This window comes from Thermobia domestica, chromosome 8, assembly GCF_964235325.1.
Source record: "Thermobia domestica chromosome 8, izTheDome1.hap1.1, whole genome shotgun sequence".
NCBI classification, from domain to species: Eukaryota; Metazoa; Arthropoda; class Insecta; order Zygentoma; family Lepismatidae; genus Thermobia; species Thermobia domestica.
In genome coordinates, this window is record NC_137461.1 from 83,298,705 (window position 1) to 83,360,358 (window position 61,654).

The window sequence follows — 61,654 nt, forward strand, 5'->3', positions numbered from 1 at the left end:
TGTTTTACGACCCACGTTTATGCCGGTTAGGCTAAAGGAGACGGTGATTATGAGATATGAGTGAAGTGGTGGAATGAAGAAAGTGGGAGGAAACGGGAGAACCCCGAGAAAACCCACGAGCACGGTGTTTGCCCATCACAAAGTCCACACGGCGCGAGCTGGGATCGAACCAGGGACCCCAAGCAGCGGACGTGAACGCTCTACCAATGCGCCACCGCGCCCCCTCACAAAGGAAGAGTATGGCAGTTTATGACAACATACTTATGTAGGTGCTATATGTAAGAGACGCGTGAAGATAAAGACAGTGATAAGAATATTTCCTCATGATTATGCAAATGAATGTAGTGCCTTCCATTTCAATTCAGGCAGAGCATGTACCATCACCATCTCAGATATTGTTGAAACTTTTTTTTTATAGCGACTAGACATGTTTTTAAGACACTCATATTTTTTCGTTTTGTTGAAAAAAAATTTTCCCGCCAAGTAATGGGCCATCAAAGACGGGGTGTACAATTTATGAATTGTAGAAAACATGGAAAATGGTCAATTCGGAGCCCCACCATTTAGCTATGGAGACAGGGAAAGTTATAATTCTTGTTGTGGTATGTACATAGGTATATAAATAAATTATATTTTATTATAGTTTGGTTTGCGCATGCGTATCTTTTTGAACATAAATTAACAAATGAACGTCAGTTTATTTGAAAAGTCGAAGTTTGCGAATTTTTTTCGAGCACTTCCGGCTCGAATTTTAACATTCTGTTTTCACGGTTGGTAAGATCTAGTTACCCGCTTTCCGAAAAAACAATTCTTCCTTCTGTGTGCAACCGTGTATCGCTTCTGTGTGCAACCGTTTTGTTACAAAAAATTCGAGAAATTGCAAAATTTTCAAAAATCGCCATTTTTGGGCGCCATTTTCTTGAAAACATCATCTTTTAAAATTCTAAAATTGTGTCAGATGGTTCAACCTTACATGAGTAATAAACACACCAAATACCATTCTCGACCAATTCTTCATGAATTAACTACATCCTTTTGAAGTTAGCGAAGTTTCGTTAACTTTGATGTCACAATTAGCAACACTGGAAACAATAAAAGTGCAATGATTTGATGATGTTTGTGGTTCACATTCATTAAATGAAGAATAAAAGTATTTCTTGAATGGTTTTTATTATTTTGATCAAAAAGGCTCTCTGAAATAGTAAAATGATCCTCCTCCTACTCCTCTATTTTCTTAAACCGAAGTAATCTGAGATGGAAATTACGATTACGAAACATACACATTTTAAGTTTACTTGAAATGGCCATCCAATAAATTCTGATCTGTAAAAAGCGTGAACTATTACCTCAGTGATGATTTGGAATGATCCAGACAAGGTATCAATTAAGTGCGATGTCATTGCAGTGATCGAAAAAGGAGAAAAGTTAAAAAAATCGAAACGTTTTCTCACGCGTTCCATCAAAGAAATTTACGGAATTTTTAAACTGAACAATCCCAGCATAAGAATGGGTCACTCGGAATTTTATAGTATTCGACTAAAGTGAGTCAGTCCGCAACCTGCGAGGGAAGTGTGTATGTGTGTATTGTGCAAATTTTAAGTTAGCTGCTACTGCGTTGCAATAAAACAACGGTGCAGCCTGTATTGAAGCTGTTCTAAGTGACCTATTCCCTTTAGTAGTATGATCCGTAAAAATGACAGTTGTCTTCTTCAGGAATGTGGTGCAGGCCCGCAACCAGAGGGGGCTAGGGGGCCTGGCCCCTTCTTAACTTTTCGTGGCCCGTCCAGACCTTAACACAAAATGCAATTATTAATACAAAAAACACAATTTAGCTCTATTTGTAAGAGAATTTTTAATGATTTACCCCCTAACCTATTCATGCCACCCCCCAAACCTCTGTGGCTGGTTGCGGGCCTGATGTGGTGAATGTCCTGGAGTGGAAGAAATAAGTGTGGAGTTTTTAATTATTGATCCTGATGAAAATGAAAGTGTTACGTATGCCATCTTCGAAAACAGTGATCTCGTTAAAAAACTGTGCCACTTTCTGTTTTCGTATCGTACATTGCTGGTTTAACTGTAAGAATTGTAATTCATGAATACATCAAGAAAATCCAAGGGGAATTAATTTCTACCGAAAAGCATCGTATAAAATTTCAAGATACAAATTCTATTTTACTTCATGTGGACTTCGTTGAAAACTGGACTGTTGTTCTGCAAAGTGAAATTCAGTTATGAAACAACTGACAGTTTTGTTGTAATAAGCGAGTATTCTAAAAATACTCGAAGAAAAGCGAAAATATAGGTTATAGAAAAAGGTTCGAACACTTGAAAATAAGTGTCTACAATTTTCCAAACCGTGTTAAATGATTTCTGATGGTGTTGCATCGCACTTTAAAAATCGCTTTCAGATAATCGAGATGCAGACAGGTCCGATAAAGCGGTGTTTTTCCAAGAAAGGGTCTTTGCGACGGTATTGGGGGGGGGGGGGGGAGAGAGTTGTAAAGAATGAGGCAACGCGGCATATCCTTTGACGAAAATAGATACACAGTATTAAAACCGCAGAAGAATTCGTGAGTATAGTGCAAGCACAAACTTTGGGTATTACTCTAGTTTTGTTGCCTGGAACTGAATTCGACAACTTCCGGAAGAAGAAAGAAAGATAAAAAAAAAGCAAGAATGGGAAAAGCAGGGTTGGCTGGTTTAAACCAAGGTGGTTTAAACCAGATGGTTTTTTCAAAAGAACCAACTGTTTTAAACCAAAAACCGAAAAATGTCCGTAAAAGTGTAAGTATTCGTAAAATCTTGATGAACACATATTTGTGGGTTATCACGTTTCACTCCCATATATTATTCGTGCTATATTCAGACCTAAATTCCCCATTCTTTACTCAAAGAGATTATATTACGAAAGCAACTTTTTTTTTTTATGTAACTTTATGGATGTTTCTTTTGTGATTTTTTTTTTTATAGTTTGTTATTATTGTTATGCAACCAAAGAAAAATTCTAAAGATTGTTTCGTTTTCATAATGTTTACTATTGATAAAATACATCGAAATGCTGTACTTTTTGGGGAGGGTGGTCATACAAACCCCACTGGAGGCAATTATTGAAATAACAAGAATCTGTGGTAACTATTTTTGTATAAATGGGTCAGAGCCAACGTGGACTCAAATAATTAGTATCTTTATTCACTTTTCTTACTGATATGCAAAGTAAGTCGTTATATTTCTTTAACTTGGACTAATAAAAGTCGTAGTGAGCTGACTTGGATTAAATTAGTTCTTCTGTACTCTGTAGTACTTTGAAATTATCCATATGTAATTCTGTATAATGGTTCCACTTGTGCAATTGTTTATCTTTTTGTCCTTCTGTCCTTAAGTCTCTTGATGATTATATTAACAAATATGTAAAGATTAGTCAACGTACTTTTATCAGGACTCCTTCGTGAGTGAGTCGGCAGACGTATCGCATTTGTGGAAAATTAGTCCCGGTTTCGAGTTCAAATGAAGGACAATTTCTCTTGGATGTAAGCCGAGAAGCGGTTTTGATTCTGCTTTAAGCTTATATGACCCCTTCCAGCATAACCCGGTTGTTGCATACTAACACCAAGGCGAAACAAGCTTATTTCTGTCCATATAAGATATGAATACAAGAGCAAATTATTTAAACCAAATAAACCTGGTTTAAACCAAAAAAAACCCGGGTTTTTTGGTTTTTTCAATAAAAACCATGGTTTTTGCCAACCCTGGGGAAAAGTGTGCGACCGGTAACTGGTATTCAACGAAGTCACCTTTGGCTTTCGGAAAATGGCGAAGTTTTTATGGCAGTAACGGGTCACCATGAACTAACTTCATGCTTACCCCAAAATCGAGCTTCTACAATTAGAAGTGTAGATTTTAGAAGTTTGAATAAAGGAACTTTTGTTACATACATATACTTATGATAACCAGTGATGCGAATATTATGTATAAATCATGAATTACGTGAATTTGAAGTGCTGTTTACCCTTCCACACGGACCTTCAGCAGGGTACAGGTTTCCAGAAAAGCATAAGAAAAGTGAAAATAAGTGTTTTGAGACTATCAACAATGTGCTACGCAGGGGCGGATCCAGGACGGACTTCTGGGGGCGGGGTTGTAATACTGCTACTTAGAGCTACTTTTAAAGAGTTCCAAACTCTGGGATGGGTTTTATTTATATATAAAACAAGAAAGTTTCTTCTCCTGGAGGGGGGGGGGATCGTCCCCCTGGGTACAACCCTGAATGAGTTGTGAGTGCACCAACACCTATTGGGCATCTCCACGGTTACATGCTATAAGCGAAGACACCCAGCAAGCAAATGATTGGTCCATCTAAAAAAAAGTGAAATTTTGTTTCCGAAGACCATTTTAAGTAAGTGAACTTCAAATTTGTGTATTTCGTAATCGTTATTTCCATCTCAGATTACTTCGGTTAAGAAAACATAGGAGTAGGGGGAGGATCATTTTACTATTTCAGAGAGTCTTTTTGATCAAAATAATAAAAATCAGTCAAGAAAACCTTTTATTCTTCATATAATGAATGTGAACCATACACATCATCAAATCATTGCACTTTTATTGTTTCCAGTGTTGCTAATTGTGACATCAAAGTTAACGAAACTTCGCTAACTTCAAAAGACTGTAGTTAATTCATGAAGCATTGGTCGAGAATGGTATTTGGTGTGTTTATTATTCATGTAGGGTTGAACCATCTGACAAAATTTCAGAATTTTAAAAGATGGTTTTTACGAGAAAATGGCGATTTTTGAAAATTTCGCAATTTCTTGAACTGTTTGCGACAAAACGGTTGCACACAGAAGCGATACTTCTTTTTTTTTTTTTTTTTTTTTTTTTTTTTTTTTTTTTTTTGTAAAGCGGGTAACTAGATCTTACCAACCGTGAAATCAGAATTTTAAAATTCGAGCCGGAAGTGCTCGAAAAAATTCGCATACTTCAACTTTTCAGATAAAAACTGACGTTTATTTGTTAGTTTATGTACAAAAAGATGCGCATGCGCAAACCAAACTATAATAAAATATAGTTTATTTATATACCTATGTACACACCACAAGAATTATAACTCTACCTATCTCCATAGCTGAATGGTGGGGCTCCGAAGTTGACCATTTTCCATGTCTTCTACAATTCATAAATTGTACTCCCCGTCTTTGATGGCCCATTACTTGGCGGGAAAATTTTTTTTTCGACAAAAAAAAAATATCGTGCTCTTAAAAACATATCTAGTTGCTATAAAAAAAGTTTCAACAATATCTGAGATGGTGATGGTACAATTTTATTTTTATTTTATTTCATTGTTTTTTTTTTTTTTTTTTTTTTTTTTTGCCTGAGTTGAAATGGAAGGCACCATGTTACTAAACAATGAACAATATATATATATATATATATATATATATATATATATATATATATATATATATATATATATATCATGGAGAAACGATAGATTTATACAATAACCGGTATCAGCAAATCATATTTTGCAAATACTAGAAGCAGTGGATTACACAAGGGGAAGGTTTGAGTTTAATTTTCACCTTGAGCATGATACGTTTACCACAGTAAGGTACATAGACCGGTATACAAAAATCAGAATTGACCTAATAGAAAATTAAATTCTACATACGCCACTGATTATAAATATAATTAATAATCTTTAATTAAAAACCAGAAAATCTGCTAATGTAACTGTACAAACTTAATTCTCATTCCACCTCAGGTCTAAACATCACAGTGTCTTAATAGTATGTTTACTTCCGGACGGAAAACGTTGTAAATGTATGTTATTTTACGTTAGGATTTGAATTCTATTAAGCTTTGTCGTGATCAGTTACATCATGGTTAACCGAACAGAATTTAATCTGGCGGAAGTTAACGGAATTTATACCTACGTATATCAGCATGGCGAATGTACAAGGGCAATGAACTAACAGTTTTAACATTTGTGAAGCGATACGTTGATAACGAGCAGCATCTTTTAAAAGTTTGTGAAGAGTTGAGTTGAGTTGATTTTTAGTTTAGCGTCCCTTTCAGCAGCGAGGCTATATGAGACGTGGACCTACTGATTAACGTGGAATCCGAACCACATGAGCTCCCGCCGGGAATCGAACCCGGGTCTCCCACGCCAAAGGCGCGTATGCTAACCGCTTAGCCACGAAGGAGCTCAAGTTTGTGAAGATCACGGATTAATGAAACTAATAATAAATTGCAGAAAATGTGGAAAGGAGATGACAGCGAAAAAACGTGGCGAAAGCGGACGCCCAACTTCGGAATAAATACCTGACAGACTATTCTTGGTAATTGTTTAGTTTGCCAACATTAACGAAGACAGGAAACAACGTACCCTTCGGGGCTCTAACCCGCCTTCACTCGCTAACGCTAGTCGGCAATACTGTCTAAATTAAATATTAACCTAATCTAACAGAATGTGAATACAATATTGTGAAAAATTCGGTTAAAAACAGGCCTCCAAAGCTAAACAATAGCCCTATTCTTAATCTACACACTATTTCCACGATGTTTGATGTATCTGTGTGACCCGTATTCCTAATTCATACTACTTGTACAGATGAAGGATATAAATCCATTAATACAATGGCTCTTAATAAAACCTAGAAAGTATCTTTACACAAATCCTAATTATTATATGCTGATGCCTTAAAAATAACTCACTCCATTAGAAATTTTAAATTGAATATGATTTTGAAACCTTCCGGTACCACCATACATACTTGCAGTCGTTCAATTTATGGAACGCCTCCTATTCAATATTATTTCTAGAATTGATTCATGACTTTCCTTACCATGATATAAAATGCCTTATATAGTATTTCCAATTTCAATGGTATGCTTCAAATTGTTTTCTTCCGCAACTCAGTCAACAACTTCCGATTCCGAAATTAATCATATCAATCAGCAACCAAATAACAACATGAAAATGATAATATTCTACTTTTCACCGAAACCACTAACGGTTACAAATAGATGCCTCAGACATAATTCTTCTTGGCTACAACTGAGTAATTGTCCTCATAAACCTAATCTGTTAATTACAATTATTTTTTTTCTTTTAGTAGACAATTATTTGTTAGGTGCAGTTTAACTATACAGATCCACAGATTCTAAAATGTATAGAGAAAATTGAGCAAGTCTTTCATTCACCCATTTTATGTCGAGAACAAAACCCAACCAACCTCTGCGGGGCGTGTAACCCGTTCCTAATACAACTCCTAGGATGGCGAACACCAAACTAGTATAAATTACTATTGTAGTAACTCTTACTTCTTTAGTCTGGACTACTTTAGTAAATTACTTTCGTAGTAATATACTATTTTACAGGCCCGTAGCCAGCCCAAAATTGTAGGGGGGGGGGGGTGATCCAAACAAATTGTAGTTCAGTTCATCATATTACCTACTGTGAAAATTTTTGTGAGGCCAGCAAAAGTTTTGGGGGACCGGCCCCCTACCCCCCCCCGTGGATACGGGCCTGCTATTTTAGTAACTGTTGGAGAGCTGAATTTCTGTTTACTTCTTTATTTGCAACTAAAGTAGTGACATATTTTTACTAACGAAGTAAGTCATTTCTACACACTGTTGGCACGTTCATTTCATTTGCTATCGGGAGTTGAAACTTATCAGAAGATGCGCCCAAGAAAAAAGGCAAAGAACATGCGGTTGAACTGAAGAATAGGAAGTTGGAAAAAGCAGACAAGCTTCATTCGTTAAAAATGTGTTTAATGCGAGAGGATTGTAATACAAAAATGTTGTTAATTGAAAGACAAAGAGGAATCGTAGAAGAAGAGCATAACCTTAAAATGGAAGTTATGAATAAGAACGAATTCAAGAACGAAAGGCAGCAAATTTCTGGTTCCACTTCTTCAGGCAATGAGCTTGAGAAATTTGTTTTTGTAAATGAATATAAATGTTTTATATGTATGAATCATATTCAATTTGCTTAATATTCTTTTCAATAGTTAGTAGACATCTTATTTTTCTTAAAAATAATCAAAACATCTTTATTGTATAACTCAGTGTACTGAAGTAAGAAATAAAATGAAAATGTTAATCTCCTAATTGCAAAGAAAAGACAAGAAAGGCAAGAAAAAAGAAATAAAGAAAATTAAAAGAAAGAAAAAGAGAGAAATATAACTGTAAAATTATGCATAAATAAAATGGGTCTTATTTTACTGCTAACGTAACCAACGAAATATAAACCATAATTCTAGGGTAAATAGTAATGTGCCAGGTATTTTTTCAAAAACTTCTCAAATAAATTGAAATAATGATGTCGTCATTTCCTCCTCGTTACCATGGTGATCGCCATGTTTTTTCTAAACAAATACATGAATCGAAAGGGATACTGCTAAGTCTGCTGTTAATAATCACGGACTGTTAATTAGACAATTGTAAAATATTTCATGAAGACACAGTAGAGTTATACATTGTTCAGCGTAAGCTCTAAACTCCGATAAACAAAATATTTGTAACCTTCCGCTTGTCACAAATACGATTGGCTAGTGATGTATCATTAGCACTCCCCACGGGGAGGAGCAAATTATACACGTGCAATTTGACAATACTATCCCGTGTTGCCCAGATACTTACAGCAGCAGCAGAAAAGAAGGAAAAGAAACTCGAAAGATTAAAAAAAAAAAAAAAAAGTATTTGAATTTCACTCGTAAACAATTGTTGCTTAGTGAGTAAAGGTTTGCTTTATTGGTGTTTCACCACAACACTCGCGGAACCGGGATTCATGCCATCTTTCAGACTTTAAAAGCAGAACACCCGTCCACAGTTGATTTGGCGCCATAATTACTGCTCATGCTTACTGTTTATTTCTATTGTTTCATTAGCCACACTCGATTGCAGTATTATTAGATAATCTGTATTATATTTTTGTCATTTATAATAATATAGCAGTTTTATATGAAGCTTCATAGTAAGAGTAATAATGCAATCACATGAACTATTTTGCGGAGGAGTACAAGCGTCGGTAGGACAACAGCAAATCAGCGAGATTTAGTTTAACGTGGCTTTGTTTATCGCAGTCTAGAGCTTACGCCGAATAATGTATAGTAAAGGGTACATATTAAGAATATGGGGCCGCTATTTAGAAAATTTACGAGCGAAATTCAGTAATTCATGAAGTAACATCTAAGGAATTTTTTACAGAGACCAAATTTCTACTTAAAATGAAAAGATAGAAATTGTATAAGAAATCATTACCACGTAATCCGTAATAAACAAAAGCAATTATGCGCAATGTAGAAACTCTAAAGTAGAGACTGACGAGCTGTCAGCATAATGAAATTAGAACTAATATACGATTTGTCTACAAGGAAAAATCACTGTCTATTTTGAAAATAATGTTAATTATATTGGCGCATTCAGATTTCTTACACCCACGCTTTAAAATATGAGTGCATAGCTACAGTGGCTACAAAATAAAGAAATCTGGACCGATTTCTGATCGGTTAAGTTTTAAACACTAATTCTGTAGCCCTGCACATATGCAATGCAATGTGTGATACTGATGGTACTAAATAAAGATTTTCCAGGATTATTTAAGTTTAATATCCGATAATAAACAAGTTAAGTATTTTGACACTTAACGTAACCTCCAAATGTATAGATAAATACACAAAATCAACGTTATCAAAGGAAACATTTCACTTTCGACGCTTGTCATATTTTAACATATTTACCAAACTGCTTGCTTTTCCTACCTTTTCTTGGTTTCATTCATTGGAAATATTTTTTACATGTGCAAGTATTCCTTTTAATCTAATGTTTGCAATCCAAAAGCTAATATAATACATCACTGTTTTCGCTTTGTACTTAGGTTCTTAGGTCATATTGTTTAGAAAATAAAACTGCGATCACCATGGCAACGAGAAGGATGTGACGTCACACTATATCAGTCTATATACCCTTTTTTAAAACCCATCGTCCATGTTTGTGACGTCACAGCTTCCAGACAGAGCACGCGAGGCTGGAAAATGCCCATAAAATATGTTCTATGATGCTTCCATATTTAGTAGAGACTTGTAAAACAAATCCCGAAGGTCGACGCCATGGCACAGGTGTTGTGTCATCATAATTTAAAAGGGTTAGTACAATTGAAGGGTAATGGGGCGTTTACACTTAGTCGATTTGCGTTCGATTCAGTTGAATTGACGTCACTTTCAACTTAATCGACCGTGTAAACGGAACTTCAACTTAATCGCTTGTTGATCGAAGGCGACTAATCGACTGGCATCTGAATTGAAAGACGTTCTATTTTCTGTGGTTGAAATAATTTAACACATCCATCAATCTGATTCGGCCTAGTTGCTTCGATTTAGTGGCATATGCAGCGAGTCGATTTAGTCGTGCGACTAAATCGACCAAGTGTAAACGCCCCATAAGGGAAAAAAGGAGGAATGCCACAAAACTGCATTTTCGAGAAAACAGCGTTTTTATATTTTAAACCGCGTAAAAAAGAATAGGGTAATCAAGCCTTTTGCCCGTTCTTACAGGGACATTTTTAAATCTACGCATGCATGGCATATACAGTCAAATAGTACCAAGTCACCAACAGATAAAACAATATATATATATATATATATATATATATATATATATATATATATATATATATATATATATATATATATATATATATATATATATATATATATATATATATATATATAATTTTTTATTATTATAAATTTTGCTTAATTTTATTTTGGATTTAGTCTCTATAGTTTGTAGACATTTTGACATCAATACTTTTATTGTGTAGGCCCTACGTTGGATTTACTTTATAACTATATCGTTTACCACGGGCGAATTCAGGTTTATGCCTGCACCATTTTGGTTATGTTCTTTCGTCTACGTTATTTTTTCAAAAACTATCTTAGTTATTAAAATTTCTCTATCTTACAACAATGTCTAGCGGCTTAGTCAACTTGGCTAATAGTGCTGCGACTTGCCTTTTAAAACCCTAAAATTTATGACTAGTTTTTTTCCCTCTTGTATTTTGGTTTTGTGTTTGGATATTTCGGCGGGTGTATTGTTATGAGCTAAGATACTGATCACATGAATTGTAATTCATTTTTCTTATGGTTCTTTTGAAAGAAAGAAAGCATAGAAGATAAACGGATACAATGTCCTTTTTAAGCATATCTAGTACCATCGCAAGTACTATGTAGTATACAGCGTGGACGTTAGTTGCTTCAGCGGAAGATGTTACAATGAAGTGCCTCATACCTGGATTGAACGTAAAAGGTACACGTATTTATATATGTTGTTTACTTATGAATATATGTTGTAATATAGAGAGGTGGGATATAGTATACGTAAGACCGTATGAGTTCCAGAAGAAGCTGGACGCTCATACTTTTAGGGATTATTCATTGAGTATCTGCAACAAACCCACTTTCATTTACTTATCCACTGATACGAAAATAAAAAAGAACGTACCTATTTGCCCTTGTACTTTATATGCTATAGCGCATTACATTATATGCAACAAGGATTTTGGTCTGCATCACGATATAAATTTGAAAATATTTAACATTTTTCGAATCGAAATCAACAAAATTTATTCTAGAAAGTAAAAATAGAATGTTAAGCACATATAATGAAGACAACGCAGTGATTTAATTTGGTAACGTATAAATATATAATATGAAGTATCCTCGCGCACGGAAGACAGGGGGTTCTCATGTATACTATTACCAAGAGGTGTACCTAAAACTTTTAGTTAAGGTAAAACTCAATAATCATTCGGTATAATCCCTCGCGAAACAAATCAAATTTACCCTTGTACTTGGAATTGTGAGGATCTTGCATTATGGTGAAAAGAGTGTAAATGTCAATAAGGCAAGTTTTTACTTTAGGTAAAGCAGTGACAATAGCCAATTCATCTGAACCGGTTCCAACAGTTACAGTTCCCAAGAAGGAAAGACAGAAAACAACATGCCCTGTGGGGCTGTAACTCGCCGTCACTCGCCAACGCTCGCTTGGCAATACTATGTATTGACGATATCACTGCTTTGCCCACAGTAAAGAGTTAGCTATATTTGCTTTGCATTCTACCAGTTTACGCTCAGGTTTTTGTAGGGGTTAAGTGCTGTATCGCCGGACCAATTTTAGGAAATTTACCGGGTCAATTGGATAATTTATTTAAGTTTATGAGGAAGAATGAGTGAAAGTCAGGTAAGGGGAATAGTAAAAGTTAAGGGAATGGTTGTATTTTTTGATTTTACAAGCGGCACTGTATGTGGAGGCGGATGGACTATTTTGCGGAGAGGTACACTTGTTTTACTATACGGATCCATAGATTGCAAAAGGGGCAAGAAAAATTTGGGTAAGTCTTTAATTTGCCCATTTCATGTCGAGAACAGAACCCAACTAATCCTGCGAGGCTTCTAACCCGTTCCTCCTAGTACTACTACTACTTCTTCTTCTATTATGAATCCTTATAGTAAAACTACACGCCTAGTAACGTAATCTAACGTAACGTAATGTAATCCAACCAAATATAACGGAATGCAGTACATTTTGGTATTTTGTTCGATTTTCAAATTGGTCCGGCGATACAGCAGTAATGCCCCTTGTAGAAAGTGATGGTCACGTTTGGTAATCGCGAAATTGATAGAAATGAAAAGAATTAATTTTATTACATGAAGTAGGTACTGCGAAGAGTTCTATATGGAATGTTACACTACTAGTTGTTATAGGATAAAGTACAGTGGTATTGTAAACACTTTTTTTTTTTTTTTTTGTAATTATTAAAAAGGGAAACTTTTTTACTTAAAACTGTTGTTTAGTGAAAATTGTGTAGGACGCTTCTAGATACATTACCAAGGGGAAGAATGGTTCAAATACTCAAACTCATATGTTTTCAGGACATGTGTGATTTTTGTATATATATATATATATCGTAAAATTCATTGCTATAACACAAGATACGGAGACGACCTCGATACTCCATATTTCAGGTTAAGTAAAACACAAAAGAGTTATAAATACAATGCGATGAAGACGTATAATCTTCTACCTACAGAAATTCGTGGTATGTGTAATTGAAACTTTGAGAAACACTGTAAATCTTGGCTCATTGAAACAGCTGTGTATAGCGTTTTAGAATTTGAGAAAGAACTAAAAAATAAAAAGTGATTAGTTATGTACCTATATATTCAATGTATATATTTTATACTCTCTTGACGTTGTCTGTTGCAACAAATGTTGTTTAACGACAATTAAAATATTCTACTCTATTCTAATATACTATATGTTTAATCTTGCTTAAAGGGTAGGGACTTAAACCATGAAACTACTTCTTAAGTTCGCCACTGATACTCAGGTTTCGCTCTACCCACGCACGCTGAAAGCTTATACTAAATGAACAAAAGCACATTTGGGCATTACTGCTGTATCGCCGGACCAATTTGGAAATCGAAAAAAAAGTGCCAAAATGTACTGTATTCGGTTATATTTGGTTGGATTACATTACATTACGTTAGATTACGTTATTAGGCGTGTAGTTTTACTATATGGATCCATAATATAAGTAGTAGTAGTAGGAGTAAGAGTAGAAGTAGTAGTATTAGTAGGAACGGGTTAGAAGCCCCGCAGGGGTTCGATAGGTTCTATTCTCGACATGAAATGGGCAAATTGAAGACTTGACCAAATTTTTATATGCATTTTATAGTCTATGGATCCGTATAATAAAACAAGTGTATCTCTCCACGAAATAGTTCATTCGCCTCCACATACAATGCCGCTTACAACATCAAAAACAATCAGCAAATACAATCACTTTCTTAACTTTTACTATTCCCCTTGGCTGACTTTCACTCATTCTTCCTCATAAACTTAAATAAATTCTCCAATTGTCCCGGTAAATTTCCTAAAATCTGGTCCAGCGATACAGCAGTTAAGACCACATTTGTGTCATAGATTTCTATGTGTGTGTGTGTGTGGGGGGGGAATGTGATTTCCTTCTACACAGAGATTTTCAATATCTTTTTAAAATGTGATTTCTCAGGTTATCACTGTATTATTTTTATATTTTGTGGGTGTATATTGATATTAATAGAGAATGTTTTTTACAGTTCTTGCAAGAGCAATTCACTCACTGGCAAAAATTGGAGAAGAGTTATATGTGGAGCCCCAGGCGGATGGCGTGTCATTTCGAACAGTAAATTCTGCTCGTTCAGCATATGCTTCATTTACTTTTGCACCAAGCTTCTTTTCCTACTACGAGAACAACGTTCCTGTTTTAGAAAAGAGCCACTCTCACGCCAAACATGTTCAAGACGACGAAGATGATGATACAAAGTGTAAAGTTTCAATGAAGGTAAGTATTAATGTACGCGCATGTCCAAAATTATTGTCTCATGTCTATAAATATGTTTTTGTAGGAATATAATTTGATAACGAATTCGCCCGGTCTTTCTTATAATTTTAGTATGTGTATAATCGGCAAAGACGTGTATGTGGCAAATTTCATGTCAAAAGAGCATTAAAGAAGAGCAATAAGACGAAAATAGAACTTTCTTGTTCATTTAGTAACATTTTGTTTTACTCACTGTAATTTTCTATTTATAATTCTTTCCTATGAAATTTACCACAAAGATACATTTCCCGATTTTACACATAGTATCAGTATTAAAAGCACCCTGCAAAATCATGATCAAATTTTATTCTTACAAGAAGACAGTCATAGATATGCGGCAATCATTTTGGACATGAGTGTACATTCCATTTATGAAATTATAAGGTGTTCGCCAATATCTGTAAGGTGAGCGCCTCCGTATAATTTAGTCAATTTATTCGGAAGAAATGATTCTAGAATCGTTTTTATCCGATTTGAGTGACAATATATCAAAGATTATTTTGTTATTGTTGTATAATGGATCTAAATTTGCCTTACTCTATATTTATTACTAAGGCATATTTAATGTGAAATTAGTGCCGTAAATTTATTCGTGCTAAATCATATCGTTGGAGTGAATCGGCTGTAATTTATTCTTGCCAATAAATTTAATGAACTTTTATTCATTATTATAAATAGGAGCAATATGGAAATTTATACATATGTACAAGCAGTGTTTTATTCCGTCAAAATTAATCCCAAAAATTTACTATATTAAGAATCCCAAGTTACGAAGATGGAGCTCTGTATATAAACTTCTCATTAAAAATAAATGGAAACGTTTTCCAGGCTTTTTGAAAATTAAGATTTTAAGTATAAAGAAGGAATTTCTATATATATATATTAATTTTCTTCTACGATTAAATCAACGTTGTCAGTGTCAGAATCTCTTGAAAACAGCTGAGTCATTTGAAATTGAATTTTCTGTCTACTGTACTATACTCAGATTTCTTGTTAAAATGCAGAAAGGCGGCGAAGTTTTCTGAAGTAAGTTCGTTTGAATTGAAGAATAATTCCTGTATGTTAAAAATAGAATGTTTGAGATATGATGGACGGGGGTGGGGGAAGACTGTCTGTGTTCATATCTGAAAGTGATTTTAAGTGTACTTAGTATATGCATACAACCAGTGGCGGCGATTGGACGTTAAAAGTAGGGGGGCAAGGCATGATTTGAATATTTATATTTGTATATCAATGTTAGTTTACCTGGTTGATGCTAATATTTTGTTTGTCGAAAGGTTGTATAACTAATAGGATACTATCTTTTTCAGTTAAAATACTGTATATTCTTTTTCATATTTTATTAAGGAAATTGACAAGAGCAATGAAAGTAGGTACTAGCTCTTTGTATTCTTAAACAACGAAAGTGTAAGAAGAGATTTGATTTCTTGCTCATGAATATCTTAGACTGCTGTCTGGAAAATTGTGTGATCAGATTATTTAATAACAAACTTGCAAAACAAATAAATAGAAAGGATAATACAGCGTTAACCTAAAAGAAATAGACAAGTTATACTATGTATATTTTTTTTAAGCAAAAAGATTTTACCTATGGTACATGCATACATACTTGAAGTTTTGCGGCTGACATTTTTTCTTTTGTTTCAATGACGGGTGTGTAACGTCCGACTTGACATTGACGTGGCTTGGAGGAATATGGCGAGTCAAGTTGAGAAGGCTGTGTTCCGGAATATGCCAAGACAAATTCAGTTACTGTAGTGCAACGTCATTTTAGGATAAAGTGTGGGAAAGAACCACCTCCACGACAGTCCATTTATGACTGGGTGCATAAATTTGAAGAAACAGGTTGTCTGTGTAAGAAGAAATCTACGGGAAGATCTCCAGTGTTAAATGAAACAGTTGAGCGCGTTCGTGTGAGCTACGCTCGTAGCCCGAGGAAATCAACGACACGTGCGGAAAAAGAACTTGATATTCCTCAAAAGACTGTCTGGAACATTCTATGCAAACGTCTCAAGTTCTATCCATATCGACTGCAATTACTGCAAAGTCTCAATGAAAGTGACAAACAGCAACTTTCAGTTTTGCGTGTTCATACAAAATCTTTGTGAAGAAAAAGATGACCTCATTCAGCTGCTTACATTTGGGGACGAACCAACCTTTCACACTAGTGATGTCGTAAACGGAGCAAATTAGGGACTCAGAAAGGTTAACGTGTTTTGTGCTGTATCGCCCAAAAAAGAGTATGGGCCGTTCTTTTTCAAGAAAAAACTGTTACTGGAAGAACGTACCTGCACATGTTGCAACTTTGGCTGATGCCACAACTTGAAGAAGATAGTGAAAATTTCATATTTGTGCAGGATGAAACTCCAGCCCACTGGCATTCCGATGTAAGGGGTTATCTTGACGAAGTTCTTCCTAGGCGGTGGATTGGCCGTTCAACTGATGAGTTCATGGCTATGACTCAATGGCCACCACGAAGTCCAGACCACATACCGTGTGATTACTTTCTGTGGGGTTTTAGAAAAGATAATGTGTATGTTCCCTCCCCTCCCTCAATCTAACGGAACTGAAAGAACGAATCAGAGATACTGTTGCATTGGTGGACAGTCAGACTTTGATGCCTGTTTGGGAAGAATTGGACTACAGACTAGATGTTTCTCGTGTAACCAAAGGGTCATACATAGAACATCTGTAGTTGTATCACAACCACTTCCAGATGTACCCTACAACTCACGTAAGTTACGTTACAATGTAATTAAAACTCTTCATTCGGGGGACCACTAAGGTTGCCTATTTCTTTTAGGCTAACCCTGTATTACTCAGTAATGAATAATGAGGCTTGTTTTGCAAAAGTTACATAGAAACTTTAATGAATTAGGGATTAATGAACAACTTATATTTTTAATTCCGCACAAGGTATTAAATGTATGTTATTACTCTAGAAAGACAGTAAGCTTCCCGAAACATGTTCGTTGCCATTAGGTGCAGTTTTCACTTTCTGGGAATACATCTAAACTCAAAATACTTAGAATCAATCCACACTCCAGTTATACAAAATAACCCTGAAACCTAGAATTATGTCGAATTCAGTAATTTAATTGTATATACACTCGTACACCCCTAAACACACCACTTCAGTCGTATATTACACTGTAAAACAATGAAAAAGGTAGAAATTCTTTCTTATTGCTCTATTTTTTATCAATATTCCTTGCTATTAGAAAAAAGAAAATACATTTTAGTCAATATTTATGCAATTAAAGAATAACTTGTGAAAGCGTTTTTTTTTTTTTTTTTTTTTTTTTTTTTTTTTTTTTTTTTTTAAGTGTTATCTCAATTAGTTTTAAAGACTAACATTTAAGAAGAAACGAAGTACCCTGGAATCATTGTGCTCCAATATGTTAAATTTTGGACCATTTTCAGTGGCAATTAAAACGCAATTCCTGTAGTTTTCTTAGCACAACGGGAAGGGAACTAACCAATACATACTCACGCAACGGCAAATATATGGCATTCTTTTCTATGAACCAGTAATATATATATATATATATATATATATATATATATATATATATATACAATAAACTTTCATTTCCAAATGAAACTATACACATCAATGGATCACTTCAAAAAAGTGGGGGGGGGCAACTGCCCCCCTTTGTCCCCCCTAATCGCCGCCCATGCATACAACGATATTTTGAATACACTGAAAAAATCGCTGTGGCGAAATTTTGGACGGCGAGATTGTGATCTACGAGGTTCTAACTAGGCGAGGTTTTGAGCCAGGGGGTTTTACTTTGAAAGTTCAGACTTTAGTTAATACTAGCAGATTTAAGGAAATTGAATTTTGCGTTCTGTTTTGGACTGTGTCCTGCTTTCGATTTTTTTTTTTAAGAAAAATAGTTTTTCTTACATCCGCGTAAAAAATTGGGTTTCTACCTGACGTAAATTACCTATAAATTACGCGTAATTTACGTAACAAAAAAGTAACGACTAAATTCCCTTGCCAACCCTGGCTGTGTTGTAGAAAAAAAGATTTTATGCAGGGTCGTACTGAGTTACGATTTTGCTTGATATTTTACAAGGAATGTAGAACCTGTAAGAAAAGTTTCTTTCAGAATTAAAAAAAAAAAAAAAAAAAAATTATGTGGTTTAGAAATATGTAGGTTCAACACCACAGAATAAAAAAAATCTGCCTATAAATCTAATCATATAATCATCTATATCCTGTTCTCAGCATAGGATAAAATCTTTTTGCTAGGGGCTTTCGAACCTATATTTTGTATCCTGCTCATTTCCTATATTACTGGCTTGACACCTCGATCTAATAATTCATACTTATTTTAACTTCGAGCCACGATAGAAGAGACCAAAGTATAGTAATATGTTTACTCCTGGGGATAAGTGGATAAGTTATTTTCAGAGGATTTTCTCAGGAATGATTCATGTGATTTTGTTGGTATTTCGTAATTAGGTATCCTACACAATTCTCTGAAAAAATCCTCAAGGTGGGTGAGTCACTCTTATGGGTGCATTTTTTTTTCTGGAGAAGGATTTTAGATTACTATGAGGTTATTCTACACAGAATAGGCTTCTGTTGCACGTACGTGATATAAAAGAATGAACATTTTACATAGAAAAGTTAGAAACTTGTGGCACGTTCTAATTAAGAATTTGTGTCAGTCGTCACATTAACAAAAGGTAATTGCACTAAACTAAATATTGATATTATGTTTTACAAACTTATTGCATTTTATTGTTTGATTCTTGTTAATTTATAACACATGATTCCAATTCTGCTTTTCTTCACAATGGTTAATACAAAAAGTTTTGACAAAAGAAAAAAATTCGACACTTTCTACTGAACTTAACCAAATGTGAGTTTTATTACAGATTATTTTCTGATCATTTTAGGCTTGTGTTGCTGTGTTTCGATCTCCTGCCAATGTTGACCGTCAAGTTGAAACTTGTCAGTTGAGATTTGATCCAAATGGTAATAAACTTATTATTCAATTAAGATGTAAGCATGGAATTACGAAGACTCATAACATTCCAGTTATACAGTGTGAAACTCTTCAGGTAGGTTTCTGTAAATATATTATTAGAAGAAATATCTAGTGTACTAGAACTCCCGCCTTCACTCGGGGCAAAGTGAATCTAGAGCTAACAAATTATATGACGATATGATAGTACTGCAAGTTTATTTGAGGTCGCCATACAAGCTTACACTTGGCATTCTGGTTTGGGGATAATAAGCTACATATCTCGCTTGCCTTTGGCCTTAATTCACGGGAATGATTGGTGTGGACTGGAGTGTTGTACGTTCTGATATCGTTAATTTATTCTCCAACCTTTTTGGGACCCCATCTTCCAACAGGATATTGCGCGCCCCGGTACCACCATTGGAAACCAGCGTGCGATATGTTTGATTAAAAGATTATTATTATTATTATTATTATTATTATTATTATTATTATTATTATTATTATTATTATTATTATTATTATTATTGTCTTCTATTTTCTTAAAAAATCGATCAGTTGTATTCTCTCTACTTCTCGCTTTCCTTTCTTATTCCTCTTTATGGCGTTATGAAGAATACAGTTTCCTTGCAAGCTGTGTCCAATCCAATTGGCTTCCTACGAATAATTCAGATTAAAAGCGTCATATTTTCTCCTACTCGTTTCAAAAAATCTTTGCTTGTTAGTCTGTCCATCCATTTTATATTCTCCATTTTTCTCCAACACCACATGTGGAAGCTTTCCAAATATTTCTTCTCTAACTTCTGCAAGTCTCCGAGCCATACAATGCAATGCTTCACATCACTTGACTAGCTTCTTGTTTAGTTCAATGTTAAGCTTACTAGTTAGAATTGATTTTTTTTTTTTATTTATTTATTTTTTTTTTTTTTTATTGAATGCCTCTTTGGCAATTTTTAACCTGATCTCTTTGGTGCAGTATGCGTCTCTCGTCAACAGACTTCTCAGATACTGATCGACATCTTCAAACATCTTTGTTCTACTTTGATCCGTAAAGGCGTGTTTCCACGGGATAGTCTCTTAACTTTCGATTTATCTATGTTTATTTCCATTCTATATTGTTTTCCATTGTCAACTATTTTACCCCTAATCTCATGTAATCCTTCGGTTTGAGCTATAATGACCGTCATCCGCATACCTGACCTTGTTAATGATCTGCCCTCTAATCTTGATATCTCCAACTTTCCATTAATACTTCCTCCACTAAACAATCACTGCAAACGTTGAATAATTGGGGTGACATATTATGTCCTTGCCTGACTCCTTCCCCAATCTTCACACTGTTAGTGTCTCCTTGATTTAGGCGTAACTTCACTGTTTGTCCTATGTACAAGATGCAAATGAGTCGACAATCTCTCCAAATGACACCGATTTCTTTAAGTATTTTCAGAAGTTTGGCCCAATTGACCCGATCGGAAGCGTTTTGACAATCGATGAAACATAAACATAATTTTCCCCTACGTCACGAGCTCGTTTTTACAAAAGATAATAAAAATAAATATATATAATAATAATGATGATGATGAATTTGTTGTGTTTTCAGTTTTCTTGTATGATGTTCCCTTTCCTTGAGATTACATGCTATGTTGAATGTATCACTGACTAGTGACACCGAACCTACCGGGCCCGTATGGGCTCGTCATCAGCAGTCACTGATACACTCACCATGCCAATCATCTACGGAAAATAGAACTCAAATTTGGCCCGAAATATAAAGCTTCCAAACTCTGTTCCATCTCAACCCGCAGCCCGATATCCAGGCCTGCAGTTCATCATTCACATCCCATCCGGAAATAGGTTGTGAACCACGACTACAGACACAGGACACCGACCCCCGAGTGGAGCTGGCACTGAGCACAAAGAAGATCTTGATGTTGTCTGTGAAAGTCCTATCTGAATTAAAAAAAAAAAAATCTTTTGAGACAGAATTTTGTAATTTAAAAAAAAAAAATCCAAACTAAGATTTTGATCGAAACTGATAAAATAAGAACTTTCTACAGATTCGGTTGTTTTCAACTCGGTCACACTAAGGAAAGTCTCTTCCCTGAATTTCACAGCTATTTCATTTCCCCAGTAAACTTATTCTGTACGATCTGCTTTTGTTTTTATCATGCTTCGCATGCATACCAAAAACATCGACTACATATTTCTACTATTCCTCAAAATTACAAGCTAATTAGATTTCGTATTCAAACAGAAAGATGCATTCACGGCTAGTAAGTTTTATTTTCTTTCAAAATATTCATGAATGTAACACGAAATATTCGTTAACAGGAAAATGTTTACATTGAACTGACATACCCATCAAAATAAAATTTAATGAAATCGATTTCTATACTTTCAAAGCCAAAAACATTATTTACTTTTGTTTATATTCTTGAAATATTATATTCTTTGATATTCATTGAATATTCTTGCCTTCTAGAGCATTTTCATGGTATCGACACGCAAAACAAACAAAAGAATACAATAGTAAATACAAAACACTACCGAAAATAATAAATTCACTGCCTACAGATTGTGGTTAGCTTAATTTGCCTTTTGTTTACATATATTCCTTGGTGCTTACACTCTTCTGTGCATCGATTTCGTGGCCGGCGTAGAGGATTTACGCTCTTCGCGACCTCTTTTCAGCTCGGACGCACATGACAATCTAGCACAGGCAAGACATGCATATAATATATTCACACAACTTAAACCTAAAGCCCTAATCTAACTAAACTAACTTAACCTAAACAAGTATATATATTTAAAAAAAAAAAATCACACATACATTTCCTAAAGCACCATACTTAACTAGCATTTATATTTTATTTTCGCTACCACACTTCTACCGAAGACGCAGTGGTTAGTCTTGCATTAGTGTCGTTCAGAATATATTCAATTTCTTAAAAGAAGGAAAAATATTTACTAGTAATTATCAACATTGTAATTCTAACTTGATGGGTATCAGTTTTCTAAAATAGTACGTAGGTTTAACCTATTGATGAACGTTTTCGGTTATCGGTACGCAAGATGCATGTACCCTTGCACTCGACAATAGCCGTGATACTGACACTTGTTTACATCTTCAACATTCATAATCATTCTACGTCAAACCAAAGAAAACATGCCAAAATGAATAAAGGTTGAATTTTGAGCAGAATTACCGAAATAAATAATTTCTAGATTTTGGGGAATCTAAAACATCTTTCATCACTGGGGAAAATGTGTGTGTGGTACACACATTTTCTTGAGATTACGACAATCGCTCTGCTGAGATTCTAGCTTTCTTTCCCCCCCCCATCGAATGAAAACACGACGTCACATTGCCTAAATCTACATGCGTGCGGCGTTGAGGGAAACTTTACGAATTTAGTGCTTCATATTACGAGTATTACACAAACACCAGAAAATATATTCACTCATGATAGTTTGCCAGAACAAGGAAAAATTTGAATCCAAATACCTGAGTTTCACTTTCACTGTTCCTTACTTACTTGACATCCTCTTCTTACACCAAGATTAAACGGATATGTTAAACAACAAAAAAAAAGTCCTGATAACTTCCACCCGAGGTTTCCTGGGAAACTCGTGATACGTGGTCTCAAAAATAAATTTTGGAAACTCCTTCAGCACCTTTCCAGAAAAGCCATCGAGCGTGGCTTGACTTCTTTTTCCTCGGGTCTGCACCACTACTCAATATTCTTTCTCTCTCTTCCACCGTCTCCTCTTTCTTCTCTTAGGTTCTCTGGTGGACCGAGAACGCAAAATTTGCTAAGGAGCTCATTCCATACCACTGGATAGCTACAGGCTAGTATCCGTTATGTTATGCGAAATTACTTCACAATTGTCTTATTTCCGGATTAACAATTTGTTGAAACACCAAACATCGTACAGTTATCTCTTCCAATATTCGCCAAAACGAAGAATTTGACACAATTTTCACGTGATTACAAATTATTCCACTTTTTCGCAGACGCTAAACACTGCACGTCTGACTCTTGAAATGGCTGACGCCGTAAGACAAAGAGTTACGAGAAGATGATCCCCAATTGGAAGATAATGATGACGTAATCATAGGATGATAGGCTTCTGAGTGAAGATCAAAGAGAACCGAAATCTCAGCCGCAGCTGTGATTGTGGATTAGCCAATCAGATAATTTTACTTCGAAACAAAGAGATGCACCAAGAAGAAATTATGGCTGACTTTATTAATTTGGAATTTTGAAGAAGATTTTACGAAATAAAATTTTTAGCTTTCTTGTGAAGATTCCCTATGCCGAAATATGAATAGAAATGAACTGAAAACCATTGAAAACGTTGAAATATACACTTATTTGTCTAAAATAATAATATACTCATGGATAAATGCGTAAAACATATAAAATATAATTAATAATCATGTAATCTTCATCTAACATATATCGAAATGATCTGTTTTACTAAATTGCGCAAAATTCTCAACCTACGGTTTGCTCTACTATAAAATAAAAGTTTCTATTAACATTCTAAATAAATTTTAAAATTTTCCTACCAACATACAAGGTGTTCAAAAGCATCGGGCCATGTTACATTATGCTGAGCATAAGGTAACATCCTCCGGGAGCTTCGGAGAAAAAAAAAAAAATCTGAACTTATGAGTTCTTCTTAAGTTGTTTTTTTTTTTTTTTTTTTTTTTCGTTACTACTAAATTACTAGAGACTATACAAGATAAAACATCTTTTTTTTTTTCTTTCAATTCTAATTACAACTATACATTCTAATCAAGCCTAACCTAACCTTAACCTATAAACTATTTTTTTTTTTTTTTTTTTTTTTTTTCATCCTTCTAATAATTCCTTTCTTTTCTCTTCTGAGCAGCGAAACAGTTTCAGATTGTCAAAACTCTGAACTCCTATATTTTCTCCCTTCAGAGTCTGCAATCTCGCTGAATTTCGAGATAGAGATACCACTTGGTAAGGTCCGACGTATGTGTGCATAAATTTTGCAAATACCTTTTTGGGTATAGACGATATATGGTGAGTTTTCACCATCACCAAAGAACCTTCTGTAACGACGTCTTGCTGTTTCCGCAGCTTTCTTTCCTTCTTCGGTTCTGCTGCCGGAACAGAAACTACAAATTTCTTGTCTTCATTTACTTGCACCGTCTCTTTGGGCCAAATGAAGTTTTCTTTGAAGCTCTTGGATGCTGAATACGTTAAGAAACGCTCCGCTGGAGTACATCCGAGAGCATCACACCAAGAGTGATTACACAAATCTTGGGCTGCTTTTAGAAAATTACTCCATTTGGACTGGTTGTCACTGCAATATAGGCGGAGAATGCGATGAAGGTCACGATGTCTGCGTTCGATAATGCCATGGGAAGCGGGATGGTATGGCGTGGTAAGTATATGTTTTATCCGGTGTTTTTGACAAAACTCTTTCCAGACGCGCGACAAGAACTGCGGACCTTGGTCACTCACCAAATACTTCGGGTATGGTAGCTGATAATAATATCTCTTTTCAAGGACCGCCACAATCTCTCTTGTGTGTGCCGTCCGAAGAGGGAAGAAACACACAAAACGACTGTAGACGTCCAGGATGGACAAGATATATTTATATCCTTGGCTCTTAGGAAGAGGCCCGACCAGGTCGAGGCATTGCTTCTCAAAGGAAGAAGACGCCTCAACATGACAGGGCTCCTTTCTAATCACCCTGTAGGAGTATTTGGTTCGTGCACAAAGAAGGCACTCTTGGATATACTTTGTAAAAGTCTCACGCATACCTCTCCAATGGAACATGGCCTTAGCGAACGACAAACATCGCTTCACTCCAAAATGGCCTTTGTTGTGAATTGCCGAAACAATATTTTTCACTGAGCTGGAAGGAATGACCAGCAACCAAACAGAATTTTGAGAATTTCTGACATAAACTAAATTATTCTCCACACGTACCCTAGTATTGTTTTGACCACCCTTCCAAATGGTATGTAATTTTCTACAATACGGATCTTTCCGCTGTTCTCGCTTCAGTTCCGTGACATTCAAGAAGTCCGTGTCCTCCGCGGTCAAGAAATTTACAAAATGATCCTCTTCTGCCTGAGGAATCTCTGGAGGATAGCGACTCAACAGGTCTGCAATTTCATTGTCCGTGCCTTTTATGTGAATGAACTGAAGATCAAAGCGTTGCAGTTTAAGCAGAAGACGAGTTGTTCGAGCATCTAGGTTCTTTAAACTGAAAGCATACGTGACTGCAGCGTTGTCACAGTGGACCGTAGTCCGACGACCTAATATGAAGTACGAAAATTTTTCGCAGAGAAAAAGAACTGCAGCTAATTCCAACTGGAACACTGACAACGAGGCTTCATGCGGTTTTATTCGCCGACTCGCATATGCAATAACCTCCGGATCATCCTGTCCCGGGGGATATTGCGCCACATAGCCGGCCAACGACTCCGCAGATGCATCGCTGTACAAATGAAAATCAAGATTGAAGTCCGGTTGAGCAAGTGCGGGAGGACTACTTAAAAGTTCTCTCAACTGATCGAATTTTTCCAGTAACTCCGGAGAGTATTCAATCTTTCGGTCCTTTTTCAGAAGATCATAAAATGGAGCTGTTAACCCCGCAAAGTCAGGAAAATGTCGCTTTCGCCATCCCACGAGACCAAGAAATCTTCGTAAAGCTTTCTTAGTTCGCGGCAGAGGAAAGTGACGGATGGCCTCGTTACTTTTGGGATTAATTTTGACTGAAGATCCTGAAATTATGTGGCCAAGAAAAGGAATTTGTGATTGAAGGAAACTACACTTTTGAAAATTGAGCGAAAGATTTGCCGAACGAAGAGTTTCAAAGACCTTTTCCAAATGCTGAAAGTGTTCGTCAATAGATGATGAAAAACAAAGGACGTCATCAAGGTACACAATGAGAAAGTTTTTGAAAGGTTCTAAGCCGAAAAAAGTATGCATGATTGATTGGAAAACTGCTGGAGATGATTTCAAACCCATGGTTAGACGTGTCATCTGATACTGACGACCTTTGTAAATGAAACTGACGTATTTGTAAGAGTCTGGATGGATCGGGACACTGTGATATGACTGCGTACAGTCCAATGAGGTGAAAATGGTTGCACCACTGACTCGTGCGATTAGATCAGAGATCGGTTCGACTTGAATCTTTGGTGCAATCACACGCTCATTGATACCACGCAAATCGACTACAGGCCTGAGCCCTCCAGACGCCTTACGCACAATATGTACAGGGCATCTGTAAGGTGAAGGACCTTCTATGATGATTCCGAGTTTCAACCATTTGTCCAGCACTTGCTCAAATTCTTTCTGGAGGTGAACAGGTACAGGATACAACTTTCCTACCACGGGAACGTCGTCTGAAAGCTGTATTCTATACGGCTCAACCTTCACGACTCTGGGATTCTCTGTAAAAAGACAACGAAACCTGATCAACAAAGAAAATAAACGATTCCTAGAATCCGAATCCAAATCAGTTCTCTGCGAAACAAAATTTTGAATATCTTCTTTCGAAATAACTGGTTGATATAAAGAGTCTTCCTCTTCATCTGATGATACTTCCGCAACCGTGACTCGACAACAATGCTGTTTTTCCATGTTGATGGAGATGGTCTGACCAGAATCAGTCTCAAGAGAGACTTCTTTCGTCTTACAATTTAGAAGAACATTATAACGAATGAAAAAGGGGAAACCTAGAATGCAATCTGTTTTCAATTTGTGAATCACATATACCGGAACCTCGAAAACGTAATCTTGAATTGTGAAATTTAGAATCTGAAAACCCTTGACTTGAAAAGATTCGTCTCCTGCGAAACCTCGTAATGATATGTTGGATTTTGGACGAAGTTTAGCTGACGGATAAATCTCCTTGATCCTCCTCCAAACGTCTCCAGACAACAAATTCGTATCCGCTCCAGAATCCAGAACGCAAACTAGAGTTAAACTTCCAACTGAACAACTTAACGTGGGCGAAGGATAAGTTAAAAGGATACCTTTTCCCGCACTGGAGTCACACTCCTTCTCGTCGATCACGAAACGAATCGAGAACAGAGGCGTGCCCAATTTTGTTTCCCGATTTTCGGAATCTGCCAAAACATTTAATTTTGAATTTAGAAGGTTAGTATCAAAATCGAACGAGGTTGGTACCAAATTGGAATTTTGACTACTCGCTAACCGATCTTGTTCTTTCTGGGGAGTTGAGGAATCCACATCGCAGTCCACACTCTCCCCTAATGAGGGCTGCGATATGCATTTCCCAAACTATTCCCGTTCGTTTCCGGTGGCTGAGCCATCGTCGGTACGAATGACGTGTATTGCGGAGGCCATCCAGTGGACATCGCCATGTTCACTCCTGGGGAAGAAGTGGACGTGGGAGCCGCCACTCCCCCTCCAGGAAGTAAATTCGGCGCGTATCCCGGATAGGCTTGCGCTCCTGCTGAGGTCATCGCGTTTGGCGCGCATGTCTGAGATGTACCCCGCGGATACGCATAGCTCATCGCTGCTGGATAGTAGCGTTGGTTGTACCCATACGGAGCATTCCGATTTCCATTACTCTCTCTTACCCAATTCGGTCTTCCTTGATTGGGCCATGGTCTTCGAGACTGGAAGTTCCTTCTTCGACCCCGGTTTCCGGAAAATCGGTCATCTCCTCTGCCATTGGAATTTCCTTCCTTTCTCTTGCTTTCGTCTTCCTCCGTCTGAGACGAAGTATCTTTGGTGGCTTGTTTCCCTGACTTTTCTGTCTTTTTGACGACTTTCGCCTGACGTACCTGAAAGCGTCTAAACTTCTTGTCCGTGACCGGTTCACTAGGCTCTGGATGTCCCTCTATTTCAGCTATTTTCACCATAAGGTGTTGAATGTTCTTTGGCTCAACAGCTCTCAACAACTTGGCGTCACCAGCTGGTAAGCAATCCAAGACTATCTCTATCAGTTCGCTTTCATCCGGGTGTTGTGCCACAGCATAATATTCTGCCACTATTTTCCACGCAAAGTCCGTTAATCGGCTGTACTTTGCTCGATCGTATTTCATTCCCTGAATGAACTTCTTTTGCAACCTTTCCATTCTCGCCGAAAAATAGTGTTCTCGGAACAGACGCACAAAATCCGCGTAACTATTTATGTCTTGACATACAGTCTGGAACCATGTCTTGGCCCCAGCTGTTAAGCAACAAGGTACCAAGGTTAGACGTTCGTGTTCGGATGCCGAAATTACCTTAAAGGTTTGTTCCAAATTTTCTAGAAATGTTCTAGCCAAACCGTATTCACCAGAAAATGTAGGTAAGTGATTTAATTCAGAGAGCCTTAAATTTAGAGTTCGCTTACCAATGCCTTCCTCGCTTCTACTGGGGTTCACGGGAGAATTGTGGCCAACCACGGGGCTCTTTGCACCCAATTGATTTTGACCGAAAATGGAATAGTGTTGGTAATTTTGTCCAGAAATTAAGTTGTCTGGCATTGATACCACCGCGTGACCACATATTCCCTCCTGAACTCCAGCACACGAAGGAGTCATGTCTGCTACACTACTAGAGGACACCACATGGTTCAACCGACAACTAGGATTGGAAAATCCTGACACCTGAGGCGAAACTAACAATGGATTCGACCTCCTGGACAACGCCTGACTACCTATCGTCTCAACACCAGACATATGTGACTTGTTTAAGTTCAACGTACGTGAAGATAATTCAAAGGGAAGGACATTTGTGCCGTGAATGTTGGTCGGCTGACAGACAGAGACAGTCACCGTGGGAATAGTACGAGTCTCCCCAACTGAAGAGACCGGTACATCCACTTGGATGTCTGACTCGGTCCCGTCAGACTCGATTCCATCACCGACAACAAAGTCTCGCGCTCGCTTACGACCACACCGTTTATCTTTTCTTTGGTTTGTTTTTCCCTCTAACGTCTGAATCCTGGCTTCAAGTGCCTGACACGACCTTTGGGTACTGAGTTCGAGATGTGAGAACTCCTTTGTCAAGTCGTCACATCGTCGATTTTGCGCTTCAACCGATAACCGGAGACCTTCCTCAACGGCATCTACCCGCGCGTCTATTTTATTCTGATAATTCCCAACAGAGGTATATAAGTCGCGAACTTCCGACCTAACCGCCTCTACGTCTTCGTTCACATGGGCTACTTTTTCATTTATCGTTTGTAACAATTCAAATTTTACATTATCGAATTTCTCATTCATATCCTGGAATTTACTATCAACCTGTTTGCTCATCGCATGAAAGTTACTATGAACGTCCTGAAATTTATTGCTAATATCCTGAAATTTATTGTCCACCTTTTCAAATTTTTCGTTTAGGGTTAATGTTAAAGTTTGACTGAAGCGTTCCATCATGGCCGCAAAGTCCGTTAGTTGCACATTTGGACCGGAAGCTACGTTTCCTCGACTTCCTTCCTCATTATCAGAATTGTTCGGACTACCCCGCGTTCCACGTTCGCCTTCATCACTATCAGTTTCCGAAGATTTCGGCAGTGGCAACACTGTCGCCTGTTTCGCCAGGCAGGGCTTACATAGCCACGGCTCACTGCTTTTGTCTAACTCCTGTACTTGTTCCTCGGATAAACCATAACATTGGGCATGTACCCATCTATAACAGCTGTCACAATAAACACTAAACCCAGCAATTTCGTCTGAACAGCATATATATTCACTCGGATGACGAGATTCGTTACTTGATCTGCTACCCACAGACATTTCCACTTTCATTGAGTTTGTTTCCCACAACATCACGCACATATAGATTCAGAAGTGACCATGTTTCATTCAATGTAGCGATTGTCGTAATTATCCCCATTACAAATACTCTGCTGTGATTGTTTGCTTTCCTTAGCGCTCGCGTAGGATTGAAACAACAGAAATCCTGGATAGGGGTCGCCATTTTTACAAAAGATAATAAAAATAAATATATATAATAATAATGATGATGATGAATTTGTTGTGTTTTCAGTTTTCTTGTATGATGTTCCCTTTCCTTGAGATTACATGCTATGTTGAATGTATCACTGACTAGTGACACCGAACCTACCGGGCCCGTATGGGCTCGTCATCAGCAGTCACTGATACACTCACCATGCCAATCATCTACGGAAAATAGAACTCAAATTTGGCCCGAAATATAAAGCTTCCAAACTCTGTTCCATCTCAACCCGCAGCCCGATATCCAGGCCTGCAGTTCATCATTCACATCCCATCCGGAAATAGGTTGTGAACCACGACTACAGACACAGGACACCGACCCCCGAGTGGAGCTGGCACTGAGCACAAAGAAGATCTTGATGTTGTCTGTGAAAGTCCTATCTGAATTAAAAAAAAAAAAATCTTTTGAGACAGAATTTTGTAATTTAAAAAAAAAAATCCAAACTAAGATTTTGATCGAAACTGATAAAATAAGAACTTTCTACAGATTCGGTTGTTTTCAACTCGGTCACACTAAGGAAAGTCTCTTCCCTGAATTTCACAGCTATTTCATTTCCCCAGTAAACTTATTCTGTACGATCTGCTTTTGTTTTTATCATGCTTCGCATGCATACCAAAAACATCGACTACATATTTCTACTATTCCTCAAAATTACAAGCTAATTAGATTTCGTATTCAAACAGAAAGATGCATTCACGGCTAGTAAGTTTTATTTTCTTTCAAAATATTCATGAATGTAACACGAAATATTCGTTAACAGGAAAATGTTTACATTGAACTGACATACCCATCAAAATAAAATTTAATGAAATCGATTTCTATACTTTCAAAGCCAAAAACATTATTTACTTTTGTTTATATTCTTGAAATATTATATTCTTTGATATTCATTGAATATTCTTGCCTTCTAGAGCATTTTCATGGTATCGACACGCAAAACAAACAAAAGAATACAATAGTAAATACAAAACACTACCGAAAATAATAAATTCACTGCCTACAGATTGTGGTTAGCTTAATTTGCCTTTTGTTTACATATATTCCTTGGTGCTTACACTCTTCTGTGCATCGATTTCGTGGCCGGCGTAGAGGATTTACGCTCTTCGCGACCTCTTTTCAGCTCGGACGCACATGACAATCTAGCACAGGCAAGACATGCATATAATATATTCACACAACTTAAACCTAAAGCCCTAATCTAACTAAACTAACTTAACCTAAACAAGTATATATATTTAAAAAAAAAAAATCACACATACATTTCCTAAAGCACCATACTTAACTAGCATTTATATTTTATTTTCGCTACCACACTTCTACCGAAGACGCAGTGGTTAGTCTTGCATTAGTGTCGTTCAGAATATATTCAATTTCTTAAAAGAAGGAAAAATATTTACTAGTAATTATCAACATTGTAATTCTAACTTGATGGGTATCAGTTTTCTAAAATAGTACGTAGGTTTAACCTATTGATGAACGTTTTCGGTTATCGGTACGCAAGATGCATGTACCCTTGCACTCGACAATAGCCGTGATACTGACACTTGTTTACATCTTCAACATTCATAATCATTCTACGTCAAACCAAAGAAAACATGCCAAAATGAATAAAGGTTGAATTTTGAGCAGAATTACCGAAATAAATAATTTCTAGATTTTGGGGAATCTAAAACATCTTTCATCACTGGGGAAAATGTGTGTGTGGTACACACATTTTCTTGAGATTACGACAATCGCTCTGCTGAGATTCTAGCTTTCTTTCCCCCCCCCCCCATCGAATGAAAACACGACGTCACATTGCCTAAATCTACATGCGTGCGGCGTTGAGGGAAACTTTACGAATTTAGTGCTTCATATTACGAGTATTACACAAACACCAGAAAATATATTCACTCATGATAGTTTGCCAGAACAAGGAAAAATTTGAATCCAAATACCTGAGTTTCACTTTCACTGTTCCTTACTTACTTGACATCCTCTTCTTACACCAAGATTAAACGGATATGTTAAACAACAAAAAAAAAGTCCTGATAACTTCCACCCGAGGTTTCCTGGGAAACTCGTGATACGTGGTCTCAAAAATAAATTTTGGAAACTCCTTCAGCACCTTTCCAGAAAAGCCATCGAGCGTGGCTTGACTTCTTTTTCCTCGGGTCTGCACCACTACTCAATATTCTTTCTCTCTCTTCCACCGTCTCCTCTTTCTTCTCTTAGGTTCTCTGGTGGACCGAGAACGCAAAATTTGCTAAGGAGCTCATTCCATACCACTGGATAGCTACAGGCTAGTATCCGTTATGTTATGCGAAATTACTTCACAATTGTCTTATTTCCGGATTAACAATTTGTTGAAACACCAAACATCGTACAGTTATCTCTTCCAATATTCGCCAAAACGAAGAATTTGACACAATTTTCACGTGATTACAAATTATTCCACTTTTTCGCAGACGCTAAACACTGCACGTCTGACTCTTGAAATGGCTGACGCCGTAAGACAAAGAGTTACGAGAAGATGATCCCCAATTGGAAGATAATGATGACGTAATCATAGGATGATAGGCTTCTGAGTGAAGATCAAAGAGAACCGAAATCTCAGCCGCAGCTGTGATTGTGGATTAGCCAATCAGATAATTTTACTTCGAAACAAAGAGATGCACCAAGAAGAAATTATGGCTGACTTTATTAATTTGGAATTTTGAAGAAGATTTTACGAAATAAAATTTTTAGCTTTCTTGTGAAGATTCCCTATGCCGAAATATGAATAGAAATGAACTGAAAACCATTGAAAACGTTGAAATATACACTTATTTGTCTAAAATAATAATATACTCATGGATAAATGCGTAAAACATATAAAATATAATTAATAATCATGTAATCTTCATCTAACATATATCGAAATGATCTGTTTTACTAAATTGCGCAAAATTCTCAACCTACGGTTTGCTCTACTATAAAATAAAAGTTTCTATTAACATTCTAAATAAATTTTAAAATTTTCCTACCAACATACAAGGTGTTCAAAAGCATCGGGCCATGTTACATTATGCTGAGCATAAGGTAACATCGTTCTGCTGTAATTCTCATCAATCCAATAGCATCTCTGGTGCTTTTTTCCTTTCCGAAATCAAAACAATTAATCTTCCTCCAACGTCTCTTATTTTCCAGCCGCCTATTGAATATGCCTGCAATGATATTTTCAGTGGTGGAAATAAGACTAAGTTCTATGATTACCGTATTTCTTCGTCTGTTTCTATCTTGGGTAACAATCATTGTGGCATTTAGAAAATCCTTAGGCCATTCAAAAAGTATCCGATTTTTATTCATAAAAATAATTGTGTTGAGATCCCAGAATCTTATATTAATCTCCGTCAAAGTAGTCCGTTTGTGTTGCCACTCACTTTGCCCAATGGTTCTCTCACTGTTGGAAGCAAAGCTGGAACACCTCTTATGAGATTGAACGCAGTTATTTTGCTACATTTTACATGATATTTTCTCTGGACTGAAATCTGATTCGTTTCAGGGTATTTTCAGCTTGGGGAAAAGCCAGAAATCACATCGAGCCAAGTCGGGAGTAGTGCTGTCGAAGTTTTGTTACATTTGCGGTTTTCGGTTTTTGAGAAAACCGGTTTTCTGAAAATCGAGAACCGCAAGTGCGGTTTTCAAAATCGAAACCGCAAATGTGATTTTCAAAACCAAAACCGCAAAAACCGATTTCCAAACGAAAACCGCAAAAACGGATTTCCAAACGAAAACCGCAAAACCTATTTTCGAAAGCGAAAACCGCCCGAAACCGTGTTTGCGGTTTTATAAGCGAAACCATGTTTGTCCTTTTCAAAGCAGAAACAGTGTTTGCTGTTTTTAATTACACGTTTTAACAATTGTGAAAGCATCTATCAATCGAGACAATTGTATTGATTTGTATGTGTGTTTTAACATTTTCTTTCATTTATTCCAAGACTATATGATAGTATGTGCAGCACTGTGCGAAAGGGATAGTTCGTTGATTGTACAATCCGCGGCAAAAAACCTGCAACATGAGCATATAAGTTTATTGTGAAATGACGAAGTCTTTTGCTCCAAAATAAGTGTGCACGCGAGGAGGCCGAGGTTTATCTTTGCGTGATTCGTTCCACTTAGACGTTATGTTCATTCCCTGTGCTGTTAGATGTAGTTTCACAATAAACTTATATCCTCATGTTGCAGGTTTTTTGCCGCGGATTGTACAAGTCACAGCTAAATAGAAAATAATATTCTATTTAAGATAACTTTGAAATCTCATCCACTTAGACAGAGATCTTTGTATCGCTACCTGTTAGTGCTGTCGAATTTTTGTGACCATTGCGGTTTTCTCAAAACCGAAAACCGCATATGCGATTTTCGAGACCGAAACCACGAAAGCGGTTTCAAAACCGAAAACCGCAAATGCGGTTTTGGAAACTGAAACCGCAAGAGCGATTTTTTGAAAACCGACATTTCAGTTTTATGAAATTTCACTTTTTTCAAAAGCCGGTGTTCGGTTTTTTCAAAAACCGATTTCGACAGCACTTGTCGAGAGAATAGGGAGCCTAACGAAGCATAAGTGTTCTCTTTGGCTAGGAAAGTCTGTATCAATTGCTACGAAACGGAAGGCCACATGGGATTCTCAAAGTTTGACACAAAATTTAATGCAGTAACGTTGCTCAAGTGTTTCAGTCATTTTGTCAAAAACGAAATTCCGATGTCTCTTACTTAAACCTCTTCACTCATCGGCTGTTTGCCAACGACTAACAGCATCTGCATGTTGAACAAATGTTCATTAGAATTATCTACATGTATGCATAGAACCATGCCTCCTTAACTACATTTGTTTACGCCAAAATAATTGATCTAATACTTTGGAACAAACGTCATATTCAGTATACACCTTCTATTCTGTCCTGCTAAATCTTCCGATCTAACTCCTTTCGAGCATATGCGGGCCATGGTGCAATAGCAATACCTGTGCTTCACAAACAATTATTGCCTACGCCAAAATCAACGGCATGAGTTGCGTTGGGGTTACCTTATCTCAGACATACATTCAGCATCTGTACGACCGGCTGCCTTCCGTGAACAGCTACTTGTGTATTTGCTCGGAGTAGTTACCTTTACTATCAAAGCGAGTATTGTATGCTTTTGAACACCCTGTATAACATGTTCGGGATGTCCCATGAACGCCATGTTTTATCAACTTAGCTCTAAATCTTTGAATTTGTGTTGAGGGTTCTTAAATGCATTTCCAATAGCGTATTTTGATCAACAACTTTTGCAACCGAAGCAGACAATGTCCATTTGTTTCTATGTAAGGCGAAACTATCTAACTTGGACACTGCTGTAAGTTGAACAGTTTTTCAGGAAAAAAATACGTAAAAAAACATGTAAAATTTCTTGTCATCACCTATACTGTGTTGTTACATTGTCATATCTTTATCTATACAGGAAAGATTTATCGCTTTATTGATACTCCTAGAATCACTTGCTTTCGAGCATGAGCGCGAGTTATAATTCGATATATTGTATTTATGTGCCTTATGGGTGTGCAATGAGATATACCTCTAAATGAAATAAAGGTACATGTACTTATGCTCTTATTTATAACACAAGACACGCTCAATAGATTCGCTTAGCTTTCAAAGGGTCTTTGGCGTAGAGTAGAGAACAGATGAAATCAAAGACAAATACTGGAGAGACCAGACCGGTCTGTTTAATTGTCAGCTATATTCGTATGATAAAGGTGTTTGCGTTATATTACGTGCAGTAAGTTTCAGAAAAAGTGTCAGGGTTACGTGAAAGGGCATGGTAAAACTTGTGGATTCTGTCTTTCTCGAAAGTGACAAGTCGTATAATACGGCATCTTAGTATCGAATACATGACTGACAGGTGATAAGTAACACCCATTTTGAAAAGTCATTCTCTGCGATATTTACAAGTATTGCAATTTTGACTCCAATAAATAATGTTTATTTCGTTATTATTTTAATATTTTTCAGTTCCGTTTACCCAATACAGAGATCGGTGCCTAATTACTGTTATAGTGTAAATCGATATCATATAAATGGCACTACATATTTACGAGATCATCATTGTTTGAAATATATTAAGAAGAAATACATCATCATAAAGCTAATTTTGTAGTTGTATATGTAAAAGGCGACGTGTTTTAGTAGCACTCTATGAGACGCGCATTATGTATTGGAGCCATAAGATATTACTAATTATAAAAGCTTAAAGGTTCTATGGTGACTTAAATTCTTAATAAGATTATACTTTAGTTAGGATAGAAATCCCTTAGACCTGCTAGAATATAGTAATATGCATAATATTTAAATTCCACTATCTACGAAACTGCGTAACCGTCTGAGAGAAACTAGAGAAAGAAGGTTAGAACAAAAATAGCTAACGTGGAGATAGCACTTACAGATGCAATACAGAGGTTATGAAGGTTATGGGACGTACTATTTAAGTGGGTTCCGAATCACGAATTGGCGCAGTTGACGGGTTCACAGGCCATCATTTAGCCTTCAGCTTCAAGAGAACTGGATCATAGGACTATTCGACCGGACTCGGGAAAAGAAAAAAATCTGTGTACATTTATCTTGAATTAATTCGTACGAACTAGTGAAGATTAAGCATCAGTTGTAGTCTGACATTGCACAATTGGGTGCTAAATTCAGGATAGATTAAAGATTGAAAAATAGAAAATTTGAAAATCAGCCAAATTCCATAAAGAGACTTCTATAACAGTGTTTAAAAAGGATATACAAAATATAAAGCATGTAATTAGTAGTATCCGACAACGACAGTTCTGAAATTAGAGCGTTGGAGAATGGAATTCGTAATCTCAAAAATATAATAAACGACAATAGTGATAGGGAGAACTTTCGCTAGTGCTCGTTGCCTGCAACCAAATACTAGCGTTTATCAATAATGAGAGCAATTTAACTCTAAATATCTAAGTAGAAGGAACAATTACGGGTGGTGGCGAGGTATATGTAATACTACAAGCAATAGAAGATAATGATGTGCAAATGTTGGATTTGATGCATCTTCTATCATGATTTAAAAGAGCTGGAAAAGCACGTAATCCCACTTATTCTCAAGTAGACAGTGAAACCTCATAATACGAAAGCAAATGGCAACCGGCAGACACCACACGCGTTATGACCAAAAGTCGAAATTCTATAGTGTAATCTCAAAGAAATAATGAACGTTACTGTCATATTAGTTGCAGATATAGTATCAACTTAATAATTTAATGAGAGAAGTACTATATCCTTGCTAGTTAGTCTCTTTAGAAATTTAAAGCCAGATGTCACCTTATAGGTGTTAACAAGAATCGGTATTTTTATACTACCATATATACAGGGTGGACAATGTGTCATGAAATGCCCTTGTAATTTTTAAATTAATAGATAGAAAAGGCTGATATTTTGCTGCTGAATACATATATCAGCAGGAGGAGATTATCTGATATACCTTGCAGTGTCACCAGGTTAACAGTGTTGCTAACCCTGTATTTTTTAAATGACAATATTATTACATACTATTACATATTTCAGATCTATATGCTAAACAAAAACTCTCATAATATCACATTAATTATCCAGTGTTACAAACTAAGAGCGCCAAAATATCACAAACATCTAAAATTTGGAAGTTCCTAGGACAGTAGTAACGTAAGTGAGAGTGACGGAGCAATGCACATCCGAAGTATCTTGGTATCGAATACTATGTTCATGATATATTTCAAATAAATAGGACAAAGTTAGAGGCAATTGAATTTTTTTCAGGGATTTGTTTAAAAAAAATAATAAGAAAATGCTTAGATAAATGTTACATCCAATCACAAAGATCGATTTCAGTAGGCGAAAGATCTTAGTACTGTTTATAGCAATTTAATGTATCCAGCTGTTCCGGAGATATGAAAAACGTGAGGAGAGATTGTTATACTGCTTGCTTATAATGTCGTATTTGTGGGAACTTTTGAAAACGATTGTTATTTTCCTTTACTTCAATAATTTTACAAAATAGTTTTTTATAATTGTAATTACAACAAGTTGTCACAATTACATACTTTTAAGCAGTGATGCCAAGTTTTACAATGTTCATCATAACTCCGGAATGGTTTGTGATAATCAAATTGCTGTAAACGACATTATGATATGCACGTTTGTTAAAAACCATCTGTGGGACTGGATGTGACACTCCCACCCATTCAAATACCCAAAACCAAATTTGATTCACACGAAATATAGGTGTTTCTTAACTTTGTGCTAAAATTTCACACATGTACAACTTTCATCATATGCTCATTACGGGGCCTGAATTTGGACCATAAATGCTGCTACAACTCTATACATATACAATATTCATTAGTTTTGATTGCAGATTTGAAATCTACAGGAAAAATTACATGCGGATTCAAATTTTTAGCTTCGTAGCTCTTATGGTTATCGAAATAAACAATAAAATGCAAAAACAGCTGTTTTTAAGAGTTGTGAATTGAAGCTAATTGCGTATTTATTTACTAATTAACTATAAGGGCTGGAAAAGTTTTATTTTGGGAAATAACTATTCTCAAATATGTCTTCCAATGTACAAAAAATTAGCAAAATTTGAGACATTAATTTTCATCATTGGTTGACTTGAAATAGAATTACTCATATATAGATTGTAGATATGAAGTATGTAATAATTAGAGACCGGATGTTAGGCAAAATGCCTATTCTTTAATATTAAAGATATGATTAAAAATAACGTTTTAAAGTTTATATGGGGGGTTGTAATTTCAATTTAAGCCAATTTTATTTTGCCTATTTTGCCTATTTCACGCCTTCCTGCCTAAATAATTGCTTTAGTGCCTAATATTGCCTATTCTATGCGATTTCTTCAAAATAAGACTTTATTGGGAAAATATGTATAATTTAATATATCACGAAAACATTCTGCAACTTTCGAGAAATGTAAGTGCTGTTTGTAGTAATAAGTTGCCGTAAAACTTTGGACTGCTATGTTACTGATAAAGTAATGTAAAACTTTCACTGAGTGTACTGATAAAGTGTATAGAATTTGGACTGTTATGTGTTGTGATAAAGTGATACAGTGGCGGCTTTAGCAGGTAGGCCGAGTAGACACGGATCTACCTAAAAGTTTTGGAAAATGTATAAACGGTAAATGATACAATAAAGAGTAAATATATTTCCCACTAGTTATATTAATAGTAGATAGTTACTTAACAAATAGCATCAACCACTAGTGGGAAAGTAATTTCCTACTGTAATTAATCAATCAAATGTGTATATGTATCCATAAGCGACGGAGCGGGCCTACCCAAAATAAAAATCCTAAAGCCACCCCTGGCTGTATAGAATGTATTTACCAAATATACATAAAATACATGTCAAGTTTCGTTTTTCTATATACAGTAAAAGAAGTTATTAGCAAACAGGCATATTTCTATATTCTTTGAACATTAACTAGACTTCAATTTATTTTTTAATTATATTAAGATTTTATCGTCATTATTTCGAGTTATTTTAGTGTCTATTATTCTGCCTATTTTTAAAGTTTTAAGTGCCTATTTCCCAGGTTTTTAATGCCTAAACATCCGGTCTCTAGTAATAATCTAACGTAGTACCATTTGAAAAACTACTATTTCATGTTAGGTTGACAATTAATGTTTTATTTCTATTAGTTAAGAGGTTATAAGGGCGTTCCAAGATAAATGATCCATCCAATATATTATTACCAGCATATTCCGTCAGATTCCGAGCAATCAAGCATATTGTGTAATCATTAGAATTTTGAGTATATGTTTAGTAATTCTGAGGAGGATTTTTGTTTTCAATGAAAATAATGTCATTCAAAACAGAAGAGATGAACTACGATTCGGTCATAGCTTGACTGCTTTGTGGGAATAGTAATATCCACAATAGTGAACATTAAAATTATGTAAATATATGGAGTAATCAAATGGTCAGTTGGCTTTCGCGTGTGATCCCGGATTTATCCTGGTGAACTTCTACGTTTCGAATAAAAACTCGAGCAATGTTTCTGATCTCTGTTAAGTCATAGATCCAATTTCTTTTACTTCGGATGATAAAACAATACGTTAAATTTAGTCAAACGATCGGTCAAATCAATCGGCTTAATGCAAAAATCGTTGCTCTTCTTCCCCAGTACTGTTGCGACATCCTCAGCGAACCAGGCAAGCAAGAATTTTATGCCGTCGCGGAGATGACCTAACATTTTGTATGGTGAGCTGATTTCAACTTGCAAGTAGAGTTCCATTTTTTCAGTGAGATAAGACGACAACTATTTAGTCACAAGGATGCTCAAAATATGTTTTTGAATCAAGTTATCGGATTTTAGTATACTTAGCAGACAGACAAGATACACTTCATTTTATTTACTTGAAACTGATTTCTGAAAATTTCTTACACTTTCTAACTTTCAGCCCTCCCTTGCAGTCTTGTTCACGAAGGGTAAAAGTAGGAGAAAAAGCAATAAAAGCACCAAGGAAATAAAAGGAATGGATCCCGTGTAGCGTAGTCTCTAACGCTTTCGCCTTCGGTGCAAGAGGTCCCGAGTTCGATTCCGGGTGGGGGCACTCGGTCGAAAAAGTGTAAAAAGCTTTTTCAGGCCAGCCATCCTGAGTGAGGTTTTCACACCAGGCAAATGCCGGGGTAGTACCTAACATATAGGTCCCAGGCCGCTTCCTTCCTTCCCTTTCCCCGGATAGTGTGCTCGCCGAGGGACATCATCCGTCATACGTGACGGGTTACCATGGCCGTAAATGCCGAAAGAACAGAAATCTAAATCCTAATCCTAATCCTAAAAGGAATGGACTCAAGGGAGAGAAATGCATAAACATCTTAAATCGTCTAAGTAGCTCCTGTCACACTTCACGTATTACCATTTGACATGTGACCGGCAGCTATCGACAACATGTTTTTACTCCACTCTATCCTAGGGAGTTCGTTGAATATTTACTACTTTTTCTCTTATTTTTATTCTCCGTGAACAAGGCTTGAGGCGAGAGCCGAACCCTAGAAAGGCATTCGAGAATTAGAATTTGAAGTAAGTAAAGCGAATATTGAAATTCCAGACCGTATTCGCATATTGCAAGATGCGCTTCAAAACTAATCTTTTGCGGTAAATGAAAAGGTAGGTATAGCAGAGTTATATTTAATTAGCAGTCATTTTCATTAGATGCAGAATTAACTACAGTGGATCCGGAGTAGAACAAGATTGCGATTGTTCTGCTGACCTTACTTCGAATAAATATTTATTATTTGCTCAAATTGCTTCATTTAATATCTTGTTTTAAGTATTAAATAAATAGAATTTATCATACTTTTTTCTTTTTAGGCAGTTTACACAAAAGATTTGGTGCCAAATAAGTTAACAGCACAATCAAAAGTGTTAAGTGATGCTATATTGAATTTTCAAGCAAATCAAGAAGAAATCACTCTTGCTGTTTCGGCACAAAAAGTGTATCTGCGAAACTATACGGAGAATGCACCAGGTAAATTTGTTCACGGTTTCCACTTTTCTTTAATTACTTAGTACTGCCATAAATTCTGTCCCTCGCATACAAGCTTGTATCAACCAAAATAAAGGATAATAATAGCAACCAAAATAAAGGCTGAGAAATGTATTTTACCACATTTATTCACACCAAAGTGCAGCAACGTGCAAAATGCTAATATTATTCGACATAGGCTCCGTAATTCTCAATTCAAATTAGCGAATAGTCAGGCCACGTGACTATGAAATCACACATCATTTGACGGGAGAATCGCTTCATAGTTTGGTCAAAGGCTTGTTTCAAAAATTGCACATTAGAGTGACGTTTAGCACAGGCCATGCTTTCCAATTCGTGCAAAAAGCCCAGCGGATAAAGATTTGGACTCGCAACCGACCAAGCCCAAAGGTGGTGAATTTGGACATTGTTCTCTAGCTGCTATTGTGTTGTTTGGTCTTGTGTGAGCGAGTAGAGTTCTGTTGAAAAACCCAATGCTTATCTTTAAGAGAGTAATGTTAAGAGGTCTCATTACACCGTATAACGCATCTTGCTGAAACCTTTAGCGATGTTTTCATCCCGTGTGTACAAAAATTATATGTAATTTATTTTCTCTTTCATAACTTACGTCTACCACACAATCGCTGAAGCCTTATAGCCTCTTTGAATCTTCTTCAGTTCCTCTTCTGTAGAATTTCGCGGATCATTTTGAGTTGTAAGATGAATATCGAGAATATCTTTTCATCTATTTGTGAACAGGATCTGACAATGGCAGTTCACAGCGTACCGAATCAAGGTCTGTGATTATTTTTCTTCTCTTGTGAGCGTCAAAGCTAGAATTAGAAGCTGTCGTATTCTACGGTGTAGGCACGTATTTCAATATCATAAATATGATGTAATATGTTTTGGGTTGCCGTCATATCTACCCTTCCTTTTTTTTTTTTTTTTTTTTCGCACAGGATCTCGACAGATTCTGGCCCTTTTGGGTTTAATGGCCTATGGAATCCGCACAATGCGTGTGTTGCTTGACCTTGGTGGCTTATCGTTGATTGTGTTAACCTCAGAATCTTGCAATAGTCCTGTAGATATTTTTTTTGTTTCTTTTTGTTGATTTCAAGCTCTCTCAGGTTTGTTTTGTTAAGTTCAGGCCCTCTCAGGAATCTGAATATCGTTGGTGCATCACGGCAACTTTGTACAGGTCAGTAATTGTTCTGTTTTCTTTGGTCCCCACTCCTTTTACTTTATTGATTTTTTTTTTCATTCTCAAAGCAAAGTTAAATATTAATACTTACAAGGAGAATAATCTTAATTGCAACACTTAGATATTTGTAGATACTTGTAGATTTTGTATTTTGAAACAAAATACTCTCAATTATCAACGGAATTAGTACTCTTTATTTTGTCTGCCTATATTACAGTTGAATATTTCTGGTATGCTTACCTATAAAAGATGAAAAGTGTAATGACTTGTGTAAAGGCTCTCTAAAGTTCCTATATTTCGTAAGACAATATTCATTGCAACTAATTTTCAGGTTGCACGGAACCCTCTATTTGGATGTTTTAATAAAGGCTTAAGTTGATCCATAAATTTTATTAGAACAACCAGATAAAAAAATCCGTGCATCCCGAAAATTATGTTCCTAATGTATAATTTCGATCATCGCTATGATTTTGATCACCCTTACGTCTGTCTGTTTCACTGGATACCGGACCGTCTCACATTATTGTATATGACAACGTTGTGCCCTGTAAATTAGACATGAGAAAACAGTCTTTTGAAAACAACAAAAAGTGTATCACTATTTAAATTTTTTTAGCGATCCTTACAAGCTTAAAATAACCTTGTGGTCATTTTGTAACTGATATTTGAATGTCTGCACATTAAATACTTCGTACTTTGATTTGAAATAATTACGACTAATTTTGCTAGAAATTTTCCTGTGTATGATAACCAGGTATACAGTGAGACACAGACATGATGGCGATTAAGATCACAGCAGTGTTCGAACTTATACATCAGGAATAAGAATCTACGAGGTACAAAGGTAGGTGTAATGTGCATTCAATATTTACTAAACGTATTCGGTAGGCTATTTATACCTGTTTATTCTGTATATTATAGGCTATCTATACTTGTTTATCCTCTATATTATAACATCTACCCAGAAAGAAACCCAACTTTTAATAAATACCATCTGTGAAAATGTCCTTCACTTTCTGTTTGCCAGCGTCGTATAGTAAAATTTTTCCCAAGCATTTAACAGTACTTGCTTCATCCTATCTTGTGTCATTGTCAGATTGCGAGTGTCGCTGTGTTCCACACTTATGACGATTTTTAGTATTACGAAATCGAAGATTTTGGATGTGCAGCGTGTGTACATCGAAGTGTGTGTCAAATTGAACAAGACATATACAGAAACTTTGATAAAGTTATATCGTGATATGGTGTAGAAAACGTATCGGGAAGAATGTATGATCCAAACTCGGTGTTGTTAGTAGTTCAGCGTTTCAAAGCAGGAAGAACATTCATCGAAGACAAGGCAAAACCTGGGCACCCATCAATATCATGTAATGACGTTCACATTCAGAAAGTGCTTAATGTTGGACGGAAAGTCGCCATTTGGCAGTCCGCAAAATAGCTGAGGAAATAGAAATCAGTAAATTGTAATTGTCAAGTAATCTTGAGAAACTGAACATGCATGCATCACGTTGCTGCAAAATTCGTTCCACGGTTGCTAACGAATGAATTAAAAAAAATTACTGAAAAAATCGTGAAAATCTGTAAGAATCTTTCGAATAGTGCAAACGAAGACGATAGCTTCTTGATAAACATCATAGCAAGTGACAGGACTTGGGTCTATGGGTATGATGTTGAAACACAGATACAATCATCCCGATGTGTACTTCGCCGATAACTTAAAAAACAGCCAAATTCGCTCGAATGCCTAAGTAATACGTAATGCTTTCTTGGATTTGTTGTTCGTGTTGTTGTTCGTGGTGTTGTTCGTTATGAATACGTCCCACGTGCTCAAATCATCAACAAATAGTATTATGTAGAAGTGATAAGGCGTTTGAGAAAGACTGAAAGGAAGAATAGACCGGCAGCTTGAAAAAAATGGAACGTGGTTGGTGCACTATGACAGTGCTTCTAGTCACTCGGCTCTCCTTGTTAGGGAGTTTTTAGCGAAGAACAATACAACTGTTGTACCTCAACCACCCTACTCGTCTGATTTGGCACCTACGGACTTCTTTCAGTTCCCCGAGTCGAAATCCACATTGAAAGGTCGTTTCTAATCCTATGGGGCCTCCAGGCTATTCCAAAAAATGCATTCTAAGATGCGTTGCAGTAGTGGAAGACGCTTTGAGAACTATGTTGTTAATAGTAGAAGGAACTATTTTGAAGTATAGAAATTTGAATAAATTCCTCAAACGGTAAACACCATTATACTTAAAAACTTCAGTTATATTTACATAAAACGAAATGAATGAATCGAATTGTATATCCGTTCATTATATATATCAAGTAATGTGAAAAGTATTGAGTCTTTTAAACGAGATGTTCTTGTCTGAAATATCAGGGTATATGATTCGCAGCGAATCAAACCTAACGGGATTTGACAGATAACAGTTGGAGCTATTAGATGTGAAAAAAGTGTTGTAACTTTTATAATCAGACGTAAGGTATTGTATGAACTTTCCGCAAAACTTCGCTACATTTGATCATTTTATTTCGACAGGGACGTAAATGCATCGCAGGCCCCTGAAGAAATGTCTGTTGTTTTCGGACAAGATACGTTATCAAGGCCAACAACCAAAAGATGATACAGTCGGTTTTGTTCAGGAAGTTTGGATATCCAAGATGATTCTGGCATTGGGCGACCAATCACAGCAGAGATAAATAACATTCTGGCATATGTCGAGCAAGACTAGCATGTAAGCAGTTACGACATCACCAACGACCTAAACATCTATCACTAAACAGTGTTAAACTATTTTGAGAAAGCTGGCCACAAAAAGAAGCTCGACTGTTTGGGTCCAATGATCTACCTCCAAAACATTTACTCAGTTAAATTTCTATCCGCGAATCTACTGAAACGTAACGAACTCCACCCATTTCTGAAGCTGATGGCCACGAGTGATAAAAAGTGGTTAATCTACAACAATATGCGAGAAAGGTTGTAAAAGCTCGACAGTTTGTGGCAAAACTCACACTGACACCCAAGAAAGTTATGCTTACGTTTGGTGAGATTGGAAGGGCATTGTTCATCACAAATTGCTGCCGCCGGAAAGAACGATAGACTTGAGCCTATACTGTCGACAGTTAGCGCAATTGCACTTAGGAAATCAGAAGAAATGACCGAAACTGGTCAAGAAAGAGGAAGTCGTATACTACGCTGACACCACCAGACCGCATACATCTTAACCGACCCGTCAAAAATTGAGAGAACTTGGCTGGCAGGTTTTAATGGATCCTTTGTATAGCCTGGATCACCACATAAATATGAGCTACGATCAAAAAGTACAGCGAATAATTTTATTACAAACAAAGTAATAAGCTTACATCAAATATGAATCAATCTCTTTCAAAGTACTCCCCTTAGCTTGCGATGCACCTATTCCAACGTTGATTCCGCGATTGGAAGCACTGCTGGAAGTCTTCTTTCTTCTGGGTCTTCAACTTCCCTCTCAGTATCGGAAATGGTGTCGAAACGACGTCCTTTTAGCACGGTTTTCATTTTCGGGAAGAGCCAGAAGTTGCATGATGCTAGATCCGGAGAGTACGGCGGATGTGGACAGACAAAAACATTTTTTTCCGACCAAAAACCCGCCTAAAGTCGGGGGACGAATTTCGCACCCACTCTTCTCATTTGCAAATCGACGGCTAATATGATTTGCACGGTCCCGTACGAGATGTTTAGTTGTTCGGAAAGCTCTTGAATAGTCATTCGCCTGTGTTTGAATGTATCATTTGTGCCACTTTGTGCACGTTTTCATTTTTGACTTCGAAGGACGTCCCGGTCATTGCTCGTTTTCAACCGACTCATTGCTGCTTTTGAATCGCGCATACCACTTGTAAAGTCTTCAATGTCAGCACTTCATCGCTATACACTGATTTTAACATTTTGTGAGTTTCTTTAACCCCTTTTTTGCAGCTTAAAACAAAACTTAATGTTGGTGCATTGGTTGAAAGCCTTGATGCGCGAGAGACGCTCTTAACACATCCTCACTATTCTGCCTCGGGAAGCCAATTGACGTCACAATTTGTTGAAACTCGACCCTGGGTGTCCCAAAGGTTCAGGTTACCAGGCTTACTAGTTGAAATGGATAAAACGTCGTTAAGTGACGCAGTGCACTTTTTGACCACACCTCATATATATAAAAGTTTTTTTTTTTTTCAAACGGCAGAACGTTGGGATACTATATAATTTAAATATATTTCAAACGAAAACTTAAAATACTACACTTATTATTGTTACAAACTAAGGACGTTAGAGTGTCACAAACATCAAGAAACAACCATAATCGAGAAACATAAGCCATCAAACCAAATTTTGGTGGCTTATACAAGAGTAATAACACAGGTGAGACGGACGAGGCTGTGCACATCCAAAGTACGGTAACGTGTGCTGATTTTTATTACCCTGGAACTAACTAATCAGTTTAATTTGTACGGTGTTATTTTTACTATATTTTCAGATCCCAGTAGAGTAATTCATACCGAACTATGCTTGGAACCAGATGAATTCGATAGCTATAGTATAGGCACTGATACATCTATTACATTTTGTCTAAAGGAACTTAGATCACTTCTATCGTTTACAGATGCTGTCAGTTTGCCAATCACTGTTAATTTTGAGGTAGGAGGGCGGTAAGTATTAATGGCTGCTGGTAACTTTGTAATTTTTGGGTATATGTGTCATTGAAATATTTATTTTTTGTATCTAATCCGTTCTCTCTAGTAAAACTCCTACGCACCTCACACAATTTCTCCTTCATTGAAGATAGGTTATAACAATTTATATCAAAGTATCCTTTGATTTAGGAACTATTGTTAAAAAGAGAAACGGAAGGAATCACTTGAATGTCACATATTGAGCGATATCGCTATCGTTTCTGCGATAAAATGATGCCTTAAAACTAAAAGTGGACTAGAAATAAATAACCGAATATGAAGTTAGATAAAAGAACTGTATCTAAATAATATGAGAAAAAGGAATAGTCATGTGCTGTTTAAGATACTTACACTTATTAGTCTTGAATGAGACTTGCGGTGTTCGTTTATTCATTTAGTTTTTGAAAACTGAGTGTTGAAGAGGGTAGTTGGTGTAAGAAGAAGACAACAATTGGGAAATACATTCAGAACGTGTCGTTACTTGTCATTGAATATTATGGAGATGATTTGATACAGATTATTCCATTTTTGCTCAGTTCCGCTAGAGGAGTATCTGAGTGATACCTTTAGTATATAAGTCCGACATGATTGCCTTTCAAATATTCCTTTTTTCCTATTGTTACCAATCTAGAATGACACTCCTGTTATCTCGAACAATGTAAATAAGTAAGTAGTTCAAAAAGATGTAAAACATATGCACGGTGTATAGCAGCGTTTCTCAAACTGTTGTATTCAAGGTTTGCCCTTGTGGTCCTCTTCATTGAATATTAGTCCAAAAATCAAAGAAAGGTCTCAGATCAGGTATACGGATTATGTAAATAATATATTATACAGTTTAATAAGGTAAAGATTTTATAAATTTTAATAGCTTATATAGATGATAATAGCCTTTATTTTTTTAAATATGTATTTTCTTTTTTTAAATACCAATGTAAAATTAAGGGAAATATAAATAATTCTATTGTACGGCATATAAGTATATTGATATACTAGTATATGCTCAAAACATTAAAATAAATAAATAAAAGATAGATTTGCTTTGGACGAGGATGAGTGTAGGATGTTCTGTTGAACATTCTGAGCAATAAAAGTGACCCCTACTTGAAAATAGTTTGAGAAATGCTGGTGTGTAGGAATTTTTCGGTTCGGAGAAGAAGAGGATGGGAGGGTAATATAACAAAGAGTAGGATATTTTTAAGGGTATGAATAACAATAGGCCTCATTTGTATCAACTTTATAGTCCTAACAGGCAAAGAATCTTCCTTAAGACATAAATCAAGTTCATTGGTGTTGGTAGTGTATAGAGAATGCGAACATTTCCGACATAAACATTGACAATGATTTCCATTTATAGGCCAGTTGTGTTTGTGGTGAATAATCCACCAGCGTTTGAAGCCATTTTTGTGTTGGCAACTATGACGGACGATACAGACACACAAAGTGACGTAGTGGAAAGAGAGACTCCTCAACATAGAGCAAATACTAGTTACAGAATTAACAATAGTACTAGTAGTAGTGGAGATCGGGATAAAAGGAAACTGGAACAGCAACAGAAAGAAAGAAGAAAAGTACCGGACTTCTCTAAGAAAGCGTCTACTGAGAATCTACATGCGCCAAGTAAGTGAAATATAATAGTGGTAATAATAAAATAAAAAAAATAAAAATAAAAAAACAGCATCTGGCTTAGTGTGCTAATAAGTCAACAAGTATCATGTTAGGCTGTAACATTTAGCATGCTGAAATCATTTCGAGACCTCTTCCAGCTCTCCATCGGTCACACGTTGAGTTCATCTTTTCAAAGTGTGACCGATGAAGAGAGCTAGAGCAACTCTTGAAATAATTCATCCTGGTAATATTAAAGCATAATGCAGGTTAATTATTTAGATATAATTATATTTAATTCATTGCATATTAGTAGAGGCGGTAAATGAAACACCACTGCACTTTTTGAACACTTGATGCCGCTTGGGTCACTTGTAGTTGGAACCTAAGAGAGTAATTTAAGAAGGGGCGCCATTCAAAATTTCCCTTAGGATCCAAGATGGCGGCTATTTTCCAAAATGGCGTTCACAAATCGAAATGTCGTTAATGTTGCCTAATTATATCGTGTTTCGAGTCGTTCAAACATATTTCTGACTCGTAGAACACAAATCCGAAGTCGAATTAAGGATCAGACATCAATGTACACCAGATTATTATGCCCTATTTTCTTCTTCCTCCTCTTTTCTAATGTATAAAGCTACATGACCTAACTGACTGACTGACGTAATATAAAGATTATTTCAAATTGACACAGGAAGTTAAAATTTTGCTTATTTATTGTTTCGGAAGAGAAAGCAACAGTAATATATAATACGAAAAAATTGCCATGTTATTTAAATAGATAGTGGCAGCGATACGACCGATACGACCCAATTTTGGTTAGCATATTGTACGTACTTTTTGAACACAAGTTACCGTTTGGCTCTCTTATAATTGAAACCTAATAGAGCACTTTAGGAAGGAGAATTAAAGCAAAATTTCTCTTGAGATTCAAGATGGCAGTTCTTTTCCATAATGGCATCCTCAAACCACAATTTCGTTAATATTGTCTAATAACATTGTATTTGGAGTTGTTCACACATGAATAGCGTGGTTTAAGATTTAGTTAAACATCAAACATCAATACAAACCAAAAAGTATAATTTTATTTTGAAATTATTTAAAAGTTATTGTAAATTTAAATCTTTCTAAATTATAAAATCAAGAACAAACAGGAAATACCTGGTTGTTTTCGTTCCATAGTACGGCATTTTTAACCTCTGCAATTAGACCACATAAGCCTGCATGTCATACCAACCGACTTGCAGGAAAATCTACTTGATAAATATCTCTCCTTGCATCCTCATTTTATTAGTTCTCTGCAAGCTTGCCAACACATTGGTTGTGTTGTCTATGGCGGAGTTCACCCTTCATCTTGATTTGTTCCGCCCAAGTCAGCTGGAGATAGCAAATCAATGATGATGCTGTCTGCCTGATCCCATATATGTCCAGCTAGGTATGTGGCTCGAAGAGTGTGTAGTGCAAGAGCATCAGACGTAGGAGAAAGACTTGTCAGTGATTTTGCTCTGATCGTGCAAAATATGTCTTTGCGCACGCGAATAGGTTGTAGCGTGCTGCGTTAACAATCTGAATATGAAGGGCTACCCACCATACAGAATTACTACAAAGCGTTCCAGGACTTGAGTAACGTCGGGCTGCACTGCACGCAGCGGACTAGAGATGACAATGAAAGTCTTGGTTACTTCCTCAAAAGCTTTTCACGCATAGTGTTTTCCTTTACAACTGAAAGCCGAAACAGCTTCAATCGATTTTTTTGTGCCGTGTATAGGCAAGTATTTTTTTCTTTCTACCAGATGCAGACAAAATCCAAACTTCTGTCAATCCCGTGAATCTTAAGGTATGGAAGAATGATATTCATAGCACGAAGGATGGTTTTGATCCGATTGCAGACCATATCTCGCACATATAAGATTACTCGACCATCTGCTTCTTTCATTTTTCCATACAAATCGCCAGCTAACGGCGTTTCTTGGGTTTTAAGTGAGAGTATTTCTGTATCAAAATTTGTGACAACATGAATGTGACCAAAATTATGCAGTGCATAATTTGCTAGAAACACTAACAGTTCTTTCTTACCTTCAGTACTTCGAAGAACGTTATTCCAGCTACGCGGAACTTTTGTTTCTGGTATAATTGTCGGCGTGTACTGGTTCCTCTTTGCTGCCTAACTAAACTCTTCAAGCTGTTAGTATTATATAAGTCTTACACCAAATCAATACGAGTGGCAGATATGGAAGCAGCATTTTGTAACAAACTGTCCCGAAACTCTTTTTTACAATATTTTCCGAAAGTTTTTGAGGTGTGTGGTTTCATACCGTGTATCATCAAGGCTGCAACTTCACACACAACTTTTTCGGAATATCCACTGAATTCTACTGGTTCTATCAAGTCAATCAGAATCATTGTCAGGTCACTCTTCTTTCCTGTACGTAGGTGTCCATTAAACAGACAAAGATAGTGGACAGGTCTGATTTTCGTAGGAAAAGAAACGATCCACATTGATTAATAAATAATTCTGCAAACATCAAGTCGTTATTTGCTGCTTAATCGGAGGTTTTGCTGTGAAGATTTAGAGTTAATTTTTTTCAAAGGCTCGAAAATTCCCTTATGCTTATTAATGAGTCTTTCTTTCAGAAAAGTATTACCTTCCTTAGTAATACCTTCAAGCGTATTTAAGGTACCGGTATCAACACCTTCCTTATGTATTATCAATCTGCTGTCAATTGCAATGAGATCGCTAGTATTTCCCAAAAATGGGTTTCAGAATTCACAGAAACCTTCTTTCAAAGCACAAGTATCGCTCTTAAACATTTTCTGGTATGCTGCGTACTTTTCGTGATATCTGTTCAAATTTTCACATTCCACAGGACTGAATTCTTTCAATAACCTACATTACTTCTGGTTCTGCAACAGACTATCGACGTTTGTATTCATGTCTGATGTTTAACTAAACCTTAAACTAGAGACCTGCACGGGCCGAATTTTTCGGCCCGAACCCAATCCAGCCCGAACGTACCTAGGCCCGGCCCAGCCCGGGCCCGAAAAGTTTAGGAGATTTTCGGCCCGGCCCGATAAGTTTTTTAAAATTCTTGGCCCAAGCCCGGCTCGGGCCCGATAAATTTTAAAAGTTTTTGGCCCGACCCCGGCCCGATAAATTTTTTAAAAAATTAGCTCGAGCCCCAATCTTTCTCAAAATTTAATACTAAATTTGACCTAACCTCAGAAACCTTTTCTAAACTCTGGTTTACAACCTGACGCTTGCCTCCCGAATGGTACCATTGCCTCCTAGAACTTTGCCTGTCATCGAGAGAACAAAAACTCCATTCCCTGTAACGAAAATCTAACTTAATTGATTTTTAGCATAAAGTGAAGATGGCAATATTGTTTAACGACAGGGAATTGTTTGAAATTCCCACCCCTTCTTGTTATATTTTGAGTTCAGTGAAGGTCAAGGTCAGAGCTCAATTTACCGCATAATGCCTGCAATCCTCTATAGTGAAAGTGGAGCTGTTAAGCAACACAAACTGTAAGTAGCTATTGCATTCTTTGTAACATTTTTCACGGATACACTTCTTCAACGTTTGGCTTTATTCCAATTATCGTTTAACGAAAGTCAATAATTATTAAAGAATTGCAATTGATCGGCCCCAGCCCAGCCCAACCTGAAGAGAAATCAGTGTCAGCCAGCCCAAGCCCGGCCCGGCCCAAAGAAATAACAGAGTCGGCCCGACCAAGCCCGGCCCGTGCAGGTCTCTACCTTAAACCACGCTATTCATGTGTGAATAACTCCAAATACAATGTTATTAGATAATATTAACGAAATCGTAGTTTGAGGACGCCATTTTGGAAAACAGCCGCTATCTTGAATCCTAATGGAAATTTTGCTTTAATTCCCCTTCCTAAATTGCTCTATTAGGTTTCAATTATAAGAGAACCAAACAGTAACTTGTTCAAAAGTACGTAATTATGCTAACCAAAATTGACTAGTATGGGCCGTACCACTATAAAAAAGAAAAGCAATTTTTTCGTGTATATATATATATATATATATATATATATATATATATATATATATATATATTGGTTTCTCTTCCGAAATAATAAATATACAAAATTTCAACTTCCTGTGTCAATTTGAAGAAATCTTTATATTATGTCAGTCAGTCAGTTAGGTCATGTAGCTTTATACATAAGAAAAAAGAAAGAAAGAGACGATAGGGCCTAATAATCTGGTGTACATTGATGTCTGATCCTTAATTCGACTTCAGCTTCGTGTTCTAAGAGTCAGAAATATGTTTGAACGACTCCAAACACGATATAATTAGGCAATGTTAACGATATTTCGATTTGCGAACTCTATTTTGGAAAATAGCCGCCATCTTCGATCCTAAGGGAAATTTTGAATAGCTCCCCTTCTTAAATTACTCTCTTAGGTTCCACCTACAAGTGACCCAAGCGGCATCCCGTATACAAAAAGTGCAGTGTACTAACCAAAATTGTCTCCTACTGCTTCGACTAACAGTATTGTTATGTTGGAAATAATTTTAATAAGAAGAGTGCTTTCTGCTTCAAAACAACGAACTTATAATTTTTCTATTGGTTAAATAAGGTCAACAATTCACCTTATTTTAATTGGACTCTTTTCTCTGTACTTTTCCCATTTTGGAAGTCCCGCCGTCCAATCATGTCGGGGCTGTCATTTTTTCTCGGCTTCATATTGCCACAAAGACATTTTCATTTATTTATTTATTCTTCAATCGGTGGTGGCAACGCAACAAGAAATCTATATGAACAGCTCGTGTCGGAAGAGCAAATTTACGGCGATAGTGGAATGGTGGAGTTTGTCTCATGCAGAGCTTGTGCGAGACATGCATCAAGTTTTTGAAAGGTAGTCGTCAAATGAAGTTGGCCTATGACGGTAACATGAGAGTATCCCCTGTGCGGGCAATTCGAGAGTGGAATGATGCAGATCCTCATTAAACTAAATGTTGACTGGAACGCAGAGAGTTTGTGAGGTCGGATTTTCCTTCTTTGAAGCGTAAATGCTGTAGAGGAAGAACAGAGTTATGAAAACACATAAAACACTACGATCAATGTCTTCGAATGTTACTTCAAATTACAATGGAAGAGAAAACTAACAAATTTATGTGACAAAGCATCTTAAATATATATTTTTTTTCATCTTTGTGATTTTCTTCGTAACTGTTCTTACATTCATCCTTTCCTTCACGCGGGAGTCATGTTATCTTTCCTTCACCGGAATACCTGATTCGATCCCCGGTGCGTGATTTTCTCGAGTACACCCGTTTGCTCCCACTTATTCCACCAGTTCTTCCATCGTCGTTCACTTGGCTTAACCATCCGTCTTCCTTAGGCTAACAGGCATAAACCTGGGACGTTAAACTGAAAGATTTCATTTCATTTTTCCCAACTAAAGAAGGTTATCCACGATAACAATAGACGACTTTCACTGGCTCTCATGAACAACCCATTTAACCGCTATTATGTCCCGACACATTGCTGGCTACACTGGGAAGCCTGTACTTGATGGCAGTGTCAGTTGACACCGATGCGTGGAACGGTGAAGGTAGAAGTGACTTATTTGTGGCCTTTCCACTGCTCTTTATAGCCACTCAGCAATAGTGAAACGGTGCAAAAGAAATGTATTTAATCACCAGCAAAGCTAGTGTGGGTCTCATCTAACGATATACCCAACAGGCCCCCGCGGTACGTAATCAGCCGAAAATAATGAGGGGAAGCTTGGCCTTAAGTCGCTCGAACCCCCAATACAATGCGCACCATTAGGGGAGCAGCGACACAGGATCATTCGCCACGCAAGTTTGGCTATACGATACAGTATCTCAAAAGGCGCAGTTTCCAGTGTCATCTGAAGAATCTTGCATTGGAAGCTCGTCACAAAGCACGCACACCGTCTCACAGAGCACCACATCCAGGAGAAGTTCGCAGATACCAGAAGACTATGAAACATCCTCGCAGGGAATAAATGGAAATGGATGTGCTTCCTAGATAAGAGGTGTCTACCTAGGTGAGATCAATAGAGTTTGATCCATTTACTACCGTCAAACAGACCACAAAAGCCATTCTTTGTGCTGCAGTGCAGGGAAATTTTCCAAGGCGTTACTGGTGGTGGAGGCAGGCATTCTACACAAGGAAGGCAGAAGAGATGGGGATTCAAGTGATTCCATTTTCGTCCGTCCCTGTGAAATCCACAGATGCATCACAGACGGAGTCCAGTGGGTTTTAGACACAAACAGGGAGTTCCTCGACGCCGTCTCCGTATTTTGTAGATCTTTGGAAATTTGCCAAAGTGGTGTGGCGAGACATTCCCTTTCCCATTTTATATAGAAGTTCGCTACAGTGAAAACTGTACTGCCGGACCATGATTCAGGCCTGTGGCCGTTACATGAAACAGAGTCAATTGTGAAGAAAGGAGATTTACTAGCTTGGTAAATAGTTCGAAGTCGACTATTTTTATCTTGGGCAAACTTCTGATTATTATATGTATCTTGACAATGATGCCAGTAAAGGCTGCGAAAATATTTACCCAATAAATCCGTAGCACAGTAGAGAAGAGCTGATAAGTGGTGCTTCTTAAGTTTATATATTTCTGCCATGTTTTAAAATAATTCTTTCTCTTGAATTCCTTACACACCAATGCAACTTTTTTACTGTTTCAAGAATTATATACATGTAAGGCTCTTAAAATTGTAAAAATTGAAGTATAAATTAAAAGAAGTGAACATTGATGGGAAAGTTGTTTAAAGTATATTCACGTAGAACGTTCCAGAGCCTTATGACGCATTAGCTACAATTCTTTTGTTTAAAGTTCATTAACACTCAATGTATCATGGATATTTTCCGTACCTTTGGATGGTTCTTGGACAGCTCTTATAAGATTATAAATATTGTATTTAAGGGTAGGCACAATGAACTTTAAGTTGTAATTTATTAGATTCTTTCTCTGTTGTACGTATTATTTTCATATATGAATAGTACTTAGAAGCCACACTGTTTAATTTTCTCACAGTTTTTCAGAAACCATCCTTTTTCGAACCAATGTATATTTATTAAGGTTGTTTGTTTCACCTTACATTTTACGAACAGGTCATGCATGTTGGTTGAAAAGATAAGAACACCAAAGAATTTGAAGTATTTGATTTATCTTACGAAAGATTTGCATGATGATCACTTCATATATTAATGCACGAAATATTTAGATATTAATTAAATTTAGATATTAATGCACGAAAATTATATGTCCGTCAGTTAGTATAAAATTTTATTAGCACATATACTTTCGGGTCTCTCCTAAATCATGGCTTGTTCTAGGGAAATCTTTTCGCATTATTGCTTAAATATCTCCTTAAGCCGCAGGCGTGCCAGTATTCTGTACGTTAGAGTTCTTTCTTCCTAATTGTAAAAACATTAGTGTTGAGTTGGAGACTATACAAACAAATTTTCCTTATTCTTTAATAGCTTTAGAATCCAGGAATATACTTTAGTTTTCTGTCTTTGTGAACTTCTTCGTCATACAGAAGTGGATTCCCGTGTGTCCACATCAGCATTCCTACTGTCACCTTTTTCCCATTCTCTTGTCTTCTGAGGACGATAGTGTAAAGAGCAAGTATACATTAATACATATTTTAATTTCCATATTCCATACAGGTACTTCAAGAGCAATGCCCAACTATAGCTTCTCTTTGGGTGATATGAGCACTATAGTTAATGACCTTGAAGGCGAAAATTCTGGTAGTAATTTGAGGTTTCAAGATAATTGTGTTAACAACAATAATGAAAATGAAGACGACGATATGGTGCCTGGAACTCCTCCTCCGAAACGAGCACGATTTTTCTTCCAACGATGTTTTGAGGCCACTTTTGATGCATCTAAAATACCAGGACGTCAACAAGTGTGGGCTCCAGACTCAGATGAAGAAAGTTGATAATGCAACTTTCAACACGAAAGAGTGAAATGTATAATTTTTGATGAAGACTTTTCATAAGTGTAATATTGCCCTTACCTTACAGTGATACATCACAAAGGGCAATGTGGTAAGACTTACGTTACGTACCACCTTTACCTCTTTCATTAAGACAGTTTGTTTTATTTATGACTACGTAATATACGGGTAAAAAAAAAAGTTATTTATGTAACAGATTTTAACGTATAACTGCTAGAGCATTTTTGCATAATCATTAATAGTAAATGATGGGCCGCGGGAGTCATTTTCAAGATGATGACATTCACCTAACGCACGTTGGTATAACGAAAAAGGTAAGGACAATATTATGCGCAAAATATTAACTTACGTGGCGAAAGAAAACTTATTTTATTATATACAACATTTAAGTTAATATGATATGTATATAGGGTGATTCTGTATGATCGTGCAAAACTTCAGGACATGGTTCCTAACAATAGAACAAAAATGGAAAAGCTTTTTGTTCAGTAGCAAAAAGACATCAAAGGCACTGTAGCAACAGTTGGAAAATCCAATAACTATGTTGTTCAAACACATCAAAGAAAATGTAATTCATGAAATTATTTTTGCAAAAGGTATTCCATGGATAAATGATGAACAAGCGATTTACAATCAGTAGTGCATTTTCATAGACAATAATAATCCATCATTATTTTTTTCCGTGAAATGTTTACACAGCGTTTCATCATCGAATATTATGATACGGATTAACTCCACCAATGTTCAAAGAGAGAGAGAGAGAGAGAAAGAAAGAGAAAGCAGAGACAGTATATTTTCTCAAAGTTTTGTGTAAACATACCAGAGTAAAAATTAATTATAATAGTCATAATAAAAGATTTTGTTACTTTCAGTCACACACTTACACATACTTATTTTAGTTCCTGTATGCCATTTTCGAGTGACAGTATGATTTCAACCATAATTAACCAGAGCTAGTGTTATGCGCCTCTGCATATCGTCTTACCTTGAACCATTGAATCTCTCGAATACTTCTTTTTAGAGGCCGTAATAGTGCAGTGGTAGAGCGTTCATCTCTGATGCGTGGGGCCTCGGGGTCGATTCCATTTCGTGCCAAATGCAGTTGGTAGTGGACGACTATTGTATGCGTGGGGTTTCCCTTTCCCTCATTCCATCGTTATCTCACCAACGTCATACTTAGCCTCGAAGCATAGTCGTTGAACGAAAACTAAAAAAATAAACATCTTTTGAGTATCGAAGATTTATCCTTTTGAAACAATCGCGGACAGTATCTTTCTTCGTCTCTAGCTACCAAACAAATCATTTTTATCCATATCATATTAAAACTTACTATTCCATTTGCTGTTAAGTACTACTTCCCGAACTTTTGCACCGATAATTTAGAATCACCCTGAAATTAATATATTTCTATGAAATTGAAATAAGGCATGTAATAATGTAATTAATACTCTCAGTGAGAGAATAATTCGTAAGTATTGTTTCCTAGATCAATGAAATACCATTCTACAATTGAAGAAGCCAGTAAGACTAGCCATGATGAAAGAAATGAACTATATAAATTTTTTGTATGAACTCAAACTTGGATCTCATTCAAACTTACCTGTTTTCATAGTTAAAGATGTTTGTGTAATTTTGTACACAATAAATTGAGTATGAAAAAACGTTTTCTTCTTTGTTTATATATCCTAACATTTAACATAGTCTACAGTTCAATAGGTACAAATAGTGAAGTCGAAATTTTCAGTAAGTACATCTGCTGGGAGAGAGATACTATACCATTTTCTTTTATAAAATATACGCGAGTCATTTTTTATATTTTCTACGATCGTGGAAAAATACCAAAATTTTTCTACATTGGAAGTTGCTACATAACTTTATTTTTGAGATGCGTTGTTCAAGACTACGACAATACCTTTAATTTAAATTTTTATTTTGTAACTTTGGAAGATCCCTTTACAATAATATTTTTCTAAAATTAGTGTTTAATACTGTATTAGAAACTTATGCAGAGAAATTATAAGATTATTGTCTTAACTTCGTGATGTTTTGTAAGTTGGTTTAGGTTTCAAGATTTTATTCAATCAGATTCCCGAAACGTTAAAAATTTATATATATAATTGGGATTATTAGAATTGTCAACGGTAATGATTAAATAATAAGTTTACCTTTTTGTTACGTCGATTGTTTTATTACTCCTGATAATTCGCTCACATTTCTTTTGCGGATTTCATCTGAGGCTCAAATTACTTATGAAGGTAAGTACATCTTCCTTTTAGGTGAAACTTTTTCTGTAATTATATACGACAGGTTGTATAAAATGTGAAATTTGCAATGGTGTTTACTGTCAAGAAAACTGTTAATTTCTAAGTAACGCTAATTGTTTAGTGCTTTATGTGCATTTCTGTTTTGTAAACTAAAAGGACAATGGAGGCGGAGAAACAACTTGTCTTTGCTTGTAACAAGATAAAAGTTTCCGTGAGTAAGAATGGTATATGTAATATTAGGTTGACGTGGTGGATATCATACTTTTGTTTTATTTTTTTTTTTTTTTTAATTTACAGTTCGCTTCATGTGTCAGGGCTTTTATACTGTCCCGAAATCGGAACATAGGCCTAACATGTATTAGAATTTATTAGAAAGAAAATAACTTCGAGCCTGTTATTCTTGAAAAAATGGTCGATGATCAGAATAAAAGCACTTCAAGTAAGCGTCAATTTAGCAATAATATTAAAATAATTCGCGGCAGGGTCCCGGAACATAATGTTACGTAAAAGTTCGATAGAATGGAAAATTAACCCCTTGTACGTATAGAAAACTAGATTAAGAAAAAACCTCTGTATTTTTGGCAAACAACAAGCTCCCTTTAGATCTGCGCTTGCTTCTTGGTGATGATACGTTTTCTCCACGGGCTGCTGCTATTTTTGCAAGAACTCCAAATTTTGCATGCCATTTAATTTTAACTCTTGTGTGGATGTTTCTTCTTGTATTTTAAATAACTTATTACTACTATAGTTTTATTATTGTCACTTGCGTCTTAGATTTGTTTTTCTGATTAAGTTATGTCAGCGCATGAGTGCAAAGAGACCTCGTTATTGGCGCGCCCACCAAATCTCTTACCTTATCTTACAATAATTCCTATAAAAGATTAGCCTTTTTAATCAAAATGATATCCACTTAATCATCGGAAGGCGAAACAACAAATACTCGCGTTATCAGAACGATAACAAGAGATGTAAACAGTAGTAAGCAAAGACAGTTGAATAGCCAACTATAAAATTCGAAGACGTCTTACAAGATGAATTATTATCAGGCAAAATATGTAACGTAGATAACGCATTAAAATATTTGGTCTAGGAATTAATTCGTGCGGTTGGTACGCACACATTGAAGCTGTAGTACAAACACAAAATACATAAATACTTTAAGAAAAATATTGTCCATCGCTAGCCACCACTTTCGCCCATCTGTCAGGCAATGTACGGATTCCGTGGCGAAAGAAGTCCTCATCCTTGGAAGCGATCCAGTCAGAGACCCATGTTTCGATATCTTCTGAAGAAGTAAACCGATGTCCAATCAAATCGTTGTTCATGCAATCGAACAAGTAGTAGTCCGAAGGAGCAACGTCTGGTGAATACGGCGGGTGGGGTAAAACTTCCCATCCGACATTTTCTAAATAGGTTTTGACCGGTTTTGCGACATGTGGGCGAGCGTTATCATGTTGAACAATAAGTTTATCATGTCTGTTCTCCCATTCTGGTCGTGTTCTGGTCAGAGCTTGCTTCAAACGCATTAATTGTCGTCGATAACGTTCTCCATTCATAGTTTCACCCGGTTGCAGCAGCTCATAGTACACCACACCTTTCATATCCCACCATATGCACAGCATAACCTTTGCACAGTGAATATCTCGTTTTGGTTGTGATGGACCTGGTTCACCTGGTTTCACCCAGGCCTTTTTTCGTTTAGGGTTCTCGTAATGGATCCACTTCATCACCCGTAATAATTCGATGCAGAAACCCCTTTCTGCTCTGTCGCTGAAGCAGCAATTCGCAAATGGTTTTTCGTCTTTCAACGTCTCTGTCTTTCAATTCATGTGGAACCCAATGTGACATCTTTTGAACCATTCCCATGGCTTTCAAGCGTTTGGAGACTGTTGTTTGATCAACGCCTAATGCTGCTGCAAGTTGTTCCTGCGTTTGACACGAATCCTGCTCGAGCAATGCTGTCAATTCTTCGTCTTGAAATTTTT

General features: G+C 36.4%; 2 protein-coding genes across 3 annotated transcripts in view; one reads left to right on the plus strand and one right to left on the minus strand.

Annotated features, from left to right (window-relative positions):
- The window catches only part of Vps29 (vacuolar protein sorting 29), a 25,630-nt gene extending 18,611 nt beyond the window's left edge, over positions 1–7,019 (minus strand). The window contains exon 1 of the mRNA XM_081768651.1: positions 6,843–7,019. Within this exon, the coding sequence (XP_081624777.1) occupies positions 6,843–6,845 (3 nt within the window). The 5' untranslated portion in view covers positions 6,846–7,019. The remainder of the gene's footprint in view (positions 1–6,842) is intronic.
- A 3,811-nt stretch (positions 7,020–10,830) lies between these two features.
- Positions 10,831–59,158, plus strand: Rad9 (cell cycle checkpoint control protein Rad9). Of its 2 annotated transcripts, none has more exons than XM_081768653.1 (7): positions 10,831–11,310; positions 14,145–14,389; positions 19,343–19,507; positions 41,775–41,931; positions 47,752–47,797; positions 49,176–49,438; positions 57,110–59,158. In XM_081768653.1, the coding sequence occupies exons 1-7, from the start codon at positions 11,277–11,279 to the stop codon at positions 57,385–57,387; spliced, it is 1,188 nt and encodes a 395-aa protein (XP_081624779.1). In that variant the 5' UTR covers positions 10,831–11,276; the 3' UTR covers positions 57,388–59,158. The 2 variants fall into 2 exon arrangements, with proteins under 2 accessions (XP_081624779.1, XP_081624778.1); XM_081768652.1 differs by having other exon boundaries at positions 10,834–11,310; positions 47,626–47,797; positions 57,110–59,081.
- Positions 59,159–61,654: the final 2,496 nt, after the last annotated feature.

What these genes read in the sequence shown, in the direction of transcription:
- Rad9 (XM_081768652.1), top strand. Translation starts at nt 11,277, where the DNA reads ATGAAGTGCCTCATACCTGGATTGAACGTAAAAG. An exon ending in CTATACGGAGAATGCACCAG is followed by an intron (nt 41,932 to 47,625) that starts GTAAATTTGTTC and finishes CTATATTTTCAG; the next exon opens with ATCCCAGTAGAGTAATTCAT. An exon ending in TGAGAATCTACATGCGCCAA is followed by an intron (nt 49,439 to 57,109) that starts GTAAGTGAAATA and finishes TATTCCATACAG; the next exon opens with GTACTTCAAGAGCAATGCCC.